General features: G+C 46.1%; 1 long non-coding RNA gene across 1 annotated transcript; it reads right to left on the bottom strand.

The window, feature by feature from the left end:
• Positions 1-27,918: 27,918 nt before the first annotated feature.
• Positions 27,919-66,424, bottom strand: LOC146345140 (uncharacterized). The gene is made up of 4 exons (XR_014791887.1): positions 66,343-66,424; positions 38,081-38,260; positions 36,817-36,910; positions 27,919-28,549 (listed from the first exon to the last, which is right to left on the bottom strand). It is a non-coding gene; the product is annotated as an uncharacterized LOC146345140 (long non-coding RNA).
• Between the last annotated feature and the right edge of the window lie 5,665 nt (positions 66,425-72,089).

Genomic DNA, 72,089 nt, shown 5'->3' with positions numbered 1-72,089 from the left:
GTCTCATTCCCAATTCCCAATTTGATTTGCACAAAATTTCCTAATTTGCTCAAATGCCCTTGGTAGACTTGATCAGCTCCACTTTAGTCTATGGAGGAAATTTGTGCGAATTGGGGAGATTTGCGCAAATTCGGGGTGACTTGTGCAAATCTCCCATTCAATCACTGCTCGATTTGCACAAGTTTCACATTCGTGCAGCGTGAGCAGCAATTGCAAATGCGAATGGGAATCAGGCACAAGACAAGTGGCAGGACGATGTTCGGAGAATCCATTGCTTGCTTGGTCATCCTTACTGCACCAGCTCCAGGGTTGGCAGAGTTCACCCCACCCCAATTACAAGGGCAGGCCAGGAGAATGGAAGGGTTTTGAATCCTGTGCCTTTCCTGGCACACTCCTGGAATACCTCCTTTTTGCCCTCTCTGACATTGGAGGAGCAGAGTTTGCTGCAGCTTTTTCCACAGCTCAATAGAGAAAACCTACACGGCCGGATCTTCCTCTCCAAGGGTGGACCTCTCTGTCCACCCTTGGAAAAGGAGAGATGGTGAATCCTAAGGCCCCTGGGATGCCCTCAAATGGACCATAGGATGGCAGCCTAAGTACTGCAATTTACTCCTGCCTCCATTCCCTCCTCCTCTGTTGTTTGCCTGTGTCTGTTTTAGATTGTAAGCTCCTAGAGACTGAGACCTGTCACACCTGCTCTTTGTAAAGTGCCATGTGCATAGATGGCATTATATATTAAAAATAAGCAAATAAATAAATAAGCAAGCAAGCACAATTTTGTCTTGGAAAAATATCTGAGAGCAAGCATGGAATTAACTGGGCTTTATTCCAGGTTTGGTCACCAGTGTTCAAGAAAGTTGTGGATGGTTAGATGAAAACATTGACCCAGTGTGTGGCTGCTGTGAAAAGGTCAAATTCCACATTGCACATAATTATGAACTCAACTGAAAATAAAGCTGCCAATATCATTACGCCCCTATACAAACCTATGGTTTGACCATACTTGGAATACTGTGTACAGTTCTGATCACTGCACCTCAAAAAGGATATTGTAGAGTAGGAAAAAGTACAGAAAAGGGCAACTAAAATGATCAGGGGGCTGGAGCAGCTCCCCTATGTGGAAAGTTTACAATATTAGGGATGTCAGAGAATTCCGCCACAGACTGCAAAGAGTCACAAAATTTTCGTAAATAAAAATGCAGTGTAGTATATTCTGGTAATAAATACGTAAGTTTTTTTTTTAAAAAAATGAATTGTGCTCACCACCTTGTCTGTGGGTGTTCTTTTTAAATTGAAATCCTCTGTCTCTGTTTACTTTCAACCAAAACACTTCCTCTTCCTAGGGCCTTCCCAGAAGAAGGCTGTCTTACGTGTGCCTGAGCGATAAACTATTTGTTTAAAGCAACGCTGTTTTAAAGAAAGAAAAAAACCTTTTAAAATGACCATGCCACTCCAGGACTAGATGGACCCTTGGTCTGATCCTGCAGGATTCTTGTTATGTTCTTATGGTCTTATGACTATCTTGGCAAATACCTTGTGGGTAGTGAGTGTTCACATATGATGGTGTAGCCCCCTCCCCCCAAAAACAGGAATATTAGCTCCAGGTAGAAGAGAGGTGTAGAACCTCAGGCCTGGAGGCCAAATCTGCCCCACTTGGGGTCCCGATATAGCCCTCCAGAGTTCCTTCCCTTGACCATGAATCATTTGTTGGTTACTTAGCTTTTGTGCATTTCTCCCATTCTAAAAAGCTGAAATGCCTCTCCTACGCCTCAGTTATTGGTAAAGGATGCTTGGGGCAGACTATGCAAAGGAACAAAACAAATGTAATTCCTATTTTTATTATGAGCTTTTCACCATTTATTATAATCACTGGAAATTATGTAATGATTATGAATATTTGCACACCTGCTCCACATTTCTTGAGTGCTGTGAATCACATGTGTTTGTTCACATAAATCCCATAAAAGTTCCTTCTCAAATTTGTTGTCCATCAAGGATAACATTCCTTCTCCTGATTTGGCATATCTTTTGGCCAAGTTAGCTTCTCAGACATAGGGATGTACGAAAGTCACTTACCTTTGTGACGAGGCGATTCGCGGTGGAGAGAGGCGCTCCGCACCTCCCCCCGAAATCCTTCTCCGGCCGGCTCTCTTCCAACTTTCTTCTTTTAAACTTCTCCTTCCCAGCAACGTGTGGTTTAGGCTGTAGACATGGGGTGATTGACACTTGGGGTTTAACCACAAGAGTTTATTGGTAAATTGAAAGCAAACAATCACAACTAAAGGTATTGACACAGTAGAGCTGACTGATACAAAAGGCATTACAAGAAAATAAAAGTTGCAAAATGCAAGTTCCTTTATCCTAGCTGTCCTTAGACTTTTCTAGGCTGCTTTTTCCTGCTCACTCTTCAGACACTGCTCTCACTTCAGGCTCTGGCTGTCTCTGCTCTTACTGGCCCTCTTGTTCTCTTTATATACCCTCCTCCCTCAAAACTGAAAGTACTGCTTCAAACCTGAAGAAATGAAACTTGAGTGGAGAAATGAGACTGAGACTTAATCAGAGAAATGAAACTACTCCTCTCAGGGTTACTCCCTCCCAACAGAAAACTCCTGGTCTCTAAACCTGACCCTTTTCCCCTTTGCCTCTGTAGGCCTCAAACCTTCACAGGAACATAGGAAGCTGACTTAGTATAATGTCAGACCGTTAGTCAGACTATTGGCCCATCTAGTCCAGTATTGTTGACTTTGATTGATAGCAGCTGTCCAGGTTTTCAGGCAGGAGTTTTTCCTGCCCTACCTGGAGTTGCTGGGGATCAAACCTGGGGCCTTCTGCATGTAAAGCAGGTGCGCTACAACTGAGCTGTGGCCAGTATGGGTTGCTAAAAGCTGCTGGCACCACATAGATCTTGTCCGTGATCTTCTCTCTCTCCTCTTCTCCCAACATGAGTCATTCAGGGGCCCAGAAGTCAGTCACTGGGGTGGCCGTGTGTTCTACTTTACAGAGGACAGTCTCCTGCTTGAAGGTAGGGATGTACAAAAGTCACTTACCTGTTCGCAGCTTGGATTTGCGGTGGGGGGGAGGCGCTCTGTCCCTCCCCCCGGAATCCTCCCTGGGCTGGCTCTGCTCCGTGGCAGCTCTGTGGAGCCACCGGCCAGGGCCGTCTGCAGCCGGAGTTCCGGCCATGGCTGGCTGCTGCGGCCGCCCTATCGCGGCAAAGAGCAGGGGCGCAGATGGTGGCCGCTACGCCGTTTGCGCCGCTGCTCTTTCTGTGATAGGGTACGTAGGTATTTACGTAGCCTATCACGGTAAAGGCAGCTATGCAAATGGCGTAGTGGCCGCTGTTTGCGTGGCTGCCTTTACCGTGATAGGCTACGTAAATACTTATGTAGCCTATCATGGAAAGAGCAGCGGCGCAAACAGCGTAGCGGCAACCGTTTGTGCCCCTGCTCTTTGCCGTGATAGGCTACGTAAATACTTGTCAGGGGGCCGTAGCCGGCCTTCTTCAGTCTACTCCAGTAGCCAACTCCAGACACAGACAAAGGATTCTTTTCAAGGCTTTATTCCTTTTACAACTTAATAACCCTATCACCAGCGACTAAGCTATGAACAGCAGAGAAACCTAGGCCCCGGGTTGGAAACAGTTGGTCCCCATTTGAACGAGAATCACTCCCTAGAACTTATGGGCTAGGGAGAGTCCCTCCCCTTTTCTTTGGGTCCTCTGGACTCTACCATTGCTTGTGCGCCAAACGGGCACTACGCCTCCTTTCCGCGCCCTCCATAGCTCGTCGCTCTTTGCGTCTGCGTCGAGCATCCAGCCAGCCCCCCTCCTGTGCTCTTTCACTCCCAGGACCGCTATCTATGTCTGGAATGCCGGCAGGAGGAATCTGTGCCAGCTGCAGGGCCTGGGAGGGATGAGTGCGTTCCTCTCCCACAGACGGCTGTTCCTCCTCAGAATCAGAACTGCTCTGAGGTTCTATGGGCTCAGTGTTCACCCTGACAATACTTAACGTAGCCTATCGTGGCAGCCTGGCAGGTCACAAATGGCGGCTGCTATGGCGGCCGCCATTTGCGGCCACAGCAGCTGGCCAAGAGACCAGCCGCCGCCGCCACTGGAGCCGCAGCCGGAGCCGGAGCCACCGGAACATCTGCCCCAGGTAAGCTTCGTCCCGGGGGGATTCCGCGGGGTGGCAGGGGGTGGGAGGCAGTTCCGCCACAGGTTTCAGGGGGCTGAATGCCAGTGCATTCGGCCTCACTGAAATATGTGGCGGAATTCTCCACCATGCCTACTTGAAGGTCTGTCAGAGGACAGTCCTCTATTTGAAGGCATCCTCTATTTGAAGGGCAGTCCAGTCTAACTCCGCTTTAAAGATAAAGAAGGGAGGGCAGCAGAGGCCTCGAAGATGCCCATAAGCACTTAGCACCTAAACTGTAGACTGAGCGGCAATTCACTTGATCACACTCTGCCCCGCTATGGTGAGAGCTATTGCATCTCTATCTAAATTATAGCAATTATTTTGTAATGTGCACCTATACTTTTAAATTAGCACACGCCAATCTGTGTCCTCTTTTTTGTTGATGCAAAAGTGGCCACCCTAAGGAGTCCTGATGTGTGGCAGGCAGAAGGCAGCGCAGTGGTGACCCAGCAAGAACAGAAGCCCAATTCCAAGGAATTTATTCCAGGTCCAACTAGAGATGCACAGATTGTGTCAAATCTGCCCTGTCTGTGTTTGGCAGAATGTCAGGTGCCTTTTGTTCTGTCATCCACTCACAGATGGAGTCTTCTTTTTTTTCATTGTGCAGAAAACTACGCAAATAATTCCATAAGAGGGTTCGCAAGAATTTACATAATTCACCTTAGTACATAACACTTAGCGTATTGTCCTCCATTCCATTCAGCTTTTACCAGTCTGAGCAGAAACCTGCATACTTTACTACAAATAAATATGTGTACATTTTAGGGAAGTAAAAAAAAAAAAAAAAGATCTGGAAGTCCACAGAGTCCACGTGGCCTGGGGGGGGGGGGGTCTGTCTGCAGTGGATTCTGCAGGTCATGTTCTTAGAAATCTGAGCTCATTTTAATCCATCTTGAATTTCTCCAGCATCTTTAGGTCTAACCAGTCCAGAGGCTGCATACTGCCTCTCCACCACAATGGCAAATGTCATATAACCCTATTCCATTCTATACCGGAAGTGGGCTTGGAGGCCTGAGGATGCACTGTCCTGGGTAGCTTGCTAGGTCTCAGTCTCAAAGTCTCAGGTTTGCCATCAGGACCAGCCCTACCATTAGGTAGAGTGACTTCACTGCCTGAAGTGGCCAGTGCTGACCAAGACAGAGCAGTGGTGAGGTGTTGTGAGACAAAGCTGTGTATGCCATCTGACTTCCCCAAGCTAGCCTGCTGCCCTCAGGAGAAGAGATGAATGCTGTCCCATTGCCAATATTTAGGGATGGCGGAGAATTCCACCACGGACTCCAATGAGGCCGGATTCTAAGAATGTGGCCCCCCGGAGTCTGCAGCGGAATGAAAGACTCACCTCCACCACCCGGGGGAATCCGCGCTGGCCGGATCCTACCTGCCGCCATCCGTCCGCTGCCATTTGCTGCCGTCTGTCCCGTCCGCTGCTGCCTGTCTTTGGATGGAAATGGCATCCAGCGTAGTGGACGCCATTTGCGTCCCTCCTCTTTGCCATGATAGGCTATGTAAATCTTTACCTAGCCTATCACGGCAAAAGGCAGGGACACAAATGGCGTCTGCTATGCCAGATGCCATTTGCGTCCGAAGACCGGCAGACCAGCAGCTGTAGAGCAGAGCTGGCCAGGGAGGATTCCGGGGGGAGGAACGGATCGTGGACCCCCCGGCGGACTCAGAAAGGTGAGTTCCATACACCCCTACCAGTACTGAAGTAATTCAACTGCCAGTCTGGTCAGATCCTGTAAATGGGATAGAGGGGGTCATCATTTTGTCTTTCACCTTGGGCAGCAAAACGTCTTGGGCTGGCCCTGCGTCTGGTGGCTCCAATGTCAGTGGGGCGGTGAATCTGTTTCAGGTTTCAGTCAGAACCAGTCAGTACTCTAAAGGAGCTATCCAAGGTTGCAAGAGTTCTGACTGGTTCTGTCTGAAAACTGGAGCAGATTCACTGCCCTGCTCACGTTCAATCCACCAGCCTCCATTGACTGTCAGTCAGGTTGGTTTTATACACAGCACTTCTCTACACCAGTCTTGTTACCCACAACTTGCCTGGGCTACTGATTCTAGATTCTTTGTGGGATTAAGATTGGCTCCTTACATGGGCTGACATGTGCTTTTTTTCCTGGGACTTCCTTTGTCTGCAAGTTCTACATGTTTCATTATACAGCCACTGGATGGTGCTATGATATAGGGCAATTTCACACGGCCATTAAAGTGGAATGATATTTATTACCACATTACCCCTAATCTTTTAAAATGGGGATAAAGGTCAGAAAGCATGGGAGATGCCCTAGAAATTGATGACAACATGTGAATGGCCCGCAAGCTTCCATGAGTGACCAATCACCATCATACAATAAAAACTTCATGTAGAAATGCTCATGGAATGAGGGAGAGTGCCCTCTTCTTTCACCTCAGGCCACAACATCTCTTGGGCTGGCCCTGTTCTTAGTTCAAGCCCTAGAGTCTATAACAACAGATTGATCACCACTGAGGTCAATGGTGAACTTTGTACTGGTTCCAATGGAAACAGGATCGGAAAGCCATGCTCCATTTTATTTCTCAATCCTTAAAAACTGGGTTATGTCACTCCCACCTCACAGAACAACCAGGCAGATTAATAACCTGCTATGTATAATGAAGGACGAGGTCCAAGAAGGCTTATGTAACTGCTAAGCATTAGCATTATCATGGCTTCTTGTGTGTGTAAAACTTCACAGCTGTTTTCTGGGGAAGGGATGTTGCAGAGAGCACACTATGACTTCATTTGTGTGGGGGAAGAATGGAAGCCTCAGATTGTTTAGGGGCATCACGGTCTGTGCTAATTACAACATGAGGGTACAACGATCTCCTGCTTATAAAGAGATAACCATAATTAGAGATTTCTGGTGTCCTTTATAATAAGCTGCTGCCTTCAGCCATATTCAGATAACCATGGGAATGTTAGCTCTCCTCATACACAGGGAATGTGCACATGCAAAACACAGCACATTGATACAGAACAAAGGAAGGCTTATGTGTGCCTCTGGGTGGGATAAACTTTATCTGCTTCTGTGTCATTGCTTAATTGTGTCTCCTCCCAGACCCACCTCATTTTAGGCTCCAACTTTGTTTTCCTGAAAGAGAAAGAGTATGATTATGTGAGCATATGATTTCAGACCCACTCAACAAATATATTGTGGTCCTTGGCTGAAGACAGAATAGACACAAAATAAGTCGGTTTTGTCGAATTGACTGGCATCCATTTCACTCTAAGCTGATGTACACATACCTTGCATTTGGAGTTTGAGAATTCACACATGATGATATTTATTTATCCATTCAAAATAGTTATAAGCTGCTTTTTAGGGCAAAGCCATCACAATGCAATGTAGAAAAAGGAGTTTGTGAGATCAAATAGGTGTGTGGTTACTAAGAGGAGAACTACCATGAATCACGTAAGCCATTCACAGACTTAAGGAAAGGCTTCAGTGAAGAGATACATTTTTCAATGCCAAATTATTTGTTTATTTTATTTCAGATATTTATTTCATTTTATTTAAAATATTTCTTGGCTCCCTTTCAGGCAGAAGCCCTCCCACAGTGGCTTACAACAATAAAATACATAAAAACAATTAAAATATTAAAAGTGATAAAAATAATAAAAAACAATAAAAACAACAATAAACGCCAACAATAAAACCAACAATGATGTTAAAAGCAGCAACAGCAGCAAAAGCAACAATAGCAGTCATATCAATAGAAGGCCAAGGTAAAATAATATGTTTTCAAGGACGTCTTAAAAGTCTGCAATGATGGAGCATGGCGGACCTCTGATGGCAGCTTGTTCCAAAGGTGTGGGGCCACTGCAGAGAAGGCCCTCTCATGTGTAGTCACCCACCTGACTGCTCTCACAGGTGGGCAAATGAGAAGGGCCTCTCCTTCTGATCTTAATGTGTAGGCAGGATGATATGGGTGTAGGCAGTCCTTCAGGTAACTTGGTCCCAAAGCATTTAAGGCTTTCAAGGTCAAAAACAGCACTGGGCTCAAAAACACACTGGTAACCAGTGCAGCTGGTACAGTATAGGCGTTATATGATCAAATCACTTTGCCCCCACCAATGTTCTGGCGGTCGCATTCTGTACAAGCTGGAGTTTGTGAACTGTCTTCAAAGGCAGCCCCACATATAGCTCATTACAGCAGTCCAGCCTGGACATGACTAGTGCGTGGATAACTGAGGCAAGGTCTGTCCTCTCCAGATAGGGCCACAGTTGGCGTACCAGCCTAAGCTGGTAAAAGCACTCCTGGACACCGCAGCCACCCAGGCTTCCCCAGTTAGCTCAGAGTCCAGGAGGACTCCCAGACTGCGCTCTTGGTCTTTCAGAAAGAGTGCAACCCCATCTAAGACCAGTTGTAAACCTCCATCCGAAGTAATTGCTTTCCCAACCCACAGTACCTCCACCTTGTCTGGATTAAGTTTCAGCTTGTTCACCCTCATCCATCCCAAAACAGCCTCCAGACACTGGTTCAAGAGTTCCATAGCCTCCCTGGGATGTGCAGTGTGAAATGAGAGGTAGAGCTGAATATCATCCACATACTGATGACATTTCAGCCCAAACATCCTGATGTCTTCCCCCGGCAGTTTCATGTAGATGTTAAAAAGCATTGGGGACAAGATAGAACCTTGTGGCACCCCACAGGCTAATGGCCATGGGGTTGAACTGAAGTCCCCCGGCACCACCTTCTGAGACTGCTCATCCAGAAAGGACTGGAACCATGTTAAAACTGGGCCTCCCAAGCTCAATCCAGATAAACAGTCCAGAAGGATACCATGGTTGATTGTATCAAAAGCCATTGAGAGGTCCAGAAGAACCAACAGGGTCGCACTCCCCCCATCCAATCCGTGGTGTAAATCATCAACCAGGGTGACCAAGGCTGTTTCCATCCCATAACCAGGTCTGAAACCTGGTTGGAATGGATCTAAATAATCAGTTTCATCCAAACTGCTTGGAATTGTGAGACCACCACATGCTCCAGGACCTTGCCCAAGAATGGCACATTTGACACAGGGCAGTAATTATCTGGAACCATGGGATCTAAATTTGGTTTCTTCAGCAAGGGCCTCACCACAGCTTCTTTCAAAGCTGCAGGGAGCTTGCCGTCCTTCCAGGAGACATTTACCATCTCCGAGGTCCAGATATCCAGCCCAGCTCTGGCAGATTTCACAAGCCAGGATGGGCAAGGATCTAAAGGACAAGTAGTAGGCCTAAGTCCTTCAAGCAGTTTGTCCACATCCTTGGGTTGCCCAAGCCGAAAGGTATCCATAACATGACTAGAGGGTGCACCCATCCATATCAGACTCTGTCAAAACAATGTCATCCAAGTCAGTGCGAATATGAGCAATTTTATCTGCAAAGTGTCTGGCAAATTGTTCACAGCGGGCCTTTGAGGATTCAAGTTCTTGTGTTCCAAGGCCTACACCCAAGTGGCCTTTAACCACATGAAAGAGCTCCACTGGATGACCCTGAGCAGATGCAATGGTGGCAGAGAAGTAGGATTTCTTCGCCTCCATCATCACCATAGAATAAGATCGCAAATGGATTCTTACCTGTATTTGATTGTATTCGTTCCAAGTCTTCTGCCATTTGCACTCTAATCATCGACACAGTCATTTCATTTCCCTCAGCTCCTCAGAATACCAAGGAGCTGACACAGTTCTACGACTAGGTCAAGGACATTTATTAAATGTCTGTACTGGAGGGGCTAAGTGTAAATCAACTGGAAGGGAGTACCATAACTTTAGGCCCATTATCGAGAAGGCTCTGTCTCATGTACACACCAACATAACCATTTTTACTGGCAGGCACATCAGTAAATACCACCATAATAGTCAAACTCCTCACTGCCACTTTTTTTTTTAAATCATTATGCATGTCTCCTCAGAAGTAAACCCCAATGAACCTACTCCCAGGTAAATGTGTATTGGATTGCAGCTGTAATCTTCTATTTGCATGCCGCTGTTACACAGTAAACCTTGCCCAAAGCATCTCACAACGACTTCAGAATTAAATCATCATAATAGTAAGAAAACAAAGATATAATATCAGAATTTCAAAACAGTTCATTAGTGATTCATTTCTAAAACACATCAAAGTTTAGATAAACACAGAAGCAACATTTCAATAGGCTGATCCAAAAACATCTCATACAATATTATACAAAGATTAAATCGTCCACTGAGTCCATATTATTAACAAGACCTAACAACAAAAGGCATAAGCAGGACTAATTTTAGCAGCAAAACAAATAATAATGAGATAGTCTAATGCAAAACTAAATTTACTCTCAGCAACATCCTTCAAGCACAGCCAGATGAAGCTCCATTAGCCAGTCCTAAACACAGGCAAAGACAATATACTTCCAATTAAAAACAAAACAAAACACCATTCTGTCCCAGATGACACTCAACCTATCCCTAGGTTCCAAATTCTAGAACAAATGGAAACACCTATATCCATACACCCCTTTCAGCAGGGTTCCAGTTCTCCAAGAAAGTAATATATTGAGGGAGCAATCCTATGGTGACTAGTCAGCAGCTAGACAGCCATAGGATATGTGGGTTTCTGGGAACCGACCTCAGAGCCCACACTCTGAGGTCTGTTCCCAGAGGACCGAGCTTCCCCCCTTCCACACTGCTTTGCAGGCAGTGCAGAATGGCCTCACACTCTGCACTTTGAAGATGTCAAGGTGGAAACTGAGCCAATAGAGCCCCAGAGCAGTTCTGATTCTGAGGAGGAACAGCAATCCGTGGGAGAGGAGCTCGCTCATCTCTCACAAGCGCAGCAGCTGGCAAAGATTCCTCCTGCCAGCATTCCTGGGAGAGATAGTGATCCTGACAGTGAGAGAGCACTAGAGGGGGGCTTGCTGGATGCTTGGCGCAGCCGCAGGGAGCAACAACAGATGGAGGGCGCCAAAAGGAGGCGTACCGCTTGTTTTGCGCGCAAATGATGGTCGCGTCCCGAGGACCCAAGGGAAAGAGGGAGGATCTCTCCCTAGCCCATAAGTTCAGGGTCTTCCCGTGGTTCTCCTTCAAATGGGGACCAACTGCCTTACCTGGAGCTTAGGCTACTCTGCTATTTTTCCCCAGTGCTGTTCCTTGCTTTGTTGCTAGTGATTAGTATCTGAAAGAGTCATAAAGTAATAAAGGAATAAAGTCTCGGAAAGGATCCTTGTCATCTGTGTCCTGAGTTGGCTATTAGTGGGGACTGCAAGAGGCAGCTAGGGCGCTCCTGACAGAAGAGTAGGATGGAGCTGCCAAAACAGTGCATTCTGGGGGGGGGGGGGTCTGGGGCATCCTATATGTCATCCGGCAGCCACCTCCCCTGGTCTACTTTCCCATGGCTAGACAGCCAAAATTGGCTGTCTACCTGCAAATGCAGGGCAGGAGAAGTGCAGAGGGAATGATCCCCTCCATGCTTCTCCTGCCCTGCATTGGATAGGGGGTTGCCTCTGAGTTTAGAGGCGGCCACCTATTCCCATAGGATTGTGCCCTTAGGGTACAATCAGTGGAGGCTGATGGCTCTGATGTCAGTGGGGCAGTGAATCCACTCCAGGTTGCAGTCAGAACCAGTCAGAACTCTAAAGGAGCTATAGCCCCACTGACATCAGAGCCACCAGCTTCCCCTGGGTACAATCCTACACATGTTTAGACAGCAAAAAAAATCCTATAACTCCCAGCATTCCTCAGCCAGAGTTGTAGGGCTTTTTTCTGTCGAAAAAACACAGTTGCCAGCACAGGGAAAGCTTCGCTTAGAGCAGAGGTGGGCAACATGTGGTTCGTGGGCTGCATGAAGCCCCACCACCCTCATTGCACCCCACCATGTCTATTTTTTTTACTGGGAAAAAGGCAGGTGGGAAGACATATTTTGCCACTGAAAACAAGCTAAATTTGTCCATGCTAAGCCTCTGTAGTGGTTTGCTGCCAAACACCCCCTTTTTTTCCTCATGAAATTCTATTCTATTTCAAAATAAAGTTAACAAAATAAAGGCAACAAAAAGCCATGGCGCTGATATTCACCCTATGTGTGGCCCCCAGACCACCCAAAGTTGCCTGACTTAGATCCTGAAGCAGTATAGTCCAGGAAAAGGTTTAACCAAATAGATTGTGATACATGTGCAAACTTTTCCTCAGATAGCAGGGTTCGGGGAAGTTCTCTGCCAGACACCCCCAGAGAACTGCTGCCAGTCAGAGCAGAAAGAGACAAATAAAGCAGCTCAGCGCAGGGCCCCTTTGCATATGAGATGGATAGACAGATGTGTATCTTCTCCATTAGACTTTTAGACTTTACTTGAAAGATGTAATATGCTAGTATTTTAATTTATGTTTTATGGGAAAAGTCTATACCACCCTTCAATAGAAATCCCCAGGCGTGGTCTACATAAAAGTAAAAGACAAGAACAATTAAAATATTTATTTATTTGCAAGTATCATAAATAAATAAATAAATAAAAGGTGGGGGGAAAATGGATCAGAACAATCACAAATACATGCAGACTAAAAAGCCAGCAAAATTTTAAGAAGCGAGAGCGTGGTTACATCAAATCTAAGCAACACTCAGTGCAGTTAGTACTGTGTATATCAACGTGAAGTATCTTTATCCTGCAATTATACGGATATTGGAAACTCGAATGCATGGTTATTAATGTTATGTATTGCATGGTTTTGTTCAGTTCAAGTTATTCACGAATCAAAGTCCCCCCTCTCTTCCCCCCTCCTCTGCATTTCTTAACCGCCCTCTCCCCACTTCTTTCTCTCTCACATTCAAAGCTCTAGTGGGAAGGTGCTGTAGTAATTATTTCTCTGAACAGCTGTCACAGTAACCTTTCTGGCATGCTGTGGGAAGCTGGTATGTAAGAGCTGGAATTCGAGGTGAATTGTCAAGAGAATTTTCCTAGCAGAAGGTAGTCTAATTTTGTAGCATTTAGGGAATGAAGGAAAAAAATAGGATTAAAAAAAATGCCCTGCATATCCACATATTTGGTGTGTGTGTATATACTATGTATAGATAAATAGAGATATATGACTGTATTTAAATGGCATTTGAAAAACATCTTGAACAATTTAATGAGTTCTGTGGCATTTTTAGATATAACAATGTTGGCCCACGTTAGCTATTATATAGCAGTTCATTTATCTACACCAGCTATTTTTCCCCCTGTGCTATGTCCGATGGTATATTCAAACTGCCTGTGGATACCTCTCTTGTTATCCACAGACTCCCTGCCTGTCCTGATTTTAATTTTATTTCTTAAGATGTTTTAAAGTATTATTTTTAACGGAGAGGCTGGCATGCTACAAAGCGCTGCCCTTCAGTGCCATCTTTATTTGGTTTCAAAAGAGTGGTTTTGTGTTTTCGAGCTCCAGCCCCACCTCTGCCTTATAGTTAGGTTCTTGGGCAAGTGACTTTTCTTTTAGTCTTACCAGTTGCCTTCTGGAAAATGAGTCTTATGTGACTGGCCATGCCCACCATGGCAGCCATTTTAGGAATGGCCAAACCCCTCCCCATGGCAGCCATTTTGTGAGTGCCCATAACACTTCCTCAAAATTCCAAATGTTCCCATTGACCCAAAGAGGGTAGGGACACCTTCAGCTGGTGCGGCCCTCACCTGGTCCAGGGCAGTGTCCTTGAATTAGGTTTTGCTTTGGAGGTTTGAGTCATTAGTAGAGTTATGCTCAAAGGGCATCTCAAAAATTCACCCTATTTGTGGGCAGAGAAATTCAGTTTCGTCAGATTTCTCCAAGGGGTGGAGAAATTCTCCAACATTTTTTCACATGTAGGGCTCACCAGTCACAGGTGTTAGATAAAAAGTCCTTGCTTTCGGTTTAGAAGAAAAGAATGCCAGGCAGGCAGCAGTGGATCCAACACTATTTTATTGAACGTTTTGCAAAATGGGTGCAGAGCAGTCTGGACCCCGAGACACGTGTGCAAAAGCCCTTTATATCATATCGCTTCTATTGTTCTTACCAGTAACCAATGAAACAGTTAGTACATCGGCTCACTAAGTTAATATCCAATAAACAGTCACTATCAGCTTACCAAGCCATTAGTCATGAGCGCGTCAGTATGATTCCCTTTTTGCTCCGCCTATATTTTCCCGCCACTCGGGCTCTTACGTAACTTGAGACGCCAACGGTTATGGAGTCTCCTTTTTTTCTAACAATTCCCTCCTTTAAGTCTTTATTCACGTCTTAAAGCATTTAAAACGGAGTTTCTTTATCAGCACAATAAAGCAAGAGCATCTGTTTTGACAGAGCGGTTTCAATTAACCACTGGGATAAGCCTCTAGCGCAGGGGATAATGCAACAACCAAATAACACTAAAACTCCTATCATCACTACAAGCGAAATAAGGATTGAGGCTGCTAGGTGTTTCCATCTTCCAAACCATCTCTCCAACCAGTCAGTCACGGGGTTGTTAATCCCTGAATTCTCGGCTAATTCTTCAGACAAGGCGGTGAGACCCTGCAAAGCCCTTGTTACCGTGCCATCTGGGGCAGTGTTGTTAGGGATGAAGGTGCAACACCGTCCACCTAGCATGACACAAACCCCTACTTTTTCTGCTAACATCATATCAAGAACACGCCGATTTTCCCAAGCCATTTGGCTGGTGGCATCTAGCTGCTCAGCCAATCCTTTTACAGCATCTCGAGTATAGTTTATAAACCTCTGTTGATTATAATAAACGTAATTGATCCAATCTACATTTTTGTTAATGGTCACCCACCAAAACAGGGTAGATTCAAATCCTGCAGAAATTTGATTTCTTCCTTTGAACTCATCTGGCACTCCCCTTGGTACTCCTATGGAGTCAATATATATTTGATCATCAAAAGGGGTTACTGATTGTTTCTGCCGGGGTTGGCCAGTCTTCTCTGCTGGATGGTATGCAATTGAAAAGGGGACTGCCAACTGAACTAACCCACAAGCTCTGGACCAATTGGAGGGCAATACCTCATACAACTCTAGGCCACCACAATACCACCAGAGATCAGCTCGTGGGATTGAAAGGGAATTATTCCTAAAGTGGGTGGAATTAATACATCTTACTTTACTCATCAGGTTCCCTATACGCCCCTCTGTGTCTGCAAGGTTTCGGTGTATGCATCCGGTATGGTTTCTTCTTTGCAGGAAGACTGTGGAAGGTCTGACACGATCCTTTGATTTGAGTGGGGGGTATAATTTATTGAGGGTTTGGCATTCCTCCTCTCCCCATGCATCAGGGTGTTGGAACAAACGGATCACGCAGGTGAGGAGGGAAGGAGTGTCCCATCCCAGTGGAAAGGGCAGCACCTTTGCTACAGATCTCCCTGTGGCACAAACAAAACAGTCAGACTTATTTAAAGACTTGGCTGTATACTTTATCCACTCTAACCACACATTATCAGTTTCCTCTGTTATTGGGATCCCTAACCTGGTTCTCCAGGGACGCCTCTCTTTCTCAGGGATCTGTACCAGAAGTGGTCTGAGGGGTGTTGGTGTGACATTTCGGGGTTTTATCTGTCAAGCCCAAGTCCTTGAGGTATCACCATCCATGTTAATATTTATTTAACTAACATTACCAACACCACCCACAATACTTGCTTCATATTACAAGTTTTTTGTAATTCGAACCCGAGCTTTTCCCAGATGTTGTGACTTGTATATTACAGGCGATTGTGGCTCCTGGATGGCTTCTTCGCCTGTGTCCTTGGCAGCTTCCAGAGGGGTGCCAGGGAGCAAAGGACCGTTGCCTGTGTCCTCCTGTTCTTTCCAAGTGACAGAAGGAAGCGAGGGTCGCTTAAATGGCTTTATCCAGCTGCAATGTGTCCATTTACTAGAACCCACAAGCTTTACACACGAGTGGCTGGTTGGTCCCACCAAATAAGGCCCCTCCCACCCTTCCTTTAAAGCTTCTTTATTCCACTTTTTCAGCAACACCTCGTCTCCCGTCTGGAAGAGATGGATAGGTGCATCTAACGGCAGTCTCTGAAACGGAACGGAATAAGCTCGTAGCTGTGAAAGAACAGACTGTAGAGAAGTCAACTGATCCCTTAGCATCTGATCACCCACCTCCCACTTGACTTCCTCCCTCCTTCCGCAGTGTACCCGAGGCGGGAACCCAAACATCAGTTCAAAGGGGGACAATTTTATGTCCTTTCTTGGCATCCTTCGAAGCTTCGTTAAAGCTATTGGCAGAGCCTCAACCCAAGTGAGCTTCACCCCTCGTTGGAGTTTGGTTAAAGTCTCCTTGAGGCTCCGATTGATTCTTTCAACCTGTCCACTTGCCTGGGGCCTCCAGGGGCAATGTAAATGCCACTCTACTCCCAGAGCTTGTGCCAGCCCCCGTGTAATAACTGAGGTGAAATGTGAGCCCTGATCGGACTCTATAACTTCGGGCAGGGAGAACCGGGGCACCACCTCCTGTAACAATTTAGCAACAACAGTTTTAGCTTGGCAGTTCCTACATGGAAACGCCTCTACCCACCCTGTCATTTGACATACTATTACAAGCAAATACCTGTAACCCCTACATGGTGGCATCTCAGCAAAATCAATCTGCGCCCTCTGGAAAGGATAGTAGGCCCATGGTCGCCCTCCTTTTGGAGGAGGGGGTGCCCTGGGAGGGTTGATTTTCTGGCAGACTTCACAGGTTGCGGCTAGTCGGTGGGCGCATACAGTTAAGGCAGGGGAGACAAACAGCCTCTTGCAATAGTCGATCATGGCTGATGCTCCAGGGTGTCCAAGAGAATGGTGAACTCACTCTAGAACAGCCCTCTGCAGGGTCTGTGGAAGAAGCAGTCTTCCATCTGTCATCTGGATCCATCTGTCATCGCAGGGACTTATTCCGTGTTCTTGTGCCATCCGTAACTCAGCAGGGGAGTATGTGGGGCGCTCTTTTCTTTTGGGTAGAATGAGGAATGTTCCTTGGATTCCCTCTCTGGCTGCTCTTTTTGCGGCCTCATCTGCCTTCTGGTTTCCCTGTCTCCATTTTTCCTCTTTTTCTTTCCCATGGGCTCGGACGTGGACATCAGCTACTTGTGAGGGTAGCTGGAGGGCATCCAGAAGATCCACTATTAGGCCGCCATTAGCCACTGGAGATCCGTTTGCTGTAAGGAATCCCCTCTCTTTCCACAGTTGCCCATGAGCATGCACAACGGCGAAGGCATTTTTGCTATCGGTATAAATATTTACTCGCTTTCCCTTGCTGGCTTGCAGGGCTCTTGTCAGGGCTACCAGTTCAGCGGATTGGGCGGAGAAATGAGGAGGCAGCCTTTCCTCACGCACACTCTCCTCTAGAGTAACGACAGCCGCGCCTGTGTAGCGCCTTCCATCCAGCATATAGCTAGATCCATCTACAAACAGATCTCTGGCTCCCTCTATTGGTTCATCCTCAAGGTCCGGTCGGCCTTTGGTGTCTAGGTCTAATACTTCAAGGCAGTCATGATCTGGGAGTCCTGATCCGTTTGTGCCCAGTAATGTTGGCAGTAGTGTGGCGATATTAAAGCTGGAGCAAGCCTTAAAAGTGAGGTTTTCGTTTGTTAGTAAACCTATTTCATATCGGGAATGCCGGGCTGGGTTGAGAAATTTGCTTCCTCCTCCTGATCCCAAAATTTGCGGCACTCCATGCGGCACCCAAACTTCAATGGGTCCTCCCATTGTCATTTTCTCGGCTTCAGCACAAACCAGAGCTGTTGCCGCTACTGCCCTCAGGCAACTTGGCCATCCTCGTGCTACGACATCTAGGACCTTGGAGTAATATCCCACTGGTCTCCAAGAGGGCCCTTTTCGCTGGCAAAGCACTCCCGAAGCTATGCCCTTATTTTCATGCACATATAGTCTAAATGGCCGGCTGGGATTTGGTATGGCTAGAGCAGGTGGTGACACAAGAGCAGCTTTAAGACTGAGAAAAGACTTATTAGTTTCCTTAGTCCATTTCCATTTATCCAGTCTATCTTTCTGCAGCGCCTCATACAGCGGCCGCGCTGTCTCCCCATAGTTTGCTATCCATAGTCGGCAGAATCCGGTCAACCCCAGGTAGGCCCTCAATTCGCGGGGGGACTTAGGGACAGGAGTGTCATGGATGACTTCAACTCTTTCTTGCCCTAGGCTCCGAGTCCCTTTAGTTATGTGGTAGCCTAGGAATTTTACAGTTGGTTGGGCCAACTGTACTTTTTCTTTTGACACTTTATACCCCCCCCCCCTGCTAGATAGTTGAGGAGGGAAACCGTCCCACTCAGGCACGCATTCTTGGCCTTGGCTGAAATCAGGAGGTCGTCACAGTCCTGGAGGAGATGCACCTCTGAGTGCTGCTGGACCCAGGGTTCGAGATCCTTTTGGAGCTGCTGGCCAAAGACCACCGGTGAGAGATTCAGCCCCTGAGGGATGACTGTCCATGCTAATTGAACTTTTGACCCCCCCCCGGGCTTTCCCATTCAAAGGCGAACAAAGGCCTTGAATCAGGGTGGAGGGGGATGCTGAAAAAGGCGTCTTTTAGGTCTATGACAGTGAACCAGGCGTGCTCTTCCGGAATTCCTACAAGGAGGGTGTGTGGGTTGGGGACCACAGGATGGGGGGCCTCGATCTGCTGATTAATGAGCTGGAGGTCTTGCACTAAGCGAAAGCCCTTGCCCCCCCTCCCCTTTTTGGCACAGCGATGATGGGCGTGTTATAGGGGGACATTATCTCAATGAGCCGGCCTTCTTCTCGGAGCTTTGTTATTACTGGTTGTAGGCCCTCCTTTCCTTGGCGGGAAAGGGGATACTGTTTCACATGAACAGGCCTTGCTCCCTCCTTGAGGGGAATTTTGTATGGTGCTGCTGACTTGGCTCGAGAGGCCCCTCCAATCCCGGCCCAAGCTAGAGGGTTGACTCTGTTTTCTATTAAGCTCCAGTCCTCAGTGGCCTCTGGGGTGGATTCTTCTGCAACCTTCAAAAGGGCCATTTGGTAGTTACTACTCTGCTGTTTAGGGAGCCGTATCTCCATCCTTCCGTCAGGAGTAAAAGCAATCTCAATTTGGAGTTTAGTCAATAAGTCCCTCCCTAGCAATGCCACCGGACAGGAGGGGGTACAGACAAATGCATGTTCTAGGTGTGTTTTCCCAACCTTGGTGAACAGGGGACGAGAGAGGGGCACTTGGGTTGCCCTTCCCTCGACCCCCATTATGGTGGTGAACCCCCCACCTCCCGTTGGGGCCTCACTGAGGGGGAGGACAGACAGGGCGGCCCCTGTGTCCACAAGGGCTTTGTAGGAGCAGCCCCCAACGTTTATTTTGACCATGGGGTCCCGTCTTGCCTCAGAGACGGCTAAGAGGGGGCCGGGCCCCGGTCTGTCCTAATCTCTTTCCTGTTCATACAGAACTCTCTGCGCTTCTCCCGTATTTTCCCCTCTCTCTTTCTGCTTCAAAGCCTCACAGTCACGCTTCCAGTGCCCCATTTTCTTACAAAAGGCACAATGATCTTTCCCCAGGGGAGATCCTTTCCTTCCCCCTTTTCTCCCCTTCCTAGCTCCCTCCTTGTCAGGTTTAAGAACTGCAGCAAGGAGCTTGGCCTGCCTCTTGTCTTTTTCTTTTCCTTCTTCTTCTTCTCGCCTCTCATAAACCTTTTGAGCTACTTCAACTAAAACTCCTAGGTCAGCTGCCAACCCTCCTTCAACTTTTTGCAACTTCTTTCTGATGTCCTGGCAGCTACTTCCCACGAACTGAGTCGTGAGGATCCTTAAATTATTTGGATCATTCAAGTCAATGTCAGTATATTTAGCAAAGGCTTCCCTCAGCCTTTGGAGGAACACAGCAGGAGGTTCGTTTTTGTCTTGCTTTAGAGTCAGGACTTTTTGCAAATTGGGGGCCCTTCTCACGGCTTGCTTCATGCCTGCTAAAATGAGTCGAAAATAGTCAGCATGTAAGCGTCTATGTGCCGCTGTGGCCACCCCCCAATTGGGTCGCCCTGTGGGCAGAACCTCCGCCGTCTCCTCCTCAGTTGCCTGGGGATTTTCCTCCCTATACTTGGCTCGTGCCCCCGCAAGGATGGTTGGCTTTTGGCTGAGAAAACAGGTGTTCAATAGCATTTGTGTATTGTCCCATGTGGGGTTGTGAGTAAGCCTCACATTCTCCATCACAGACAGGAGTGGCCCGGGATCCTCTTCAAAGGAGGGGTTAAATTGTTTCCAATTATACAAATCAGATGTTGTGAATGGGACATAAACAAACATCGTCCCTTGAGGATGTTGGGTGGTAGGGTCGGGGACTTCTCTGATGGGGAAGGTGAACTTCACCGGTGGTTGGGGGTCCTTTCGCAGGTTGTAGTTAGGTCCCCCTTTTGCCTCTCTCTGTAGGACCTCCAATCTTTCCTCTAGGGAATATAGACGATCTTGGAGAGTGTCCTGGCGTTCAACTAGAGGGGTGGGGTCCTCTGGTACTATTTCATGAGAGGGGTCCTTCTCGGGGGCATCTAACCGCTGGGCGGGCCCCTCAGGAGAGGGTGGTGGTTGCAACGAGCGCCCTGCGACGGCTGTCCCGTAGGGAGGAGGAAGCAGTAGGTCCTCCGGTGCCGTGGCCACGACCCTGGGTGGTCCTTCTTTTGGTGGTTTCCTTTTGACCACCATGGGAAGGGCAAGGGACATGCATTTAACAACCCACGGAGCAGGCCTGCCGCCAAGGGGCACACAAGTTGCCCACGAATCAATATAAGGGAACTGGTCCCAACTTCCCCTCTGTGCTACTATTGTTCGCACATCAGATACCAAGGTTGGGTCAAAAGACCCCTCGGGTGGCCATTTGGGTTCTAATATTGGCCATTCCCGGGTGCAAAAAAAGACAAGACGATCCTTTGTCATCTTAGTTCCATAATCCTGCTTAAAATGTGACCAATTGCGCAAACAACACTCCAAGGGCGTATGGGACTTCTTCGCAGACTTAGATTGGGACCCGCCCATGACGGTGGGAATTTCAGTCAGCAATTCTTGCGCTTCGCCCTCCTCTGACCTAGCCCGTCTCCAGGGTAAGGAAATGCAGATCGGGGCTCCTCACTCGCTTCGCCCGTAGGCGTCTCACACAATCACAAACACACCACCATCCCGCGTTTATCCCCTAATGTAAGCTGTTTCACTTACCCCCAAAGCCTCTTCTGTCCCGCCCGCAGCTGCGTCCAGCTGCTTATTGATCCACTGCTGGTGCCTAAAAGGAGTGATCACGTCTCCCTCTTCCTCTGGCGTTGGTCCCCAGGCGCTTCTGCCGCCACCGTCGTGAGGAGAAGGCAGTGTAAAACAACCGCCTGTGGCCACTTCTCTGCGGCCCCTCGGCTCAGCGCGAAGGGGACGCGCCCCGAAGCAGGATCCGAGTCACGGCACCAAATTGTTAGATAAAAAGTCCTTGCTTTCGGTTTAGAAGAAAAGGATGCCAGGCAGGCAGCAGTGGATCCAACCTTATTTTATTGAACGTTTTGCAAAACGGGTGCAGAGCAGTCTGGACCCCGAGACACGTGTGCAAAAGCCCTTTATATCATATCGCTTCTATTGTTCTTACCAGTAACCAATGAAACAGTTAGTACATCGGCTCACTAAGTTAATATCCAATAAACAGTCACTATCAGCTTACCAAGCCGTTAGTCATGAGCGCGTCAGTATGATTCCCTTTTTGCTCCGCCTATATTTTCCCGCCACTCGGGCTCTTACGTAACTTGAGACGCCAACGGTTATGGAGTCTCCTTTTTTTCTAACACAGGGGTTGTAGCACAGTGTCTTTCTTTTTTCCTAAGTGTTTTTTGTTTTGCATGGCCACTCTAAGCGGCAACAGCAGCAAGTGTGTTGGCAGCCTGGCCCCCATTTTACATCCTCCACAATGTCCCCTGCCTAGCATTGTTTCAGGGTTTTGTGGGTGTGGGCCCCCCAGGGCTCAGAGGGAAGGTGGCCACCACAAAATGTTGAAGAAGTTTTAGAGAAAATCCTGCACAGTGACCTTTTATTTCTATGGGATAAGAAAAGAAAAAACCTTATATTCTTTCTGAGAAAAATGTCTTCTGAGGAATTTTGGCTCAGCTCTAGTTCATTCTTAAATGCAGAGAGTGGATGGTGGATACCTCTGGTCTCTAATGCAGATGCTTATAATACCACTACTTCCCTGAAAACCCTGTAGCAGTTGTGAGGGAGGCAGTATCGTGAGGGCAGAATGCCTTGGCAAAATCCAAAATACGGTAAGCACAAGAACCCCAGTCCCAACCCATGAGAATGTCTCCCAAATTTTCTTCTCTGTTGAATTTCTTTTTGAAAGCAACTTCTTTTCTAACAGACTGAATGAAAATGATTGGGGAAAAAACAGTGAAAGAATTTTTTGGCACAGCACTACCCATCAGAGCAGCAGAGCTAAGAAGGTAGTCTATACACTTCAAGCAAAACAGCTGATATGGTATGTTTTCTGTCTCCCCCCCCCCCCGTAGTGATTTATTGGGAAGTGAGAACATGTCTGTTGTTGTTTAAAGTGTGATATTTACTTCAGTGCAAAATTCCTAGTGATGTCTCAGAAGGCACTGCAAAGAACAAAATCCCAGTATCTTTGCCTCTTAAAACAGCAGGTTGTCATGCTTACGTACATATGAGTAGATCTGCTTGTAAGTAAATGCTTCAGGCTGATGCAGTACATGGCATATCAGAGGGCTGGTCTGCCAGTGGATCTACTTGTGAGACAGCACTCCAAACTCCAAGCCGTAGGCTGTTCGCCTCATGAGGAAATGGCCCTCAATGCCATATGTCCCTGGTAACAGGTGAAAATCCTTAACTTTGCACCAAGAAAAGTGTCACCCCTTGATTTTTGAAAATCGGGTTGTCAATCAGGTTGTTTAAGGCACTGGAGGAGCCAAATGCAGTTGAACCTTCCATAAAATGACATAAAACTAGGGCTGTACATGGGCTCCCTGATCTGACTCGGAGGCCACTTTGGGCTTCTGAGGCAGATCCAATTTGGTTTGGGATGATTGCGGGGGGGATGCCTGGCCTGGCCTGGCCTGGCCTGGCAGTCAGGATTGATTCTGAGCACATGGAGATAGTTAGCAGTTCAGACTCAGAAGGCGAACAGCCAGAACCGGGGCAGGCATCTTCCCGAGCGAGTTCAGATATGGATAGGTGTGCTTCTCAGGATGCTAACACACAGATGGCTGGGCCTGAAGCCCCCCCCTTTCCCTTCTCCGTGAGAACCCAGGAGGAGGAGGAGGAGGAGAGTGCAGGGTGTGACCTGAGGGATGCTCAGCTGCATTGCAGAGCAAAGCAGGAAAAGTTAGAGGCGGAGCTCAGACGGTCGACCCGGTTGGCGATGCATGAGGGTCGATGTAGGGGAGCATCACTGGAAGGGAGGGGCATCCCTCCCTAAGTTATCCTAGCTAGCAAGTTCTTATCTGGAACGGCTGGCAATGTCATAGCTCCCATTTGGATCCCCTGTTGCCATCCGTGAATGGAGCAGCTGCATTCCTTTGTCACCTGAGAGTCTTCGAGGATTTGCATCTGTAATGAACCTGTTGCTAGTGAATTAAAGGCATGAGACTGAAGCCTCTCTTCTTGCATGTGTGCTTGAGGAAGGAGGGGGCCAAGGGAATGTGACACTTGCCTTGCCTCTCCTTGGTCTGTGAAGCTGAAGCTGGATTTGGACATCTGAATCCTGCTTTGCCCCCCCCCCAACACACATGCCGCCCGGCCCCCCAGCTCCCTACCTGGGCCCTTAGGCTTGTTCCAGGTGGGGGGCTGCCTGTGCTCCAGTGGAGCCCCTGGTGCTGCCGCTGCTGGTGCCACTGGGGAAGCTGCTGCCTCTGCCAGCTCCTAGGCCCCCTGGACGTGTGCCAGCAGCTGTCTTGTTGTTCCAGGGGACGGGGGCATTAACTCCCTGTGTTTCTGGGAAGACAGGCAGTTGCCATTTTAAAAATGGCTCCCCCCTCTGGAACAACAAGACAGATGCCTGTGCACATCCAGAGGACCCAGGTAAGGAGCTGGGGGCTGGGTTGTGGCAGTGGCGGTGGTGTGGCGGCTGGGCTTCCAGATTGCACTGAAGAGCACCGAAGTGTTTTGGAGCAACCCGATTTGCTCTGGGCCACTTCATGTCCCCTCTGCCTCACCTTGGAGGCAGCCTGAAGTGGCCCGCTTTGACTTGGGGCTCGGGCTTTGTGCCAAAGTAGGGATGGCAGAGAATTCTGCCACGGATCTTGGTGAGGCCGAATGCCAGTGCATTCAGCCCTACGAACTCCGTGGCGGAACGGCCTGCCCCCTCGCCCCCCGTGGATCCCCCCCTGGACGAGACTCACCTGGGGCAGAACTTCCGGGTGGTGGCGGCTCTGGTGGTGGCTGCAGCAGCAGTGGCGGCCGGTCTTCCGACCGGCTGCCGCCGCCGCCATTTCCAGGCTTGTGTAAAAAAAAAAAAAAAAAAAAGAGTGATAGGCTGTGTAAATCTTTACGTAGCCTATCATGGTTGGGTGGGTTTAAAAAACAAACAAACGTGGAGCACAGCCGGCCGTTCAAGGAATCCGGGGGGAGGGACGGAACGCCTCCCCCCCTGGCCAGGATTCCGGGGGGAGGGACGGAACGCCTCCCCCCCACCATCAACATAATCCGCGAAAGGTAAGTCACTTTCGTACATCCCTATGCCAAAGCGGCGGACAGCCCTGCATAAAACCAAATGTTAGTGTATATAATCCGATGTGCATCTACCCCTCCTCAGGAAATGACACTTAGCCTTAAGGAGATAAACTCTTTTGGATTCCAGCGAACTTCCTCAGGTGCTTGCTTTGCCCAAGCACCAACTTGCATATTTCTCTGAAAGTTTGCTTAAAGTGGAATTCAGGGGCAATTAAAACAAAAGTGTGTGTGTGCATACACAAACACACACAAACAAACCTGCACATTTAGCTTACTTGCAGCTGAAATATTTACAGCAGCCTTCCCCCACTTGGTGCTGTCCAGATGCCTTGGACTGCAACTCCCATGATTCCCAATGGGCATGCTAGCTGGGGATCATGGGAGTTGCAGTCCAACACATCTGGAGGGGGCCCAGTAGGGGAAGGCTACTTCTCACAGTTGGGCTCTGACAGGCCTCCCTTGGAGTGAGTTCCACAGTTGTGTTGCCACCACAACTGAGAAGGCCTTGATGCTCACCCTCATACCTCAGGGTGGATGGAACCTGGTGCAGATCTTCTCCAGGCCTGAGCAGCTCAGTAACAGTCCTCCCACCCCATGTATTTGCTGGAGAGACAGAATAAGAGAGAGAGAGATGGGAAAAGCTGCTTTCCTAAGGAATGTGAGGTCCAGGCTATGTATTAGGGTAAAAGCAGGGCCGGCCCTAGCATTAGGCAGAGTGAGGTGGCTGCCTCAGGCAGCAGAATGTGGGTATCATGAAAAGGCAGCAAATTCTTCGTTATTTAATTTGTAAATATTGCATATTTACTTTCAGGGAGTGGGGGAAATATTCTTGTGGGATTTTCTGTCTCAGGTGCCAAAATAACTTGGCCAGCTTTGGATACTCTGCACCTTAACTTGAGTGGGTGTTGGCCTTTGTTGTTCTGCCTCTGGCAGCAAAGTGTATTGGACCAACCCTGGGTAAAAGTGATCACCCATTTGAAATAATTGGTCCAGTTTTATCCTGCTCAAAGGCACATAGCACTTCTTCAGTCGTCGTGATCGGCTGCTTCACATTTGTCCAGAGTAACTGCCCAGGGCACCCTGGAGTGTGTCATACAATGGGGGCAACAGTAGTTTACCCCTGCACTAGAGCCAAAAGAAGCAAGGCCTGCAGCAAAATACACGTCTATTTATTAGTGATACTTCTGTTTGCTTAATATAATTAAATCCCTAAGCAGTTCACATATAAATATAAACATCACATGTAAAATACATTATTAAAAACAATAGTTACCATTTATTACAAGCCAGAGAACGCTTGGGTGAACCAGTGTATTTTTAGGAGGCATTTGAATTGAAATATGCCATATTTTCTGCCTCCTAAACTGCAGGAAGGAAGGTTTTCCAGAGGATGGGTGCCACCACCGAGAAGGCCCAACATCAAGGTATTATGTGGCGACACTCTGTTGGTTGCAGAATAACCAGCAAGGCCTCCTCTGAAGACCTTAAAGGTCAGCTGTGTATACATAGTGGGAGGCTGTCTGCTAGATATCCTGATCCCGAGTTGTTTAGGGCTTTGTATGACAGTAACATAACCTTAAACATGGCTCAGTAGCTAATAGGCAGCCAGTGCAATTCTGCAAAAGGTTGCAGAATAGAGTGCTACTGTTCACTTTTCCAGACTATCAGTCATGTCCTCCATAGTACTCCATTCTCCCTCCCACCCAGTTTTCTATTTCCCCCTCTCCAACCGTCAGTCAGGATTCTGTTTCCACTGAGCACACTCAATCCTCTGTGGGCTATTTTGAGGGCGAGGAAATCTCTCCTTATTTTTTTTTTCTACAGGGTTGTTTTTTGTTGTTGTTCAGCAGCAAACTTTGGTGTTCCCCCAAGCCTGCTACTGTCTCCCCTTTGTGTGTGCATGGCGCTGTTTTGGCTATATAAGCAATACCATAGGAAGAGAGGAAGCTGCCTTATAATTAATTAGACCCTTGGTCCATGTAATCCAGAATTGTTAACTGGTAGCAGCTCTCCAGGGTTTCAGGCAGGATTCGTGCCACCCTACCTGGAGATACCGGGGATTGAATCTGGGACTGTCTGCATACAAAGCACGTGTTCTGCCACTGAGCTACGACTCTTCCCCTTAAATGTCACTTATATGACACTTACAGCCTGAACATCAGAAAGAGAAAGAATGATCAACTACTTCAACACAGTACTGGGAAAATGGAAGAGGGAACTTCTCTTTCTTCTTCTCACCTTCTGTGTCTACCTTTTTCTGTTATAACAGTTTTATTGCAGCTCTTCTAGGTTAATAGAGAGGACATATTTGATGATCATACACACGTGACAGAACATTATTTCTCTCAGATGTTCTCAAAGTAATGATACAACTGATGTTCTCTAAATCCCTCAGATCTCAATACCTGGTGAAGGAGATACTGTTAACATCATTATTGGTTTTATTGTTGGTTTTAACTGTTGTTTTTATTGTTGGCTTTTATTGTTTTTATGCTTTTATCACTTTTAATATTTTAACTGTTTTTATGTATTTTATTGTCGTAAGCTGCCTTGGGAGGGCGTCTGCCCTGAAAGGCAGCCAAGAAATATAAATAAATAAATAAATAAGAAAGATACCCCTTATCTTCTTCCCATAAAGATGCAAGCCTGCATGATTTTGCTTCTTCCAGCCATACATGTGAACCTCACAATAACCCTACGTGATAGGTTGACTATTATGCCTAATTTATAGCTGAGAGGCTGAAATGGAGAGGCTGTTATTGATTCAAAACAATCCATTAAACACACACACACACATTTTGATTTGAATGTGAGACGCTGGCACCAAATAAATTGGTCTGCTAAATCACCTGCTTATGGCATAACAAAATCATAATCCCCAAGCCCAGGTATTAGTCAGATACTGTCAGTGTAAAGTTGTTTCAATGTTATTATTTCAAAATAGTAACAAAGACGAACACCTTTGGTTCATGAAGCTCTTTCCTAATTGCAGTCATTCAGTACTTTCAACTTGGGGTGGTGGTGGAGAGAGACAATTAAGAACTTTTCTTTGGTTGGCAGAGCTCTCTACCTTTTCCCTGTTGAAGAACAGAATCAACACACTATCTAGGAGCTAAAGTACATGTTTATTTTTAGCTCTCTCTCACAGCGAATAACCCTGACAATGTAGGGCACTAGAAAAATATAACACATCGGTGGTCTCAAGCTGAAATGATTTAATGGGTCCGGGAACAATGCTGCCTGAAACATAAACTGAATTTTTGAGTATGGTGGGGAGGGGAAACAAGAAGACATAAATTTGCAAGGCAGGGAAAAGACAGAGCCAAGTTGGAAGATAGGCTTTCTCAGTTTACTTTCAGAAGCATGAGGGGTCAAGTCAACCATTTTGTCAGAGCAACAGATATGGAGGAAGAATGAATATACAGCGACCATATACAATTTGCCAAAACAAAGGAAATACATCACCAACAGAGGAGGACAAAGATTTCCACAAAATATGCACATGCTAATTTATAGGTATAGTTGCAAATTTAGAAATAACATCTGTAATTGAAATATAATACATGATTCCAATACATAGGAAGCCTTTGACCAGGTGACCTGTGGGCCTTCCTGTTCAGTCTCCTGTTCAGGCACTACCTTCTGATGGGCAACTGCAAGGTCCCTGCTGTTCTGTTCTCCCTTCTTATGGTTGCAGCTCGAACTGTGTACAGATCACCTCTTGAAATTTTCCACCCTAGTTGTGGGCAGAGAAATGTGGGGGACAATTTCACTGAATTTCTCCAGGGAAAGGAAAAGGATCAGTGAAAAGGAATGATCAGTGAACGTTACGCCAAGAAGTCTGAAAAGTGGCAAAGTGGAGGAGGGGGTGGAGAATTGTGCTTTGGGGGGCTTTTTGTTGATGTGCCTGTGTGCGTGCGTGTGTGGTGGTGGTGGGGTTTGCTCAATTGCTACAGATTAGACGCAAAGAGAGCAGAAGCCTCCTTTGAACTTTGATAAAAGCAGAGCACCTGGAACCATTTCAAAGTTCTGCAGCTGTTGGTGTTTCTGCAGTTTCAGTTAAAATGTGTAGACAATAGCAGTTGTTCAGTTTTATCTCGCAGTGAAGATTTGCAAAGAAGGGCTCCAGAATGGATTTGGAGCAGGACTTTCAAATACAGCCCCATCCAAACTGAAGGCGAATCAAGCAGATCTAGTGGTGTTCCTATCTAACTGAACTGGCAGCCTTGATGGTGCGTCTAGAGAGAAATAATATCTGGGTCTTTTAGCATTTACAATGGAGACTCTTTTTTGGATATTTAATTAACCAGCAAATTGGCTAAATGAATAAGATTAAATAGCTGAGTAAGCTGAAGATCAGAGTCAGACATGGATTAATTCATAATTAAATTTTATACAACTGTGACTGGTTGATACCTCTCTCTTAGGGTGCTTCCAGATGGAGGGCTCTCAGCACTAAGGTTCAGAAGGCATTGTGCAACTATTCCATTTTCTTCCTTAACAGATTTTTTTTTTCTGTTAAGAAAAAAGATGGAAGAAGCTGTGGGAAAACATGGGAGGGCTACAAATTGGAGATGTCATTGTCTGGAAAAAAACCCCCCCCCCCCAATTCTGTTAATGAGGCAGTGCAATTGCACAATAAAAGCCTTATCTGGAAGCACCCAGGAGTACATGGTAGAACGTAATAGCCAATCAAAGCGGCCAACGTCCCATAGCAAAAGATGCACATGCCAGAGGCATCTGGGGAAGGATACTGTGTATAGGTGTTTTTATGCAGATGCTAGAAGACTCTGAGCCAAAATGGGACAGTTGGAGTGCTTGATTTTAAAGGAAATCCTGGACGTAGTGGGCATTACAGAAACTCGGTGGAGTGGAGAGAACAGGTGGGATATAGTCATCTCAGGATATAAACTCCATAGGAAGGACAGGGAGGGGCATACTGGAGGAGGTGTTGCCCTGTATGTCAAAGAGGGCATGGTGTCGAGTGGACTAGAACAGCTAAAAAGGGTAGCCTCTTCCACAGAAGCCAATATCAGGCTCCAAAACTGAACATGCTATTGTCCCCCAGGCCAGAATGCTCAGAGTGACCTTGAGATGGAAAACAAAATCAGGAAGGAGGCCTCCAAATAAGGAAGTGTTGTAATAATGGGTGACTTCAATTCCCCCCAAGTGATTGTGCCTTAGAACATGGAACCGATCAGAGGGGAGGCAACATTGGATTTAATCCTAAGTGGTGTCACCCAGGACCTAGTATGAAATGTAAATGTTGTTGAACCAATTGGAAACAGTGATCACAGTGCTATCAGATTTAATGTATATTTAAGTGAAAAATTGCCCAGGAAGTCCAGCACAGTCACATTTGACTTCAAAAGAGGAAACTTTCTCTAAATGAGGGAACTGGTAGAAAGGAAGTTAAGGGGGGGGGGTGAAGAGGATAAAATCCCTTCAAAATGCTTGGAGATTACTCAAAACCACAATAATAGAAGCCCAGCTAAAATGTATACCACAGGTTAGGAAAGGTAGCACCAAGTCCAGGAGGTCACCGGCATGGTTAACGAGAAGTGTTAAGGGAGCTATTAGAGAAAAGAGAGCTTCCTTCAGAAAATGGAAGTCTTGCCCAAGTGAGGAAAACAAATGGGATCACAAGCTTGCACAAAGGCAATGCAAGCAGACAATAAGAGATGCAAAAAAGCATTTTGAAGAGCATATCGCTAACAACATCCAGGCCAACAATAAAGAATTCTATAAATATATCAGAAGCAGAAAACCAGCTAGGGAGGCATTTGGACCATTGGATGACAATGGAGTTAAAGGAGTACTAAAGGACTGTAGGGATGTACGAAACTCCGCTTACCTGGCTCCGCCGGGTTCCGCTGGGCGGGGGAGGTGCTCCGTCCCTCCCCCCGGAATCCTGGCTGGACGGCTCCGCTCCGCGGGGATTCCGCAGTGCCACCAGCCAGCTCCGCCAGCAGCCGGACATCCGGCCGCTGGCTAGCAGGGATGCAAATGGCGGCAGCCATAGCCGCGGCTGTTTGCGTCCCTGAATTCAGCCGTGATAGGCTATGTAAAGACTTAAGTAGTCTATCATGTCTGGGTTAAAAACAAAACAAAACAACGCGTATGCAAATGGCAGCAGCTATGGCCGCCGCCATTTGCGTTCCTTATTTTTGGCCGTCTTAGTCTACGTAAATATTTACGTAGACGAAGACGAAGACAAGAAAGGTGAATGCAAGTAGCATAGCGGATGCTATTTGCATTCCCCTTTATTTTCACAGTCTTACTCTATGTAAATATTTACGTAGACTAAGACGGCGAAAATAAGGAACGCAAATGGCGGCGGCCGTAGCCACCGCCATTTGTGTACGCGGTTTTTTTTTTAACCCAGACGCGATAGGCTATGTAAGTCTTTACGTAGTCTATCACGAATGGGGGGGGGGGAAACAGATTGCAAATGGCGGCGGCAGCGGCAGCCGGTCGGAAGACCAGCCGCCGCTGCCGAAGCCGTTGCCAAAGCCGCCGCTGTCTGGAACATCCGCCCCAGGTAAGTCTCGTCCCGGGGGGGATCTGCGGGGGGGCGGGGGGGGTGGCAGGCCATTCCGCCATGGAGTTCGGGGGGCCAAATGCACTGGCATTTGGCCTCACCAAGATCCATGGCGGAATTCTCTGACATCCCTATAAAGGAGGACAAGGAGATTGCAGAGAAGCTGAATAAATTATTTTCATCCGTCTTCACTGCAGAAGATATAGGACAGATACCTGTGCCTGAACTGATGTTTTCAGGAAGGGAGTCTGGGGAACTGTGCAAATAGTGGTGACAAAAGATGAAGTTCTCAATGTTATTGACAAACTGAAAGCAAATAAATCACTGGGCCCAGGTGGTATCCATCCTAGAGTTCTCAAAGAACTCAAATATGAAATTGCTGATCTTCTAACCAAAAATATGCAACATGTCCCTAAGGTCAGCCCTTATACCAGAGGACTGGAAGATGGCCAATGCAACAACAATTTTCAAAAAGGGATCCAGATAGGATCCCAGAAATAACAGGTCAGTTAGCTTAACGTCTGTTCTGGGTAAATTGGTTGAAAGCATTATTAAAGATAAAATTAGTAAGCATATTGAAGGACAAGCCCTGCTGAAAAAGAATCAACATGGCTTCTGCAAAGGTAAGTCCTATCTCACTAGCCTTTTAGAGTTCTTTGAGAGTGTCAATAATCATGTAGACAGGGGTGATCCAGTAGAAATTGTTTACTTGGACTTCCAAAAGGCTTTTGACAAAGTCCCTCACCAAAGATTTCTGAGCAAACTTAGCAGTCATGGAATAAGAGGACAGGTCCTCTTATGGATCAGTAACTGGTTAAAGAACAGAAAGTAGAAAGTAGGAATAAATGGTAAATTCTCCCAAAGGAAGGAAATAAATAGCGGGTCCCACAGGGATCAGTATTAGGACCAATGATTTTCAACCTGTTCATAAATGATCTGGAATTAGGAGTGAGCAGTGAAGTGGCCAAGTTTGCAGATGACACCAAAGGGTGGTTAAAACAAAAAAAAAGGATTGTGAAAAGCTCCAAAAGGTTCTCTGCAAACTGGGAGAATGGAAATCTAAATGTAGGGATGGCGGAGAATTTCTCCCTGAAACTTCGGGGGGCCGAGCGCCAACGTGTTCGGCCCCCCGAACAAGTTTCGGGGATAAATCCTCTGCACCTCCCCTGCCCCCCGCACCCCCCCCCCGGGACGGGACTTACCTTCGCCGAATGTCCCTCCCGGCGGCGGGTCCGGCCGGCGGTTCGTCGGGTGTTCATGCGGGGCGGGAGCGGCAGCCGGTCTTTCGACCGGCTGCCGCCGCCGCCATTCCAATGAAAGAAAAACAAAACAAAACGCCCCCTGATAGGCTACGTGACGATTAACGTAGCCTATCACGGCTAGATTTGCAAAGTCAGCCGTGATAGGCTACGTCAATCGTCACGTAGCCTATCACGGGTGACTTTAAAAAAAAAAAGCGCGTACGGATAATGGCGGTCCCCATAGGGAGCCGCCATTCCCATTCCTTATTTGGTCGCTGTAGTCTACGTAAAGGTTTACGTAGACTACGGCAACCAAATAAGGAATGCGAATGGCGGCTCCCTATGGGGGCCGCCATTAGCGTACGCACTTTTTTTTTTTTTAAAGTCACCCGTGATAGGCTACGTGACGATTGACGTAGCCTATCACAGCTGACTTTGCAAATCTAGCCGTGATAAGCTACGTTAATCGTCACGTAGCCTATCAGGGGGCGTTTTTTGTTTTTTTTTAAACTTTTGAGTTTGCGGCCGGGCGAGGCGGGAAGCCTCCCCCCCGGCCTGAATTTCGGCCGGGGCGAGGCGGGAAGCCTCCCCCCCTGGCCTGAACTTCGCGGGGGGAGCAGCGAAGTGCCTCCCCCCCACCGTGAACAACCTTCGAGGACAGGTAAGGGACTTTCGTCCACCCCTATCTAAATGGCAAAAGCAGTTCAATGTAGCAAGTGTAAAGTGATGCACGATGGGGCAAAAAAATCTAGGGATGGATGAAAGTCCCTTACCTGTTCTCGAAGCTTGCTTCGCGGTGGGGGGGAGGCGCTTCAGTTCTCCCCCCGAAGTTCAGGCGAGGGGGGGGAGGCGCCCCACCTCGCCCGGCTGAAATTCAGGCCGGAGGGGAGGCGCCCCATCCCTCGCCGGCGAAATTCAGGCCGGGTAGAAGCGCCCCGTCTACCCAGCTGCGAAAAAAAGTAAGAAAACACACACACACACACCTGTGATAGGCTACGTAACGATTTACGTAGCCTATCACGGCTAGATTTCCAAAGTCAGCCATGATAGGCTATGTAAATCGTCACGTAGCCTATCATGGGTGACTTTGAAAAAAAAAAAAGCACGTATGCAAATGGCGGCTCCCATGGGGACCACCATTTGCATTCCTTATTTTGACACGTCTAGTCTACGTAAAGATTTATGTAGACTACAGCGAAAATAAGGGCAACGCAAATAGCATTCCCTTATTTTCGCCGTAGTCTACGTAAATCTTTACGTAGACTGGACGTGACAAAATAAGGAACGCAAATGGCGGCGCCCATTGGCCGCCACCATTTGCATATGCGCTTTTTTTTTTCAAAGTCACCCGTGATAGGCTACGTGACGATTTACGTAGCCTATCACGGCTGATTTTGGAAATCTAGCCGTGATAGGCTACGTAAATCGTTACGTAGCCTATCACGGGTGTGTGTGTGTTTTTTTTACTTTACTTTTTTTTTTTGCAATGGCAGCGGCAGCGGCAGCCGGTCGGGATACCGTCCGCTGCCCCCGCCCCCGCCGAAACGCCGCCGGGACCCGCTGCCAAGAGGGACATTCGGCCACGGTAAGTCCCATCCCGGGGGGGGTGGGGGGCCGGCGGAGAATTTCCCCACCAATTTTGGGGGGCTGAATGCGTTGGCATTCGGCCTCCCAAAGATTCGTGGAGAAATTCTCCGCCATCCCTAAAGAAATCCCAACTTCAAGTATAGCCTGATGAGATCTGAGCTAGCAGTGACTGACCAGGAAAGAGATCTTGGGGTTGTAGTGGACAGCTCAATGAAGATGTCAACCAAATGTGTGGCCGCTGTAAAAAAGTCAAACTCCATGTTAGACATAATTAGAAAAAGGAATTGAGAATAAAACTGCCAATATCATACTGCCCCTATCCAAATCTATGGTGCGATCACACTTGGGATACTGTGTACAGTTCTGATCACCACACCTAAAAAAAGGTATTGTAGAGCTGGAAAAGGTGCAGAAAAGGGCAACTAAAATGATCAAGGGGCTGGAGCATCTCCCCTATGAGAGAAGGTTACAACAGCTAGGATTGTTTATTTTGGAAAAAAGGAGGGTAAGGGGAGACATGACAGAGGTTTACAAAATTATGCATGGTGTCGAGAATGTGGATAGGGAGACATTTTTGTCCCTCTCTCAAAATACTGAACCCAGGGTCATCCTATGAAGCTGATTGGTGGGAGATTCAGGACAGATAAAAAGAAGTACTTCACACAGTGCACAGTGAAACTATGGAACTTGCTTCCATAGTATGTGGTATGCTTAAAGCCATCCAAAGCCAATTTGGATGGCTTTTAAAAGGGGGTTGGACAAATTCCTGGAGGAGAAGGCTGTCAATGGCTACTAGTCTTGATGGCTATGTGCTACCTCCAGTACCAGAGGCAGGGAACCTATGTACACCAGTTGCTGGGGAACATGGGTGGGAGTGTGCTGTTGTGCTCATGCCCTGCTTGTGGGTTCCTGGTCAACAGCTGGTTGGCCACTGTGTGAACAGAATGCTGAACTAGATGGACCCTTGGTCTGATCCAACAGGGCTCTTCTTTGGTTCTCATGTTCACCCTTGGTCTTGGCATGGCATGGCACAGCATTTTCTGTCAGGAAACAAACAAAATGGGAGCCCAGAAATAATGAATGGGTGTCCCTAGTCCTTTCAATGAGGAGGTGGGATGTGTGCATTTGGTCTTCCCTCTGCAGCCGCTCCTTCATTCTTATATCCTGCAGCTACTGGGAATAGTTGGGGAAGACTATTTGTTGTTTCACTCCCATTGTCTGAGTTAAGAACACATGGAGTACTGAACAAGGCTTGGAGAGAGATGACCTGGAGCATTGTCCAGCAACAGGGCTCAGGTTCCAAATAGTAGGGCATAAGTTAGGCTTTGCAGGACCTCGGACAGCTCTCCAGAAAGACAGATGTTGCTCTGTCAATGGCCAAAACTCAACTGCGCTCCTAAATCAGGGGTGGGAAATTTGTATCCCTCCAGATGCCATTGGATTATGGGTTGCATCAGCCCTAGCCAGCAAAGCCAATGGTGAGGAATGATGGGACTTGCAGTCCAACAATGTCTGGAGGGCCAAAACAGAGTGTCGGGAAACTGTCGGAACCCAAACTCCGATTTCTGCTGACCCACACCTGTCCATGCCCCTTCTTCAGAGTCGCTTTTTGAGGTATCTAAGAACAGAGACACACCATCTCTTAGCTGGTTATTTCTTTTAGTAGGCATGGGACTAACACAGCTAGTCTCCAGTCTTCCAACTGCTTCCATCATACCTGTTTTCCCAATGTGGCGTAACATTATGAGTACAAGAGCTTAGAGCACACATCTTTTTAAATTCATGCTACAGTAGTATGCAAATCAAAGTTAAGGAATCCATAAATTATCTAATTTTAGATGTATTGCTTAAGCTGCACAGCCTTTAATGGAAATGAGGCCTCCATTGAAAATCAAATTTATTCCTCTATCATTAATGAAGGTTTAGTTTTAGTGATCAGTGTGATCTTTCTGGGATTCATACAACAATCTGGGGGAAATAGGTGCACATTAGAAACGTGTGTCTTGTTTGGATAATTTCTCCCTTGGAATAATTTGCTTCTAACCTTAGATATTAGGTACTCTGTTAGCAATGTTGATTAGGGTGTTTTGTCATATCCAGATGGAGTACAAAGCATAGCTTAATGGACCAGATAGCATGGGTGGAAGCTGTGCAGAGAAGGTATAATGATCTGAATGACTGCCAGCTGTAGCTTTTTGAGGGCCCTTGGGCAAGTTGCCCTCAATGGGCCCTGCCCCTCAATGAGTCTGCCTTTTCACCACCCTTGGCACCAGCTGCTATTGCTCCTCATCTTCTTTCTCCTCATCACTACCACTTGCTTGCTTGACAGGCAGGGAGCCGGTGAGCAAGCAGGCAGTGGCATCTACTGCTCCTCCTTTCCACCACCACTGTTGTCTGGGCCAGAGTGAGAGGCAGATGAACAAGCAGGTTGCAATGGTGAAGAGGAGGAGCAGCTCCAGGGGGCTCTTGTCAGTGGGCCCCTGCTGGGTTGTGAGCCCTTGGCAGTTGCTAGGGATGTTAGAGAATTCTGCCATGGATCTCGGTGAGGCCAAATGCCAGTGCATTCGCCCCCCCGAAATCTGTGGTGGAACGGCCTGCCACGCCCCCGCAGATACCCCCCGGGATGAGACTTACCTGGGGCGGCTCTTCCGGGCAGCGGCGGCTCCAGCGGCGGCTCCGGCAGCGGCGGCCAGTCTTCCAACCGGCTGCCACCACCACCATTTCCAGGCTTGTGTAAAAAAAAAAAAAGACGTGATAGGCTATGTAAAGATATCATGGCTAGGTTTAAAAAAAAAGACAAAAAAGACATGATAGGCTACGTAAATCTTTACGTAGCCTATCATGGTTGGGGGTGGGTTTAAAAAAAAAAAAAGCATACGCAAATGGCGTTGGCTATGGCCGCCGCCATTTGCATTCCTTATTTTTACCGTCTTAATCTACCTAAATATTTACGTAGACTATGACGGAGAAAATAAAGGGGAACGCAAATAGCGTAACGGGTGCTATTTGCGTCCCCTCTTGATTTGCCATTTTAGCCTATGTAAAGATTTACATGGGCTAAAATGGGGAATCAAAAAGGGACGCAAATAGCGCCCGCTACACTATTTGCATTCCCCTTTATTTTTGCTGTCATAGTCTATGTAAATATCTACGTAGATTAAGACGGCCAAAAAGAAGGAACGCAAATGGCGGCAGTCATAGCCGCTGCCATTTGCGTACGCGGTTGGTTGTTTTTGTGTTTGTTTTTACCCAGTGCCCTCCACGGCCAAAAATCCGGCTGCAGACGGCTCTGGCCTGGCCGGGCCTGGCCGGCTGCTCCACGAAGCTGCTGCAGAGCACAGCTGGCCATTTGAGGATTCCGGGGGGAGGAACGGAGCGCCTCCCCCCCAGCCAGGATTCTGGAGGGTGGGACGGAACGCCTCCCCCCCACCATCAACATAATCCGCGAAAGGTAAGTCACTTTCGTACATCCCTAGCAGTTGCCCAACCATGACAACTCTTGACGCCAAGCTTGGTTTGACTTGCTGTCCAGATAATACTCCTTTAAAGGGAACCCCTGCCATGCGTTTTAGCAGATCTAGGCCTGGAGTCCAGTAAGGCTTGAGCAGGTCAGCCCCAGAGGAAGGCAATATTCCAACACCCCAGGAGTGCTTCCATTTTTACTTTAAATGCAACAGGCAAGAGGTTTGGGATTTTGGGGGGGAGGGGCAGGGGTGCAACATTTTGTGCCAGGTTGTGATATCTTTTGATGGAGAGTGCACTAAAAATATTTTAATAAAGAATAAAAATATGGGGTTGGATCCAGGATCTGCCTTCCACAAGAGGAATGGACCTTCTGCACGAGGAAGGGCTCTGGATTTTGGGGATCCCCTCCTCCCCCCCACACACCACAGCTTACACCATTCAGTAGAGGTGAGCATCTACACACTGGATCATTATGATGGCTCTATCATGCCACCTTCAATGGTCTTCAAAGGATTGTGGATCTCTGACTTCAGACAGCTTCAGAAGGTCAATACATTGTTGTTTACAACTTGTCCACAAGGGTGATAGATCAATTTTATTTTTGGAAAAAAATCTGAGAATAAATAACAGCAGGAATCAGACAATTGTAATAATAGTAATGCTTCTTCCTCTCCCTCTCCCTCTCCCCCCCCCTCTCTCTCTCACACACACACACACACACTCCAAAACATACACTATTCAATTTTGCCCAATATATTAGCTGAATCCTGTGTGGTGAATAAATTGTCTCTGATTCCTTTAGTATTCACTCATGCTCATCTTGAGCAGAATGGTCTTTTAATTTTTTTTTTTCACAGAGTCATTTTAGAATGTTTTCCTCCACACCCTTCCTTTCCTTTCCTTGAGGAAATACATTTCCTGGAGCTGCTCTTTGCATTATTTCCTGTGTGGTTGGATTTTTTTGTTCTTTTTGCATGCACTATGAAATCATATTTTTATCCCCTGTACGTTTGTGCATGTGTCTTTGCAGCACATGCTGAGCTGAAAATGGGAGACAATGAGAACATTTCATACATTGCAGGATCTAGCACTCACTCACGCTTAGGTTCCATCATGAGTAATCCTACTGGCATCGATAAAATTGTTCCAGACAAATGTCCAATGTGTGACATCACACTCTGAGGGAATACCCCTATTTGATCTTCCCATCCCCTAGGAGCATCTGTGGCAGTCCTGCTCAGGTGTCTTCCTTTTGGAAAATGAAATCAGTGGGTGCTTGGAATTGGGTTTTCCCTGTCATGGTGCCATGGCAGTGGAATATATTCCTGAGGGAGACCTGCCACAATTTGGAATTTATTTCAGTAGGGTCTGTGTTTTACAGTTTCTCAGGCATCTCTTTTGTTCACTGCTCCCAAATCTGTTCTAGATATGGAGCGGTATACAAATATTGTAAATAAATAAATAAATAAATAAATAAATATTAAATAAATAAATAAAACAAAATAAAATAAAATAATTTGCATTTGTGCTCATTTGCATTGGCATGACTGTGCATTAACTAATGAACGAGTTTGTGGGAAAAAAGTGAAAAGCCAGTCTGGAGACTGCAAGTTCTCGGAATCCACGTGACTTTGGAAAAGCATGGCCTTGTAGGCCCCTTCCAAGTCCAACCCTACTATTCTATGATTCTACTATACTATTCTATGATTCACGTCTGCTGCAAAATCTGCAGGCTGGACTCATAGAAACAGAAATCCAAACTCATTTGAATCTGTTGCAAACATTCCTAGTTGCAGTAATCTAGATAAGGTGACAACTCTGATCATCCCCAGCCATCATGGCAAATGGGATGATGGGAACTGTACTCCAACACATGGAGGAGGCACCAGGTATTGCAGAAGGTTTCTCTACAGGGGTACTAAAGTAACACTTCAAGTTCTTTCACAAATATAGTTGAAGCCATGTTGTACTTTTGCTTTTTGTATAGGCATCACAAACCTTGTAAATCACAGAATATCAGATGGCACAAAGCATATTATGGTTTAAGAGAGAGAGAGAGAGAGAGAGAGAGAGAAGAATAGTGTTATTCTTAGAAGCCACCATACATGGATTGCCCTTTGATTTCTATTGTATTTCTTCATTGCTGGAACAATTTTTTGTTTGTCTTGAACACCACAGCTGCATATTGGGGGATGAATGCTTTGGGATTTGGCTATTCTCTTCAACAATGCCTACATCTCCTTCCTGGTCAATATGTGACCGCACCTGGATCATCTACTACAACAAAAGGAATGTCTGTAGCAGATATTTCCTGTTTCCAACATTTTCCCATTGTTCTTCATCTATCTGGCTTGAACTGTGTCATTAACCAAAAGCATTGAAGTTATCAATGGTAATTGCACAATACCCCTTTTCTTTGAAGACCCTTTTCTTGTAAATTTGCATTATGTAATTTTCAAAGGCACCTTGCTGCTCAGGAAGACGAAGGATATGAGCTGGGAAACATCACTTTTGCAAATCCCGTTAAACGTATTGTTGCAAAACTCTTTTGTGGAAACACTGAAATATGTTTACAACAAATTGATTTTATAATTGTGTGCCTGTGTATAGAGGGGTGTGTGTGTGTATTGTGTATTGTGTGTGTATATATGTGTGTGTGTGTGTGTATGAATCTGTCTTTTTGCTTTCTCTCACTTCTGAATATTTTCAGTCACAAGTTCCATCTTTCCTGTTTCCGCATCAGTTTGAAAACCTTCTTTAAAAAGATCAGACAAAAAAACACTTTTCTTTTTTGTAAACCTTTCTCATAAGATGCATTTTTCTGGCCAATATATGCTTCCTCGGCAAGCCCAATTTCTGCCCAACCCCCCCCATTTTGAAGTGCCATTTTCCCTAACGTAGACATTGTCGTATGCATTAAAAAAAAAAAATAGAGAACCTGCATCACAACATTCTCAGAAGTGTGAAAACCAAACGATAATTGTATTCCAGTTCATATATTGATTCAGGAAATGTGAATTGGTCAGTTCTTACCGAAATGTAAACTAAATGAAATTCTCCCCATCCCTAAAATATATGTACACCCATATGCATATAGTAAAACCTCAAAGTTGTTCTACACAGTACACTGATGAAAAGACTGACTGAGATGGTAGAATTCCAGAATCTAACATTTCAGACTGCAGAGAGGAAGTCATATTTTTCAATGCTCCAAGGAGTTCACGATGGTTTCCCCTCCTTTTAATCTTCTGTCTATGAGGTCAATCAGCAGAGTCACAGGCCAAAGTCACCCACTATACTCCAAGTAGAGTGGGAATTTGAACTCAGAACTCCCTGGTCCTAGTCTGACACTCTAAGTCACAACATCACACTGGCTCAGTGTGTAGCAAACTGGCACATTGTGGGGGGACAGTGACTAAAACTTCCTCTCAAGTGTGGCAGTTTATAACTCACTTCTGATTAGGACCTACAGATGGGTGAGAATTTTGTTTGGTTCATATTGTTTTGAAATGAGAACTTAACAAAATTTGTAAATGTCTTCACAAACCTCATTAAAAAAAAAAGTTGAATGATGTGAAAACGAAACTGACGGATTTATCCATTGAGGCACAGGGCTTTGAGTGCTTAGCTCTTAAAAGTCTGCTTTGAATCCCTGTGTATTCAGCCACGTTGTGGTGCTGAATCAGAGTTGCTACTTTTTTTTCTGACAGGCTCCTCGTCCTCATGGCAGGTAGGTACAACATGATCCCCTCCCTGCTGGGAATAGCTGTACCTATTTAATTTGGCCAGTGCAGATGGGTGAGCATTTTATATGGTTCATTTTTTGATAAGAACTTATGAACGTTCACAAGTTTCTTCATAAATGGGATGGGAAGAATTTGAGATTGGGGGGGGGGGGAAGGAATGTGGGAGAATGCAAAATGGGCAGATTTGTCCATTCCTGGCTGCTGAGATGTGGAAGGTGGGGTGAAATGTGTGTGTGTGTGTGTATGCGTGTGTGTCTGTGTGTCTCTCTCTGTGTGTGTGTGTCTGTGTGTGTATATATATATATATATACAAGTGTGTGTGTATGTGTGTGTGTGTATATGTGTATATACACATATGTGTATATGTGTGTATCTCTCTGTGTGTATACATGTGTGTGTGTACATGTATGTGCATGTGCGTGTGTGGACCCTGACCTGCCATCTAGCACTGTGTGCAGCCCTTGTAGCCAAAAAAGGTTGCCCACTCTTGCCTTATTGGATTTTTGGATTTTGGATCCCCCCCCAATGGATCAATACAGCATCTGTTTAGTGGTTCCCCACATTGTGGGTCTTGAGTAAATATTTGCAAGTAACACCAGTGGTGCAGTGGTGAATTTTGAAGTGCAGACCACTTCAGAATTTGAAGCGACAGTCCCCATACCTATGGCCATAAGGAGAGTCCCCAAATCCTGGCAGCTGTGTGGATCCATACCAACAAATTAGTTCGAGCAGTTTTCATCTCCACGAGAAGCAGGTAGTTTGTAAAGTTAATAGGTCTAAATTGCCTTTTCAAGACCAAGGTGCCCCCCCCCCCCGCAATACTTGCATTACAATCAGGGACAATACATTGTTGCTGGGCAAATTCATTTTCCCCAGCTGCTGTGAGGATTGCAGCTAAGGTGAGAAGGAACAGGGAATTCTGGGGGGTGGGGGATGACATCAGCATCCCTGCTAAGAAGAAACTGCCAGTACTTCATCCCTGGCCCCTCTACACCACTGGGGGACACAGTTGCCCTCTTTGCTCTCTGCATAGCCTTGGACTACTGATAGCTCAGCTGTTATTCTCAAAGCCTGAAATTCCTATAGCCCTATTGTGCCCATGTGTGCCCCAAATAAACTTCAATTGAGTTCAGTGGGGCTTACTTCTCAATGGGTGTACATATGACGGTTGCTGTGGGCTATCTGTTTGCTGGTGTCAAGATGGAGAGGAGGAGGAAGTACCTGGCAACTGCCCAGCATCGGCCAGAAGAGTTCCGCCTCTCCACCCCCCCCCCCCCGGATGACATGTTAGTGGCTGCCTATTATTCAGATGCTGAAGATACTGTCATGATCAGGTACCCGAAAAAATAGGCAGCAGCTGTGGGTAACTTTAGAGTATTTATTATTCACTCATTCATTCTGCTTTATAGCTGCTCTACCCCACAGGCTCAAGCTGCATAACAACAATTTTACTGAAAAACAAAGAGAAAGATTCCTGTCCCTGAAGGCTCATAATCTAACAATTTAGTAACTAGATCTTGTTTTTAATTAGCTTATTATCCATCAGGCACAAGACATTTATGTTTAGAAATCTTTAAAACAGCCGCGTTGCATTAGCAGCTTTATGTCTACAGCTTGGCCCTGTGATTTGCCATCTCGGTTAACATTTGCAGACTGACCCAGCTTCGTCTGTAGAGTTTTTCCACAATGCCTAACTTGGTAAATGAAAGAAAACACAGCCTAGAGCTATGGTGATTGTTTCCGGATAGCAGGATGCTAAGGATCTCTCTTTCCCTCTCTCTCTGTATGTGTGGGTGTGTGCACACGCGCATGCACGCACATGTGCATTACTAATTCCTTCTGGGAGGAGGAGAAGGATCAACCCATCCCTCTGGGAATGAGATGTCCCCAGTTTGCCATGTTTACCTGGTCAGCCAATGCCATCTTCTGGAGCATGGAAGGAAATTTGAAACAAAATGGCTGACTACCATGCTCTAGCGGAAAAGATCGCATGGCTGGGGGGAAAGCTATTGCAAGCCAGTCCTACCGCTGGAACTGCACAATGAGGCAAGCTCACAATGAGGGAAGAGAAAAAACAAGCCCAATCAATGCAGGTGGTGGTGAGATGACAGATTTTGAACTGGAAACTGGAGCAAAAGCTTCCCAGTAGGGCATAAAAGGAGGGAGAAGACAGACCTGTAACCCCACCCTGTCCAATGTTCCAGAGCTTTAATTTTGCTTTAAGCATTGCTGGCTTGGGATGTGAAAATGTTTACAAAACTCCCTTCTTTCACACGTTTATGTGTTTCCTGTTTACATCTTCTTTTCCCCAATCAGTCATTGTTTTGACACCATTTTTTTTTTTAGTTGAAAAGGCTTCTTTGCCACATGATCCTAGCCAATTAGGGATCACGTAGTGAACACCATGCCACTGTGGCATCAGGTAGGCAATCAGACATTGATACATGATGATGTCAATGTAGACAAACAAAACTCTCTCATTGATTTCATACTGCATGAGAGGGAGGAAGCGAGAACATATCCCCATTTTCCAGGCAACCAGGCTGACAGTCCCTGCCTTAGGACTAGGACTGTGCACCATGTCAGCCTGAGGCCCGAACCCCAAGCCGAAGCAGGCTGCTTCAGGTCACTTTGTGCCCCTTCCAAGGTGAAGCAGAGGGGGCACGAAGTGACCCAGAGTAGATCGCGGCTCTACGAAGTACTCGGTGTGCTTCGGAGCTTTGTCCCCCCGGCCCAGCCCCCCCAACCCAGCCCTCCTGGCACTTCCAGATTCTTACCTGAGCCACTGCCTCCATCGCCATCTTCGCCATCACCACCCTCACTGCCACCACCCTCACCACCTTCGCTGCTGCCATCCTCGCTGCTGCCAACTGCTGAGGAGGTTCCAGGAGGTTGCCATTTTAAAAATGGTGACTCCCTGCAGTAAGAGTCACCGTGAGCATCCAGACCTCAGCAGTTGGCAGCAGCGAGGACGGTGGCAAGGGCAGCAGCAGCGAGGGTGGCGGTGAGGGCGGTGGTGGTGAGGACGGTGGTGGAGAAGGCGGCGAAGATGGCAGTGAGGGCAGTGGTGGCGGCAGTGATGGGGGCAGTGGCAGAGAAGGTGGGCGGAGGTGGCAGAGAGGACGACGACGGAGAAGGCAGTGGGGGCAAGGTAAGGGGGTTTGCGCAGGGGCGTCGGGGGGGACCCAAAGTGGGGTTCGACATCTGAACCCCACTTCGGGTTCGGGGCTGAGGCAAGTCAGGAGCCCCCCGAATCTGCCCGAGCCAAATCGGGAGTCAGATCGGGGGGTCCCTGCACAGCCCTACTTAGGACCACACTACTCAAGAGTTTCATTGCCAGCCGGAGCTGCACAGCTTCCAGTTGCCAGAAACATAAAGGGTATGGCCATTGCCCCTCTGTTTTAGCTGCACATCTTAGGTGAATTGACCAGTTTTGTGCTGAGCTCCATCCCTGGACCTGACCAAAACAAACAAACAAACAACCCCCCACACTGGATTCTGCTGTAGATCCCCTTAAAACATGCTGGTTTCGAGACTAGATCAGCCTAAACTTGCTGAGTTTGACTCTGGGCTATGCCCCCAAAGGCACAGCCAGGTAGCAGAATTTTGACTGCAAAACCTGGCCACTCTTAAACAGACGGGAAAGAACAGTTAAAATTCTAGAACATTTCAGCTCCCTGCAGAAATGTTCCCACATGTGCAATCCATGCATGATGGGGGAGGGGCCTGCACTGACTGGCCCCACTCACTGGCATCTGCACATACAGAGTGTGAGCGTCTGTGGCAGGTTGGCCTTTGCACATCTAGCTGCACATGTGAAAGAGCCACATGGTCAGGAAACTGGTGATCAGGGTTCCCAGCTGCGTGGAAGCTTTTGTGTGTACAAGGTGTGCACACAAGGGCTTCCCATATTTGCACATGCAGATGCCAGGGAGCAGGCTAGCAGATGCAGCACCCTCCCCAGTCATGTGTTGACTGAATGCATGGGTGCAATTTCTGAAGAGGGTTTTGGTAGTACTGAAATCTGATTTCTGCAGGTGGCTAGTTAGTATCGTATCCTGGCTCAGCAGAGGGCTCCCAGAGGAGACTGGGTTGCAGTGGACGTTGGGGATGTTGGGGAAATCTGCAATGGATTCCAATGAGTTCAGATTTCAATGAATCCAACGTGTCGATTCTGGAGCAGATCAGAGTTTTCCAAGTTCCACAGAACTGTGGACTGTTTTTTAACTTGGAGGGGGTAATTTGAGCAAATTTGCACTTGTGCTAATATATTAACACAAATGCACATCAGCTCAAGTGGGCTCTCCCACACTGGAGGCATTCAAGACGAGCCTGGACAGCCATCTGTAGGGATGTCAGAGAAATCTGCTGAGGATTCAAATGAGGCTGGATTCTTTGGAATCTGGCCTCAAGAATCCACAGCAGATCGGGACCACTTACCTCTGCGCCAGGCAGACTGGAGATGGAACGACACTCGGCTGCTTCTTGCCAGCCAAAGCCATTCGCCTCCTCCCTGTCCCTGCCGAGTGCCATGTCTTTTTTTTTTAATTCAATCAGGAGGATGTGCCCATAGCCTTATACGCAAATAGAGTCATGAATCTTGCGTATAAGTCTATGTGTCCATAGGCTTATACGCAAGATTCACCGCTCTACTCTGCGTATAAGTCTATGGGCACATGCAGGATGTGCCTATATATGCAAAATAGAGCAGTGAATCTTGCATATAAGCCTATGGACACATAGACCTATATGCAAGATTCATGACTCTATTTGTGTATAAGTCTATGGGCACATCCTCCCGGTCGCCTTTTTTTTTTTTTTTTTAAAGACATGCCAATTGGCAGGGACAGGGAGGAGGCAAACAGCTCTGGCTGGCAGGAGGAAAGGTAAGTGCCCCCAAGCCAGTCCCCCACCCCCCAGAATCTGAGTGGAGCGGAACCGCTCTGGAGAATTCCAGGGGGGAGGAACGGATTGCCTCCCCCCCACAGATTCCCCACCAGAACAGATGGTGGGGAATCCGTACACCCCTAGCTATCTGTCAGGGATGCTCTGACTTGGATTCCTGCAGTGAGCAGGGGGTTGGACTTGATGGTCTTATAGGCCCCTTCCAACCCTACTATTCTATGATTCTATGGAATGAAATTTTCATACACCCCTAAAAGACATCCGATTCCGTCAATGAGTGCATGATAGAATGAAAGATGCTTGAGAATCTGCAAAAATGCTCTACCCCGTGTCTGGCTTGCCTGGCCACGGGGGGTGGGTGGGTGTGCATTGCGGGCAGCGACAGAGAGAGGAGACATGGGCGACCATCCTGTCCGGTGGTGCCACTGTGGGTGGGAGGAGCCAGAGAGACACTTTTAGCTGTCCAGACCCTTTCTCAACAACTCTTGGAAGCACTGCTCCTTCCTGCCCTCCCTGTATGCAGTGTCGGTTATTCTGGTCGCCTTTTTGGGGGGCCAAGTAGGAATTTTTGGCTCACAGTCTGATTGGCCAGGCCTGTGAGACTTTTTGCCTACTCCGCACTGTAAGTGGGGAGTGTGTGTCCACTAGGTTAATGTGGTCTTATTTGATGGTCAAGCTATTTGGTCACATTTCTCCAGGTAAGCTGCTAGGGACGGGCAATGCTGATGAGAACAGGAGTGATGATCATTCAGAGGCACTGTTTTGATGAGAGGTGATGCCTGCTCTGAGTTTTGCAGCCCCAGTGGGGAGATAAGGGTTATCTGTGAGGCCAACTCACCTCACCCACCTGGTGTTTTGCGGCCTGGAAGGTGGTGACAGGGGAAGGCCTACCTCCCCCAAAAGGGGTAGTACAGGGGGTGGCAATCTCATAGTCGCCACTCAGCAGGCTTTGAATGTTTTTGCCCATTATAGTGCCTAGCTAGTTGCTGGCACAGATTAGTTGCCCATCCAGGTCTTTTCCCCTTTGCAGATTGATCAATATATGTGGCCCAGTTTGATACCTATTACTTGTGTCTCATCTCCTTATTTCCCACCCTTTATGCTCGCAATATGGGTGGAATGGATTTAACAAAATCCATACATGCCTAGTGGTGGTACCTCTCAGTGGAGGCTGGTTGCTCTGATGTCGAGTGAATTGGGCAATCGGCAAAGCAAGGCAAGGCCAGTCAGGATTCTGGACAGATCACTGGCTGAAGCCCACCCATGAACAGCAATTATATCAGCAACATGCAGAGGCCATCTGAAGCCCTCTGAAGCCTGGCAGGTCTGGACCTGCTGTTCACCTCCTCCGGGGAGTAACTTCTTAAGTGCCATTGTCCAGTTTTGTAGCTGCTGGGTCCTATCGCAGAGAGGCAATGAGAAGAACTACATCAGAGGAGTCTGGTAAAGCCATGTCTTCTGGCTTGGAAGGTCCTGGAGTAGCGATTAGAAGTTACTGGTTGAACGCTTCTCCCCCTCTGAGTCTTCTTCTGAGCCACAGGGGGATTGAGGCCAGAGAACGTCGCCGTTAGCAGACTGCATTAGCGATTATTGCTTTGAAGGTGTCAGAGGAATCTGTGTGCTTTAAGCAACTCATATGTGAAGTTGCATTCTTTGGCATTTGCTTTCCCTCAGAAACATCCCATCAAACTCCATACATAGACTGGATGCCATTTCATTTATGAGCCCCAACACCAATTGGGAAGAATATAGGAATTAAATTATTGTGTTCGTTCAAGCCAAACACACCTAAAAACACTTTAGATAATAGGTGTTGCATTTCTTGATTAGCTACTTTTATAGTTCAATAAAGTGGAATGAAAATACATAGATGAATGGTTCCACAGGAGTCATTTCAGGAGACTACCATTAAAAAAAATAGTACCCAGGTCTGAACATCTGCACATATAAAGTTACCAGCACTTCTTTTAACTTCCTTTGATCTTGGGGAATAAGGAAAGTGAAGACAGAATTTTGCCCCTAGTCTGAATGTGTGTCTTTTTTAAAAACACTAGTGGAAAGCAGTGAGTGATGAAGATATTCCCCTCCTCACCACAACCCACCCCTACTGAAATGTGACGAATCTGATCCAGTCCCCATGAAAATGAACATTCTCAATTCATGGTGGGTTTCAAGTGTTTGTAAATTAATTCTTCATTCAGAGCCAAAGCTTAAAGCATATGCAAGCTCTTGCAGTATAGCAACATGATTTTTTTTTTTTTTTACTGCTAATATTAATGCTTGTAAATGATTGCTTTTAAATTGGATATATGTATGGCATGTTGCAATAAGCAAGTTTCTAGCATGGTTCATCACTTTGCCATAGTCAGGTATAAAATATGTGAAGGGTTGTTTATGAAAACACCTTTTTTATTGAACATTATTAATACCCTGTGTTTAGATTGCTTTTAGGTGGAGACTTGCCCCCGTCTCCCGCACCATGAAATCTAATGAAAGCAGGAATAAATTCTAGCTTTTGGATGGCCCCAACAGCTGGCTACATTAAGCCAGGGCAGTATAAGTGGAGCAGATTGTATTTCAAAGCCATCGTATTCATTGAAACCATTTGTCCAGATAATGAAAAGGGAACCATTAAAGGGGGAAATGGGAAGGAGTGTGTGTGCTAGAAACATTGGAACTATTTTTATAGTAAATATCTAAGCTTCTCGCCAAGCTACAAAGACACTGAAGTTTGATAGTACCACACTGTTTTGTCAAAATCAACTGAAAAAAAGAACATGGCACCATTTCCTTTATGTCCCAGTTAGTTCTAAACAGTGATGAAGGAGGGGAAAGATGAAATGTATGGCTGGTGTTCAGATTAAGCTAGCCTACTAATTTTCAAGCTGGGGGGCCCTGGGGTCCCTCAGTAGCTTGCTAGGAGGTTCTCCATGAGAAGTAGCAGGAGAGCAGCTTCCATCTAAGATACCTGGACCACACTTGCAACCTTTTCTAAAGTGAGTGGCTGTCAGGAAAGGGTGGTATGTATTCTGAGGTGTGTTGTCACATGAAAATGTGGGATAATGGCAAAGGCTCAACAGGCCAGACAAGCATACTATATGAACTGAAAATGCACTGTGGGACATCCTTTCTCAACTTCAGCCTTCCCTAAACTGTTTCCTCCCAGCTGTGTAGGACTACAATTCCCATCATAATAGTAGTTTTAATTCAATACTTCTGGAGGACACCAGGCTGGGGAAGGCTTTCCTAGGACACTGTCCGGAATCCACTGCAATGCTCAGCGTTTCTGTGGTAGATGTTTGGGAGCTCCTCTCTACATCTCCCTGAATGTATACATTTGAACATCACTGCATTAAAAGATATACTTCCTTTGTTTTCCTCTGTAAAGGTGTCTTTATTAAGGTATAAGCAGGGAGCGATCCTTTCTCAGTATTTTCACTCCCCTTATCTGGCTACTGATATTATCAGTAAGGGAAAGGATGATGTGATTCAGAGCTTCATACTTAACCAAGTCTCCATGTTACTAGTAAGCCAAGAACCTGGATGTTTTTCAGCTGCTACTACACCATCACAATAACTTGAGAGTCAGTGGCCAATCAGATCCTGTAAGATGAGAACTCTAATAGGAGCGCTTAGGAAGACAGAACCCATCCTGAGGTAGGATCCACAAGACCCATCTGCTAGAAGCGCAATATTAGAGGGATTATACCCTCTAATATAATCCCTCTAATATTGCGCTTATTTAGCTTTCCCAGCTCCAAACTGTGCATATTTGAATATATGCATTTTTTAAACTTCCTGTTTTTCCTAGAAAGCAAAGGCGCGAAAATGGTGGCGCTCACTGAATGGGTTCACGGTGAGTGCTGGGGAATTCACCGAACTCGTGGGTGGCTCGAGCACAGGTTTGGGGGGGAAGCCAGCAGGGATGCTGCTTCGGTGAGTGCACAGAGAACCAAACTAGGGTGAGTTCTTACATCCCTAATTGAACTGATTGCCAGGGTCGGAGTTCAAGGTGCTAGTGATGACATTTAAAGCCCTAAGTGGCTTGGGACCTCGATATTTGAGGGATATCACCTCCCCCTATATATGCCTACAAGGACTGAGATCTGTTGGAGGAGCCCTCCTCTGTGGCCCTCTAGTGCGAGACGTACACTACGGTGGGAAGTCGGAGAGGGCTTTTTTCTGCTGTGGCATCCTAGTTGTGGAATGCCCTCCCCGTAGAGGCCCAATTGGCCCAGACATTGGTTTCATTTCAGTGCCAAGTTAAAACATGGCTTTTTAAATCAAAACTTTGAGGGCTAAATGCATTCCCTAAAGTAGCACACCACTGTAACTGTTTTATTGTTTTAGATTTTAAATTGGTATTAGCTTGCTTAATGATTTAATATGTTTTTAGCTGTTTCAATTATTTGTTGTTTTATACTGTCTAAATTGATTTTTTTCTGTATGCCACCCTGAGATCCTAATGATATAGGGTAGGATATAAATGTTTTGAATAAATAAAATAAGGAAATAATAAATGTGACGTGAGATTTCTTGATAACCTCCCAACTGTCTGTACCCTTAAAAGGGAACTAGGTAACTGGTAAGGGGTCACAGAAAATAACACATTGTGGTTTGGGATTCCCCTTTGTCTAGATGTCTAAACAAAGAAAGAGAGGTAAATGGAGCCATTCACCACAGGAAAGAAGAACTAAGGCCCATTTTGGAGTAAACAACATGTGTCAGAGATAGGAAAGAACCTTTAGGAAACATAGGCTAACATGTGACCTAAAATGTGAACTGGACCAACAGATGTAAAGATTTTAGAACATGTGATAAGAAGGAGGTCACCGAGTTTAGAAGAGAATTTAAGGCCATGCATAATAGGACTTGGTGTGTGCCCCTCCTGATTGCAGGGCCTCAACGGAAGTCCTGTATTGGGCGAAGGTTCCCTTTGCCTCCTTTACTGGTAAAGTATGGTGTGAATGGTAGGCATCCAGCTGCAAGATTTGTAAGCATGTCTTTGCTTGGCTGAGTGATGGGTTTCCATGCGTGTTCAACTTCCTTTGTCTTTCTTTAATAAATGCATTTAGCTTCTGTCTTTGTTTTAGGCCTTATTTGTAGAATTTAAGTGAATTTGAGTGAATGTGAACATTCTAACTTGAGTCCTCAAAGAAACCTCACCTACAGCATCTGGGCCAAACTGAGGCTCTTTAAACTAAGGGGATTTCTACACCAGCCTAAAATCCTGCATTTAAAATGGGGCTTTCCACTTCCGTTTTAAATGCAGGATCACAACTGACTCCCTTTACACGTGCTTCCTTCTCTGTAGATGGCCATTCCCATCATAGTGTTATGTTTCCGTGAAGAGGCATTACACATGCTCCAGGTTAAGCGATACTTGGTCCTGGGTTCCTGCCCATTTCCCTCCCCCTGCATATTACTGGTGGATAGGGACTGACACACAGACAGCCCCACCACCGATCTCCCTGGACCCCACCTCCCTCTTCCATGCTTTTGGCCAGTCCCCGCTGCAGAGCCCCTCTGCTGCTCCTCCGCTCTGTCCCCCCCTCGCTGCCCCTCTTCTGCTCTGCCTCTCTGTTTTGAACAGGCAGGCTGAAAATGGCGAGGAGCCAAAATGGTGTGGGTGCTGGAAGGCTGAACGCCCATCAGACCTTTGTCACCACCTTCAACATCACGACCACACCCCCAACAACCACACTCAGCACTTCATTCACGCTAGGGGAGAAATACACGGGGAGGACATGGCACTCCATTTGCGCATATGTGGAAAAATACCATTTTTTCCATTTGAGGAAAACACGGGATAGGTGGGAGGAAATAGTGGAATAATGACTGGACAATGATGATGTCATGTAAAGGACCAACACAATTCAGTGAGTGAGCAACCATGAATGCACAATAAACTTGAGGTATAGAGATCCCATAAGTGTGCCCAGGTATGTAATACCAGGGACCCTGAAATTTTAGCCTCCAGTTTTTCCCTTACATGTGTTATCTGCCTGACAGTGAGGCAGGGTGTGTCCACTCCTCCACCATGCAGACAATGGAACCAATTACGCATAGGGGTCGTGGGCTTTCCCTTGGTGAAGATCTTCAACCTGAGGCTGGACATCATCTATGTGCTGGGGATGTTCTAGCTCTGGGGGCTTTTCTACACAAGACATTTAACATGTGCCCATCATTCCCTGCACACAGTTGTTTATGGGTTCTTTAGATGACATGAACCTCCAGTTTCTAAAGAATGCTTTTGATGAGTTTCTTTTAGAACAGGAAAAAGTGTGTTATTTAATTGTAAAAGCAAATGCAAGTGCTTTTTTTACTTGCATATTTGCACTATTCCACTATACCATGGTGCCACCTAGAGGTTATGTAGCAGAAAAGAAGGGAAGGAAACACTCTTTGTGTAGTGCACAGATCTCAATTCTGCAATGAAACCAAAAGCAGATATAGCAAATTAGCAGCCTCATGTAGAACAGCTCTGGATTTCCTGCACCATGTGTGTGGGGGGTGGGGTTGGACTACAAGTCTTACAAGGCCCCTTTGAACTCTATGACTTGTGGCAGCCTTATAAATGTCTGAGCTAGGCCATAGAACATTGAGAGCCAGCGTGGTGTAGTGGTTAGAGTGTTAGTGAGACTGGGACTCTGGAGATCTGGATTCTAATCCCCACTCTGCCACGAAGCTCACTGTGGTCCAGTCATGGACACACAGCCTAACCTACCTCACAAGTTGTGGTGCAGATAAAATGGAGAGGTGGAGGATCACGTATGCTGCCTTTGGCTCCTTGGAGGGAAGGCAGGATATAAATATAATAAAATAAATAAGTAAATAAATAATGCTGAGCATTTAGGTATATGCACAAACACATGAATCACTCATATGCTCCTTCTCTTTAAGGTGGGAGGGCAGCAGTTACCTGGGTGATGTAGGGATAGCCTCATCTTCAGTGTTTATATTGTTTTAATTAGGGCTGTGCATGGACCTCCCGATGCACTTGGGGCTGATTCAGGGCCCCCTGACCCACTTTGGCCTCTGGATCTGAAGCAGGATTTGGACCTCCGAATCCCCCCCCCCATGCTGCCCAGCAACTAGGTCCTTATGTGGGCCCATGGGCCCTTGGGCATGCATTGCCAGCCATCTTGTTTTTCCGGGAGGGGCCGAGCAGCTGCTGCTGCTGGGGGAACTGCCATCACAACCAGCTCCTAGGCCTTCTGGATGTCTGCTGGCATCTGTCTTGTTGTTTGGGGTGGGGAGGAGCCATTTTTAAAATGGTGACCTCCTGTATTTCCAGAAATAGATCCTGCACAATCTCTTTCTGGAAATACAGGGAGTCGCCATTTTAAAAATGACTCCCCACTCCAGAACAACAAGATGGCTGCTGGTTCACGTCCAGAGGACCCAGGTGAGGAGCTGGGGGCTGGGCTTCCAGGTCGCACTGAAGAATGCCAAAGTGCTTTGGAACAACCCAACCTGCTTTGTGCTGCCTCGTGCCCCCTCTGCCTTGCCTCAGAGGCATCCCGAAGCACCCCAAAGCACCCCGCTTTGACTTGGAGTGCAGCCCTACTTTTAATTCCTCATCCCAGCATTTCAGTATGGGGCAGGGTACATAGCAGTTCATGCTCTGAGACCCAAACTTTCTCATCCCCTTGTGTTTAACTTCTGACTATCTGTTATGCTCATTAAAATCTTACCGTGAAAGCTCCTGCAGGCACAGTAAATGAAAGATCGTAAATAACCAAACTGCCGTGGTTATATTTCTTGTGACAAAGATGGCTGCAGTAGGCTGGAGAGATGCCACCCCATTGCCAGCCTGCTCCTCCTGTCAGTTGGATGGTTAATGCCAAGACCAGTGGAATCCCTGCGTGAAGCCCCCCTTTGTTCATGGAGAACCAAATCTCTCCTTTTCATTACCTAATAGTTATTCATAAGGCATATTAACCCATTATTATTATTTAAATAAGGTCCCTCAAGAGGCTTCTCTGGGCTGATTTGAATCTATAAATGCAGCATTGCTTTAGGAATAGAGATACATCTCTCTCTCTCTCCCTCCCTCTCTATCTATATATAAACTGGAGATGTCAGCGCAACATATGTGTAATGCTTTTGCAAATACCATAATTACAACCCATTTGTCAACAGATGACAACTTTAATAACCGGCGCACACCCATCATCTGAAGTGTCTACATATTTCTTAAATAAATGTTGATTGAAAAATTTACTGTTGCGGCAATATGGCTTAGAATGGCTTGAGAGTTTACTCCCCCACCCCCTATTACCTCCTTCTTTTGGCTTGTTATAGAGGTTGTTAAATTCCCTATAAAATGAAAACATATGGGCGCGAGAAAGAGTCCAGGCATCCCCACAGTCCTAGTCTCATGGAGTCAATGGTTGATTTCGGTCTGCTCAAGTGAGGTCAAATGAAGTTCATTAGATGTGGGAAAATGACTTCATACCTGACGTTACAAAGCTCTTTGATTCCCCATTGGCATGAGAGCAAGGGCATGCAGGGACAAGCTGTCTCTTTCAGTTCCGTGGAAGCCCCCAACCAGCGCATGGGTCACACAGGGTAACAGAAATAGAATTTGATTTGCTTGCTATTGCATATTTAAATATACTTGGGATATCTATATTTTATAGACTGGAGTCCAATCTTTCACAGGCAATTCTTACAGGGCTGTGTTTTTAGGATGGTGTACCTTGCCATGCAAAATTTGGGTGCTGCTGCTTAGTTTTGTTTCCTGAAACTCATAGCTGTCATCTCTTCTTCTTTTTTTAACCCACAACTCAGGTTTCTAGCTGTCATGACTGCAAAGAGAGCTCTGCAAAGGATGCAGGCTGCAAATGATTATGGATGGGGCTTCTGTGCCATCCAGGGTTTTCTTTTCTCCCCAATCTCCTCTGCTCATTCTTCTCTTCTCTCACTCACCTTTTGCACTGGTATGTAATGGTCAGGACTTAGTCTGAGATCCTAATGGGAGTCAGTATAGTGTAGCGTGTAGAATGCCAGACTGGGGACACCTGAGTTTGGATCCCCACTCATCCATGAAGCTCGATGCATACTCTTGGCCCAGTAACTGTCTCTCAGCCTAACTGACATCACAGGGTAAGACAGGGGCAGGGAGAGGCAATGGGCATGTACAGTATTCTGAATTTCTTGGAGAAAAAGATAAATAAATGAAACAGCTCACTTTCTCTATGTGGAATGAGCCATAGCTGGAGTTAATGACTGGCTCCCATCCCTGCAAAATGACAACAACAATGACAAAACACACTCACACTGGAATACGCTCTAAGCAGCCAGATCAACAGGGCTTTTTCTTTTCCTATTCTTAATTGCACTTCACAATGAACTCTGTCTCCTCCCTGCTGAACCTGCCTCAAGTGCCTGTTTTGGAACAACTGTTTCTGCTTGTCCTGAACACCCAAGGAACAATTTCCTTCACCCTCCTGCTTGCTTTGCAGTTTGAAACCCCTCTTCTACAGTCTGGTTCAGGCATGCCTGTTCAGCTCTTGACAACTGCATGACGCTGCCCATGCGAGCAGGTCATTGTAGGGACAACAACACAGGGATGTCCATCACTGGGAAATCCATCTGTTTTTTTGGCTCAGTGGAGATCCATGGTGTGCCCAACTCAGTTTGCATTTGTGGGCTGAGCCACATTTTCCCCCCTCAAACTCCAGGAAATTTTTGCATCTGGCCCCATCACTTCCTGGCATATAGAAGGGGACAAATTGGCAGCTGTGACAGATTTTACTTTCTTGGCCTCCAAGATCACCGCAGACGGTGACTGTAGCCATGAAATTAAAAGACGCTTGCTCCTTGGGAGGAAAGCTATGGCAAACCTAGACAGCATAGTAAGAAGCAGAGACATCACCTTGCCGACAAAGGACCGTCTAATCAAAGCTATGGTTTTCCCAGTAGCAATGTATGGCTGTGAGAGCTGGACTGTCAGGAAGGCTGAGCGCTGAAGAATCGATGCTTTCGAACTGTGGTGCTGGAGAAGACGCTTACGAGTCCCCTGGACTGCAAGGAGGTCAAATCAGTCCATCCTAAAGGAAATCAACCCTGAGTGCTCATTGGAAGGACAGATACTGAAGCTGAAGCTCCAATATTTTGGCCACCTAATGCGAAGAGAAAACTCCCTGGAAAAGACCCTGATGCTGGGAAAGACTGAAGGCAAAAGGAGAAGGGGATGCAGAGGATGAGACGGCTAGATAGCATCACCGATGCAATGAATACGGACTTGAGCACGCTCCGGGAGAGAGCGGAGGACAGGAAGGCCTGGCGTGCTATGGGCCATGGGGTCACGAAGGGTCGGGCACGACTGAACGACTGAGCAACAACGAGCCATAATTTGCTCTAATAGAGATTTGCACAAATTGCAGCGGCAGTTGGCATAATTTGTGCAAATCATGCAAATGTCCGCAAAACTCAGCTGTAATGTGCACAAATTAAAAAAAAACCGTGGACTGGCCAGGCTCGCTGCAGCCTGAGTCAGACTCCTCAACAGAAAACAGACCAAAATCCAGGGGGCTGAACCAAGGAAATGTTGCCAAGCTCCACCCCCCAAATGCATTCCTCTGCAACAACATCACAGACAGAACTTTCATGTCACCTTTCATGTCAAGCAATGTTTTTTCAATGAAGTCATTCCACTCATTGAGCTGCTAGCCTCCCAGTATGTGGTAAGCATTGTGAGAGAACCACGTGGGTGTGAAGTGTGAACGAGCTCTTAAGGATACCTTCTTTTGTTCTTGCAGCAGCGAGGTTTCAGCCCAGCGTTTCAGCACTTCCTGGAATGGTCACGGCACATCACATGATGTGGTCACATGGGCATTCCCAGAAGTGCCTGCTAGGCTGAAACACTATCTCTGAAGGCATGAAGGCAAACACGCCTCTTATGAGTGCGCACATGGGGTGTTTCAAGGAAGAGGAGGCTGGGAGTAGGGCTTGATGAGAATTTTGTTTTTGCTTGCAAAACATACAAGGATGCCCTGTTTGAAGCCCTGAATGCAATCACAAGCACGTGTCTACACCGCAAATACTCGCAAATTGCCAGACACATACTTGGGTTTGATTTCTGCACCTTTCCCACTTCGATTTTGCACAGATGTCCTAATTTGCACAAATTTCCCTGTAAACTGAATCAGCCCCACTGTAGTCTGTGGAGGAAATTTGTGCAAATTTCACAGTTGATAGGCACTCAATTTGTGCAATTTCCCCATTCGCATAGAGCAAGCAGCAGTCACAAACGTGAACAGGAATCGGGTGCGAGCTGAGTGGCAAGACAATGTTCAGAGAATCCTAGCATGTTGAAGATTGGTTGTGTGACTATCCCCAATTGGGAGGGCAGCAATGAGGCTGGAGGTGGCTGACTGACAGGCAAGGAAGAGATCTGTGCTTCTGCAGCAGTTCATATACACAAAATGAGAACTTGGAACAAAGGGGACTTTTCATCCGAGATTGGAACAAGGAACTCGGAACCTGGTGAGCAAATTACAATTTCTGCTGGGGTAGGCTTACCCATCTGTCGTTTGGAAGCCTCCCATACAGCAGGCTTGTAAAACCTTGTGCAAAGCAATGCAGTGCTGTTCTGAGTCTGAGATAATGGCCGTTATCCCAAATTCCAGATTACCCCTTCCCCCCCAAAGCATAGCTTGCATTTCCTGCTGTCACTGAGTCAGATGGGAATTAACATTGTTCCCCTGGAAACCGGTGAGCAAATTTACCTTTGATTTCAGCAGGGAGGTGGCCCAGCGTGTTTGTAATTTGTGAGAAAATATCGGCTTTCCAGCAATCCCCAGGTGCAAGCGCTGTGGATGCAGAGTAATGGAGTCTAGAAATGCACATGAAGGAAATCTATTATGCTCGTGAAGAATCTTTTGTTATATTATATGGACAATGTGTGCTTAAATAAGGATGTGTGGAGCACATGCAGCGACATCCATTCTTAGTAACGAGGCCATTTCACCAAGGACGGGGAACAAAGCAGGAACGAATGCAGAATGAGCTCTCGGAGCAATTATTAAATGCCTAGCCTTGGAAACTCTTTCTCTCTCTCTCTCTCTCTCTCTCTCTCTCTCTCTCTGTGTGTGTGTTTAAAGAAGAAAAAAAAGGAAAAAAGAGAGAAGAGAGCCTATTGTGTCATTGTATATCACATTTTCATTCCTCCCTAGCAGATCCAATCTTTCTAGCACCTTCAAGGAAGCTAACGCTGCAGATCCAGCTGTGTATATTCGAGAAGGGGAAGCGGGCGGGGGGAGATTGTGAGGTGTTCAAATCCTGTTGTTTGTACAATCTTTATTTAGAAAGAGAGGGGAGAGGAAGTTTTAGCCTTTTGGTTGGAGAAGGGATCCCAGTATTTTGCAAGCACCAAGACATTGCTGTTGTACCAAAGAATACTGGTCAGGTGCTACCAACTATTGACTGACGAGGTGTAGTTCCTTCCTGGTAAGGGAAAATCTGGAGGCTAAAACCCTTACAGTTCCAAAGCTGGATTTCCAGTTGATCCTAGGTAAGTTGCTAAGCTTCTCGCCATGCTCCAGGTGCAAATGACAATGCACAAGAAGCAACTTGCACTGGCAAAATGCTTTCAGCTTTGGGCTGGGGCTGGGTGAGAATTTCACCCACTCCTCATACATCAAGGTTGGGCAGCCACCAAATGAAATGATTGCTCCTCTCACATCAACAGGAAGGAAAGGGGAGGTTCAATTTGGGATCTGAACAGGACATCCACACTAAGGGAAACAAGTGGGTCCTGCAACAACAAGTTGCAATGTGGAGTGCTCCCTGTTCAGGATGCCAGCAACTCCACTCCATTCCCTGTCCCCTATCCCCACCCAGTTTTCCATCCCTCTCTGAACATTCAGTCAGCATTCCATGGTCACTGAGCATGCTCAGTTCTCATTGGGCTCCCCCCCCCCGTGTTTCTTTTCCCCATATATATATATACACATACATATTTTCTGCAAACCTTGGTGTTTCCCCAAACCTGCTGATACCTCCCCCTTATGCATTGGTGCTATCATTTTGGCTACATAAGGATTGGCTCTCACCTCCGAACCATGGGAATGGAAGGAATGCTTTCCCAATCCTCAGCCAGGCACCTTCCTACCCATCTTTTCTCCCTGAAGATTAACTGGAAACAAAATGGGGTGTCCAAGTGAGGAAGGGGAAATTCTCCTGGCCTGTGTGCTGCCCTTTGTTTCCCTCCCCTCTCAGTCACCTGAGGTAGCTGAATGAAGTTGACATCACCTTTGTTTCATGGAGACAACTATCATCCTCTTTCTCTCAGCTTGTTTTGGGCAGATGGTGAAGGACACATATAAATAAGTTAGTTCACCAAATATTTATTTTCCATGACCTGCATATTCTTTTTCATCTTTCAACAAGAGTTTACTTTGCATCCATGCCAACATTAGCTAACAAGCACATCACCACATGATGTTGCCAAGGGGGTGGGGAAGAGAAGACAGTCACCTGATTTACAAGAGATAAATACCTTCTGAAATACCTATTGTTTGGGCTTCCTGGACCCACTAAAGAGACAGCTGAAAGGCTAATAAATGATGTCATCCTTTGTGACTCCAATAACACACTGGCAAGGTGAAGTATCCATTTACCCCAGGATAATACTAAACCTCTGCAAACAGACCACTGATTGAAAAGTGCAATTAAAACAGAGGTCCATGTTAAACACACACACACACACACACACACCACTCAAGCTAGGAGGATACAGGCATGGAAGCAGGATTCCACGTGTCTATTGCTAACAGGAAGAAGAAAATATGTCCGGCCTCCCACAACATGGTGCCCTCCAGATGTGTTGCACTATGGCTCTTATCCCCAGCCAGCAAGGATGTTGCTGTTTCCCTTTGGTCTGTTTTTAGATTGTAAGCCTTTCGGAGCAGGGGGCCTGTCAAATCGGCCCTTTACTAAGCACCAGGGTGCTGGTGTTACAGTGTGTCATGGTGGTAATGTGTGAAAAACACAGACCCATGTCTTTAACCACACACATGCTTGGAAGCACTGATTAGGCTGGGGCTACCAAACATAGGTACATCAAAGTTTATTTTTTACTTTTATTTCAATTATGTTATTTATGTTTAAAGATATGAGTAGGGGTGGGGGACTCAGAGAGGCTTGAGTTCGCTGAGGTTCTCCAAGTTCCACTTTGAATCCTGGTCCACCCCATTCCTGTTCCTGCCACCCCCTGCCCTACATTTTTTAAAGTGCAAAGCCAAACGCATACTTTTCCCCATTGACTAAAGTGTGAGACTGAGCATTTTTCTAAAGTACACATTTTGTGAACCAACATTGCAAGCTTGGGAAATGTGCTTGTGCTCATGTTTGTGGGATGGAAGTACATAAATTCTGACCCTAAATGAATTCTTGTACATTTCTACAAGACTTGAGTATGTTGCCCAAACCATATGTATTTGCACCAGTGAACTGAAGCTATTCTATCTGCCATGGAAACTGTGGAGCCATCCTGAAAAACAAAGCTATTCTATTCTATTCTATTCTATTCTATTCTATTCTATTCTATTCTATTCTATTCTATTCTATTAATTTTCCCTCCCTCCCCCTCCCCCTCTTCCCCTGCTCTCTCTCTCTCTCTCTCTCTATCTATCACACACACACAAATATATATATATATATATATATATATATATATACACACACACACACACACACACACACACATATACTTTTTAAAAAGATCGGTATATTTTAAAAATTCAACACTAGCCACTATTACTTTGAAACTTCAGAGACATTTTTTAAAAAAAGCTCTTGCAAAGATTCTTTTGGGGTGGAAGCTGTTGTCTTACACACTACTGATAAAAAATAGATTAAAAATTAAACATTTATGACCCAAGGAACCGCTGAGAAGACTTTGCTCTGAAGAACATGTGTAACAATAAAAGCCAGACTCTCAAAATGGGAATTTGCCTGTTGTAGTTTCTTAATTACTGTGCATGCTAGCTTTTTAAGCCTCTGATAGCATAATGGCACAGTTGTCAAATGTATGATTCCCTTGGGGCATTTTCTGTATATATTCTACAGGGAACATTCCCACCCCAATGCACTCAAATCGCATGACCATTAGTGGGAGTTATGTGCTTCATCCAAAAGGAGAGAGAACACACCTAGTAATTATAAGTAATCATCACCAACAAAATCATCTTGTGCTGTTGTAATGATACCACCACAGAGCACCAGCAATCCTAGCAAAGCAATTGCTCCATTTCTACTTAGGCACAACTCATGTGTGAGATCAGAAGTCCACATTTCTGGATCTAATGCTGCTTCCACCTAAACCTACTGGTAAATCTCAAGGAATTAGGGAACACCTGGAAGCAACTAACCAGGATGTCCAGCTCCCGAGGAGCTGAAGCCCGCCTCCAGCATCCAGCACAGGTGCCACTCACCTGTAACACCAGGCTGTTCTAAGAGGAGCCACTGTCTCCTCCATTGCCATGGCAAGGTCAGCAAAAGCAATGGGAGAGAACAACATGGTGTCACACTGCAATAGTGACAGGGGTGTGCCTCCCAGCTCTGCCCCAATAGGAAGCCACATGGGAGATGGTTCAGGAAGTGGGACAACCCAAGGCTTACCTGCAGGTATTTAAAGGTGGGCAAGCCAAGACTGAGAGGATTCTCTTGTGGTGCCTGGTGTGCTCAGGAGGTAGCTCAGGAGAGAGAAAGAAAGAGATAGAAGACTGGGAGGGAGGAATTGAGTGAACAACCCTTCTTCCCTCTAAGGGCTGAGGCCTAGAGAAGCAAGGGGTAGGTTCTGACCCAGAACTCATGACACAGGAGTAATCAGAGAGTGACATCATCCCTACTGCCAATAAATTACTTCTTGTTAGAGCAGAATCAGTTGGAACCTACTGTTGTTGTTGTTCAGTCGTTCGGTCGTGTCCAACTCTTCGTGACCCCATGGACCATAGCACGCCAGGTCTTCCTGTCCTGCACTCTCTCCTGGAGTGTGCTCAAGTCCATATTCATTGCATCAGTGATGCTATCTAGCCATCTCATCCTCTGCCATCCCCTTCTCCTTTTGCCTTCAATCTTTCCCAGCATCAAGGTCATTTCCAGGGAGTTTTCTCTTCGCATTAGGTGGCCAAAATATTTGAGCTTCAGCTCCAGTATCTGTCCTTCCAATGAGCACTCAGGGTTGATTTCCTTTAGGACTGACTGATTTGACCTCCTTGCAGTCCAGGGAACTCGTAAGAGTCTTCTCCAGCACCACAGTTCAAAAGCATCGATTCTTCGGCGCTCAGCCTTCCTTATAGTCCAGCTCTCACAGCCATACATTGCTACTGGGAAAACCATAGCTTTGATTAGACGGACCTTTGTCAGCAAGGTGATGTCTCTGCTTCTTACTATGCTGTCTAGGTTTGCCATAGCTTTCCTCCCAAGGAGCAAGCGTCTTTTAATTTCATGGCTACAGTCACCGTCTGCGGTGATCTTGGAGCCCAAGAAAATAAAATCTGTCACTGCTGCCAATTCGTCCCCTTCTATATGCCAAGAAGTGATGGGGCCAGATGCCATGATCTTAGTTTTTTTAATGTTGAGTTTCAAACCAGCTTTTGCACTCTCCACTTTCACCCTCAACAAGAGGCTCTTGAGATCCTCTTCGCTTTCTGCCATTAGGGTGGTATTGTCTGCGTATCTGAGGTTGTTGATAATTCTCCCGGCAATCTTAATTCCAACCTGTGATTCATCCAACCCCGCGTTTCTCATGATGTACTCTACATATAAATTAAATAAGCAATATACAGCCTTGTCATACTCCTTTCCCAATTTTGAACCAATCGGTTGTTCCATGTCCGGTTCTTACTGTTGCTTCTTGACCCTTGTACAGGTTTCTCAGGAGACCGGTAAGGTGGTCTGGTACTCCCATCTCTTTAAGAATTTGCCACAGTTTGTTGTGATCCACACAATCAAAGGCTTTAGCGTAGTCAATGAAACAGTATTAGACGTTTTTCTGGAATTCTCTTGCTTTCTCCATGATCCAGCGAATGTTGGCGATTTGATCTCTAGTTCCTCTGCCTCTTCTAAACACAGCTTGTACTTCCGGTAGTTCTAAGTTCACATACTGCTGAAGCCTAGCTTGTAGGATTTTGAGCATCACCTTGCTGGCATGTGAAATGAGTGCAATTGTACGGTAGTTTGAACACTCTTTGGCATTGCCCTTCTTTGGAATTGGAATGTAAACTGACCCTTTCCAGTCTTGTGGCCATTGTTGAGTGTTCCAAATTTGTTGGCATATTGAGTGCAGCACTTTAACAGCATCATCGTTTAGGATCTTAAATAGCTCAGCTGGAATACTGTAATCTCCGCTAGCTTTGTTGTTAGTAATGCTTCCTAAGGCCCACTTGACCTCACTCTCTAGGATGTCCGGCTCAAGTTCAGTGACCGCACTATCATGGCTATCAGGGACATTCAGATCTTTCCTGTATAGTTCTGCTGTGTATTCTTTCCACCTCTTCTTAATCTCATCTGCTTCTGTTAGGTCCCTGCCTTCTTTGTCCTTTATCATGCCTGTCTTTTCATCAAACGTTCCCTTGATATTTCCTATTTTCTTGAAGAGATCTCTAGTCTTTCCCATTCTATTGTTTTCTTCAATTTCTTTGCATTGTTCATTTAATAGGGCCTTCTTGTCTCTCCTTGCTATTCACTGGAAATCTGCATTCAGTTGGGTATATCTTCCCCTTTCTCCCTTGCTTTTCACTTCCCTTCTTTCCTCAGCTACTTGTAAAGCCTAATCAGACAGCCACTTTGCTTTCTTGCATTTCTTTTTCTTTGGGATGGATTTAGTTGCTGCCTCCTGAACAATGTTACAGACCTCCATCCATAGTTCCTCAGGCACTCTGTCTATCAGGTCTAATCCCTGAAATCTATTCCTCACCTCCACTGTATATTCATAAGGGATATGATTTAGGTCATACCTGAATGGTTTGGTGGTTTTCCCTACGTTCTTCAATTTATGCCAAAATTTTGCAAGAAGAAGCTCATGATCTGAGCCACAGTCAGCTCCAGGTCTTGTTTTTACTGACTGTATGGAGCTTCTCCATCTTTGGCTGCAAAGTACATAATTAATCTGGTTTCGATATTGACCATCTGGTGATGGCCATGTGTAGAGTTGCCTCTTGTGCTGTTGGAAAAGCGTGTTTGCTATGATCAGCATGTTCTTTTGGCAAAACTCTATTAGCCTTTGTCCTGCTTCATTTTGTACACCAAGGCCATGCTTGCCTGTTATTCCAGTTATTTCTTGACTTCCTACTTTAGCATTCCAATCCTCTATGATGAAAAGGACATCTTTTTTTGGTGTTAGTTCTAGAAGGTGTTGTAGGTCTTCATAGAACCGATCAACCTCAGCTTCTTCGGCATCAGTGGTTGGGGCATAGACTTGAATTACTGTGATGTTGAATGGTTTGCCTTGGATTCGTACTGAGATCATTCTATCATTTTTGAGATTGTACCCCAGTACTGCTTTTCCCACCCTTTTGTTGACTATGAGTGCTACTCCATTTCTTCTAAGGGATTCTTGCCCACAGTAGTAGATATAATGGTCACCTGAACTAAATTCGCCCATGCCTGTACATTTTAGTTGGCTGATTCCCAAGATGTCAATGTTCAATCTTGCCATCTCATGTTTGACCACCTCCAGCTTACCTTGATTCATTGATCTGACATTCCAGGTTCCTAAACAATATTGTTCTTTACAGCATTGGACTTCCTTTTCACCACCAGACACCTCCACAGCTGAGTGTCCTTTCAGCTTTGGCCCAGCTGCTTCACTCTTTCTGGCGCTACTTGGAAATTCCCTCTGCTCTTCTCCAGTAGTATATTGGACACCTTCTGACCTGAGGGGCTCATCTTCCGGCGTCATATCTTTTAGCCTTGTGATACATTCCATGGGGTTTTCTTGGCAAGAATACTGGAGTGGGTTGCCATTTCCTTCTCCAGTGGACCACATGTTGTCAGAACTCTCCACCATGACCTGTCCGTCTTGGGTGGCCCTGCACGGCATAGCTTATGGCTTCACTGAGTTACGCAAGCCCCTTTGCCACAACAAGGCAGTGATCCATGAAGGGGCTACCTACCTACTGTAGATCCTGACAAATACCTATGAAATTCCATGGGCATTTCCATGCAGACAGAATCTCCAGATTCCAGTTTGGGAAGAATAGTGTGGTAACTCTTATACTGATTGGCATGGAAATTAACATTTTCATTAACACAGCTATTGGAAGAACACAGGTGGTAGAGTTGTGAAATTCTTAGCTCCAGCTGTGGCTGGATTTTTTTTTTTTAGTTCAGAAAAATGACAAACTGAAATACAAACTGAATGATCAGAACATGCATAACACAGATCATATCAAACACATCAAATTACGAACTCTGTGCTAAAGGTGATTTCAAAGTGCTAATGCCTACAGATCCCTTTAGAGATTTCTTTTTATTGAGACAGACATTAGAAGCCACATCTTAGAATCCATGTCAATGTCAGTCTTGAATGGTTGGTTGCATTTCTGTTTTATATCTCAATTTTGGTCCTGATTGCTCATCTTCAGAAAAAGTGGAAACTGACATGAAAATTGATCCACTTCTAACCATTCAAAAGTGCCAAGAACATGGATTTTGTGGTGTGCGCCTTGGCATGGGGGGAAAGGACAAATGTGAGATGAGCAATACAAATCAAAATGCAATGAGTCCTTTAGGCTTTCTATAGCTTTTGCATGCTGTCAGGGTTCCCCTTATGACCTGGACCCCACTGAGCAACTCCTTAAGGATCTCTTGCCTCCTGAAGATCCCATGTTCCTTCTTTTACCTTCCCCTTTCCAATACCGTGGGGTTTAGGCTGTAGGCATGGGGGTGATTGACACTCTAGACACAGGGTTTAACCACAACAAAATTAAAGCAAGCAAATCATGACTAAAAGTATTTACACAATAGAGCTGAGTGATACAAAAGGCATTAAGAGAAAATAAAAGTTCCAAAACACAAGTTCCTTTACCCTAGCTGTACTTAGACTTTTCTAAGCTGCTTCTTCCTGCTCCCTCTTCAGGTTCTGATCTTCTTCCCTCTGCTCTTACTCCTCTCTCTTTCTTTTTTATACCTTCCTCCCTCAAACCCCAAAGTACTGCTTCAACCCTGAAGAAATGAAACTTAACTATGGAAATGAAACTGAAATTTAACTGGGGAAATGAAACTACTCCTCTCAGGGATACCCCCTCACAATAACAACAAAAACTCCAGGCCTCTAGGCCTGACTGTTTTCCTTGCCTTTGTAGGCCTCAAACCTTCACATATGCATTCCACAAGCATGGTGTATGGCTGAACATATCTCTAGATCATGTGACATAAAACAACATCCACATGGCTACAAGCTACTTTTAAAAGATTATCCCAAATATTTATTGTTCAGGGTATGTTATATTCCCTGAATAGCGAACAGTTAACAAAACACTTCTGATGGAGGCTCCCAGTCTATGGTGTAGATAGCAAAACATAGCAGGTTCTCCTATGCATGCCCCCCCCCACCCCAAACATTGCAATCTTCGGGAGAGGTTCTGCTCTAGTTGGTATGCACTTCCTAATTTTTTAAAATTTTGTTTATTGCTTTTAGAATACTTTTAATCTTAATTCTTACTTATATTTTAGTAAAGTCCAAATACTAAATCCTGTCTTATGTATGATGTTACGTTGAGTTTTAAATTGCATTTTATTTTGTTCTCTTTTAATATGGTCTGTGGTCCTATGTTTACTTTTCTGGAATTTTAAACATGTTTACTTGGCTGTCTTTGAAATGTCCTTTTGACTAATTCTGTTGTTGTTGTTGTTGTTGTTGTTGCTGTTGCTGTTGTTGTTGTATTACATTTCTATACCGCCCAATAGCCAGAGCTCTCTGGGCAGTTTACAAAAATTAAAAATGACTTGGAGGAGGAGGTGCAGGGAATGCTGATCAAATTTGCAGATGACACAAAATTGGGTGGGATAGCTAATACCTTGGAAGACAGAAACAATATTCAAAGTGATCTTGATAGACTGGCGTGCTGGGCAGAAAACAACAGAATGAAATTTAACAGGGATACTGTAAATGCCAAGTTCTACACCTAGGAAAAGGAAACCAAATGCACAGTCACACGATAGGGGATACTTGACTCAGCAACACTACAAGCGAGAAGGATCTTGGAATTGTTGTAGATCACAAGCTGAATATGAGCCAACAATGTGATATGGCTACAAAAAAGGCAAATGCTATTTGGGGCTGCATTAATAGAAGCATCGCTTCCAAATCCTGGGAAGTACTAGTTCCCCTCTACTCAGCACTGCTTAGGCCTCATCCAGAGTACTGTGTCCTGTTCTAGGCACCACACTTTAAGAAGGATGCAGACAAACTGGAGAGGGGTTCAGAGGAGGGCAATGAAGATGATCAGGGGACTGGAAACAAAGCCCTATGAGGAGAGACTGAAAGAACTGGGCATGTTTAACCTTGAGAAGAGAAGACTGAGGGGAGATATGATAGCACTCTTCAAGTACTTGAAAGATTGTCACAGAGAGGAAGGCCAGGATCTCTTCTCAATCATCCCAGAGTGCAGGACACGGAATAATGGGCTCAAGTTACAAGAAGCAAGACTCCGGCTGAACATCAGGAAAAACGTCCTGACTTTTAGAGCAATACGACAATGGAACCAACTACCTAGGGGGTAGTGGGCTCTCCCACACTGGAAGCATTCAAGACGAGGCTGGACAGCTATCTGTCAGGGATGCTCTGACTTGGATTCCTTCACTGAGCAGGGGGTTGGACTTGATGGTCTTATAGGCCCCTTCCAACCCTACTATTCTATGATTCTATAAAATCATTTACATAAAAAATACATGAACAGACAATATACACAAAAGAAACATGTATCTAAAACAACTTCAAACAATCTCTAAAACAAACAACCATAACCATAAGACATTCCAGGATTGATTAAACACTTATCATATACTGCTGAATGCCTGGGAGAAGAGAAAGGTCTTAACCTGGTGCCAAAAAGATAACAATGTTGGTGCCAGGTGGGCCTCGTTGGGGAGATCATTCCATAATTTGGGGGCCACCACCGAAAAGGCCCTCTCCCTCGTCACTGTCTTCCGAGCTTCCCTCAGTGTAGGCAATCAGAAGAGGGCCTTAGATGTTGAGCATAGTATATGGGTATGTTCATGTTGGGAGAGGCGCTCCATCAGATATTGTGGTCCCAAGCCGTGAAAGGCTTTATAGGTTAAAACCAGCACTTTGATTCGGGCTTGGAAACATACAGGCAGCTAGTGCAAGTGGGCCAGAGTTGGTCTTATATATGTGGACCTTCTGGTCCCCATTATCAATCTGGCCTCTGCATTTTGCACGGGCTGCAGTTTCTGAACCGTCTTCAAAGGGAGCCCCATGTAGAGTGCATTGCAGTAATCTAACTTGGAGATTACCAAAGCATAGACAACTGAAGCCAGCTTATCCCTGTCCAGATAGGGGCCTAGCTGGGCCACCAACCGAAGCTGGTAGAAGGCATTCCGTGCCACTGAGAACACCTGAGCTTCAAATGACAAAGATGGCTCAAGGAGAACCCCCAAGCTACGAATCTGCTCCTTCAGGGGGAGTGCAACCTCAAGCAGAACAGGTTGAGCACCCTCCATCTGGTCAGGAGAACCACACACCAACAGTATCTCAGTCTTGTCTGGATTGAGCTTCAGTTTATTAGCCCTCATCCAGTCTATTGTCACAGCCAGGCACCGATTTAGCACATCCACAGCCTCACCTGAAGAAGATGAAAAGGAGAAATAGAGCTGTGTGTCATCAGCATACTGATGAGACTGCACCCCAAAACTCCGGATGACCACACTCAGTGGTTTCATGTAGATGTTAAATAGCATGGGGGGTAGAACTGACCCCTGTGTTACTACATGCTGGGGAATCCATGGGGCCGAGCAATATTCCCCAAGCACGACCTTCTGGAGCTGACCATCTAAGCAGGAGCGAAACCACTGCCAAGCAGTGCCTCCCACTTCCAGCTCAGACAATTGTCCCAGAAGGATACCATGGTCAATGGTATCAAAAGCCGCTGAGAGATCAAGGAGAATCAACAAGGTCACACACTCCCCCTGTCTCTCTCAATAAAGTCTATTCTATTCTATTCTATTCTATTCTATTCTATTCTATTCTATTCTATTCTATTCTATTCTGCTCCAGTTGCACTGCTATCTGAGAAACGATGGGTGGCAACAAACATTTTCTGTAGTGGAACCTTCCCAGTGGAACTCCCTGCCAGTGGAAGTTGTTCTGATCAGGTTGCTGTGGATTTTCAGGGAAAAACCCAAACAAACCCATATTTCAAATATTTCTCTCTAGGTGAGCCTTTTACCCAGGGGTATCAAATAGGGATGCTGGAGAAATCTACCACAGACCCAAATGAGGCTGGATTCCAAAGAATCCAACCTCCAGAATCCATGGTTGGACTGGCCACACTTACCTCCAGGACCAAAGGAGTTCCCGCGGCGTGGCTCTCCAGCTTCCTTCATGCTGGCCACAGCATGAAGAACTTCATCAGAAAGGCTTTAAACTGAATCCTACAGGGGAGGGAAACATAAAGTTGGGGGTAACAATGGATGAAGCCTCATGCACCACAACAGAGAGAACAGCTGTAATAGCAACCAATAATAGTCTTCAGAAACATAGAAGAAAGCCAGACTATAAAGCACATGGTCTTCGATATCTATATACTAATGCCCAGAGTATGGGAAACAAACAGAACGAACTTGAACTCTTAATACAGGAGGGAAATTATGACTTGATAGGTGTAACTGAGACTTGGTGGGATGACTCCTATGACTGGAATACAGCAATTGAAGGATATAACTTGTTCAAAAAGAACAACACGAACAGAAAGGGAGGTGGAGTTGCACTATATGTTAAAAATACATATCTTTGCACAGAAATACAGGAGGATGAGCTTGGTAGCCCCATCGAGAGCATTTGGGTTAAAATAGAATCATAGAATCATAGAATAGTAGGGTTGGAAGGGGCCTACAAGGCCATCGAGTCCAGCCCCCTGCTCAGTGCAGGAATCCAAGTCAGAACATCCCTGACAAATGGCTGTCCAGCCTCGTCTTGAAGGCCTCCAGTGTGGGAGAGCCCACCACCTCCCCAGGTAATTGGTTCCATTGTCGTATTGCTCTTACAGTCAGGAAGTTTTTCCTGATGTTCAGCCGGAATCTGGCTTCCTGTAACTTGAGCCCATTATTCCGTGTCCTGCACTCTGGGATGATCAAGAAGAGATCCTGGCCTTCTTCTCTGTGACAACCTTTCAAGTACTTGAAGAGTGCTATCATATCTCCCCTCAGTCTTCTCTTCTCAAGGCTAAACATGCCCAGTTCTTTCAGTCTCTCTTCATAGGGCTTTGTTCCCAGTCCCCTGATCATCTTTGTTGCCCTCCTCTGAACCCTCTCCAGTTTGTCTGCAAAATAAATGGAGCAAAGAATAAAAGGAACATGGTGGTTGGAGTCTACTACTGGGCACCCAATCAAGGAGAAGACGAGGATGAAACTTTTGAAAAGCAAATTGCCAGTGTTTCAAGGAAGCATGATGTAGTAGTAATGGGAGACTTCAATTTCCCCGATATTTGTTGGGAGCCAAATTCTGCCAAACATGGCCCCTCCAGGAAATTCCTGACTTGTGTTGTGGATAACTTCCTCCTACAGAAAGTGGAAGAAGGAACTAGAGGATTGGCTAGGATTGGATAGAGGATTGGATAGGATCTTTGACTTGATCCTAACCAACAGAGATGACTTAGTGGATAAAGTAGCAGTTACGGGAACTCTGGGGGAAGATGACCATGTTATACTTGAATTCTTGGTTCTAAAGGAAGCAAAAGCTGAGTGTAGCCAAACGCGAACCCTGGATTTTAGGAAAGCTGATTTTAATAATCTCAGAACAATGATAAGTAAGGTCCCATGACAAGCAACTCTAATGAGAAAAGGAGTCCAAGATGGGTGGGAATTTTTAAAAAAGGAAATTCTCAAGGCACAATTACAAACAATTCCAACAAGAAAAAAAGGTGGAAGACAACAGAAGAAGCCAATGTGGCTTCACAAAAAGCTTAGAGATGACCTGAAAACAAAAACAGTGGTGGAGCCAGAGGAAGGGGACATGTTCAACTGGGGAATCCCAGAGAGCCTCATTGGAACCTCAGGTGGGCAGGATTTCCTCCACTGGCCTGAGATTCAACACCCCTCCTTTAACCTGATAGAGAGCTGACAGCACTTCATGAATACTGTGATCTGGCTTGCTGCTGAGATCTTCACTCAAGAAGTAGGTCCCACTGACTTTGATGGCTGTATATCACATTCTCCTCACACAAGAGCACTGTGATAGATGTTTAGTAGGCAATCTGAATTACCTAGCATAAAGAATATATTGAGTTAATGTATACTTGCATTGTTCATTACCAATATAAATGCCACTTGAATTTGGCATATTTAAATAACATTGTTAAGATGAGAGGACTGTATATGAAGTCTCAATTGCATTTGTGAGTTTCATCTTATGCTGGTTATGGCATTATGCTGGGTTAAAAATAATAATTAAGAATGCCTCTTTGTTTAACCTTTCCCTTAGTATCCCATCTCTCTCTTACTTTGTCTTCTGTATTTGCTTGAAGCTGCTTATAAAAGTTCAGAACTTTGCAATTTTTTTTTTGCTTAATAACCCTTTAGAAGTGGGAGCAATTA

This window comes from Heloderma suspectum, chromosome 5 (genome assembly GCF_057233095.1).
Source record: "Heloderma suspectum isolate Gila_16-S chromosome 5, 16-S_ref, whole genome shotgun sequence".
NCBI lineage: Eukaryota > Metazoa > Chordata > Lepidosauria > Squamata > Helodermatidae > Heloderma > Heloderma suspectum.
Note: the sequence above shows the minus strand (reverse complement) of the source record. Positions and strands in the feature narration are given on the sequence as shown.